At 46.7% G+C, this 71,380-nt stretch overlaps 3 protein-coding genes and 3 long non-coding RNA genes across 9 annotated transcripts; 2 read left to right on the forward strand and 4 right to left on the reverse strand.

Moving 5' to 3' along the window:
- Nucleotides 1-3,533: 3,533 nt before the first annotated feature.
- On the reverse strand, nt 3,534-9,015 carry LOC140419293 (uncharacterized). Its single transcript, XR_011945678.1, has 2 exons — nt 8,823-9,015; nt 3,534-6,707 (listed from the first exon to the last, which is right to left on the reverse strand). It is a non-coding gene; the product is annotated as an uncharacterized lncRNA (long non-coding RNA).
- A 2,781-nt stretch (nt 9,016-11,796) lies between these two features.
- Nucleotides 11,797-13,732, reverse strand: LOC140419294 (uncharacterized). 2 transcript variants are annotated; one of them, XR_011945680.1, is made up of 2 exons: nt 13,668-13,732; nt 11,797-13,368 (listed from the first exon to the last, which is right to left on the reverse strand). It is a non-coding gene; the product is annotated as an uncharacterized lncRNA (long non-coding RNA). The 2 variants fall into 2 exon arrangements; XR_011945679.1 differs by having other exon boundaries at nt 13,531-13,728.
- Nucleotides 13,733-13,787: 55 nt separating this feature from the next.
- Nucleotides 13,788-23,223, forward strand: LOC140419298 (uncharacterized). 3 transcript variants are annotated; one of them, XM_072503133.1, is made up of 4 exons: nt 13,788-14,253; nt 18,008-18,114; nt 19,996-20,118; nt 21,839-23,223. In XM_072503133.1, exon 4 carries the CDS (start codon nt 21,959-21,961, stop codon nt 23,000-23,002), a length of 1,044 nt encoding a protein of 347 aa, XP_072359234.1. In that variant the 5' UTR covers nt 13,788-14,253; nt 18,008-18,114; nt 19,996-20,118; nt 21,839-21,958; the 3' UTR covers nt 23,003-23,223. The 3 variants fall into 3 exon arrangements, with proteins under 3 accessions (XP_072359234.1, XP_072359233.1, XP_072359235.1); XM_072503132.1 differs by having other exon boundaries at nt 19,996-20,111; XM_072503134.1 differs by lacking the exon at nt 18,008-18,114 and having other exon boundaries at nt 19,996-20,111.
- A 9,584-nt stretch (nt 23,224-32,807) lies between these two features.
- On the forward strand, nt 32,808-35,027 carry LOC140419299 (uncharacterized). The gene is made up of 2 exons (XM_072503135.1): nt 32,808-32,887; nt 33,514-35,027. Exon 2 carries the CDS (start codon nt 33,884-33,886, stop codon nt 34,856-34,858), a length of 975 nt encoding a protein of 324 aa, XP_072359236.1. The 5' UTR covers nt 32,808-32,887; nt 33,514-33,883; the 3' UTR covers nt 34,859-35,027.
- Nucleotides 35,028-39,811: 4,784 nt separating this feature from the next.
- On the reverse strand, nt 39,812-41,122 carry LOC140417827 (BTB/POZ domain-containing protein 17-like). Its single transcript, XM_072501278.1, has one exon. The coding sequence runs from the start codon at nt 41,120-41,122 to the stop codon at nt 39,812-39,814; it is 1,311 nt and encodes a 436-aa protein (XP_072357379.1).
- Nucleotides 41,123-46,126: 5,004 nt separating this feature from the next.
- On the reverse strand, nt 46,127-58,419 carry LOC140419302 (uncharacterized). The gene is made up of 3 exons (XR_011945682.1): nt 58,274-58,419; nt 46,919-47,019; nt 46,127-46,181 (listed from the first exon to the last, which is right to left on the reverse strand). It is a non-coding gene; the product is annotated as an uncharacterized lncRNA (long non-coding RNA).
- Between the last annotated feature and the right edge of the window lie 12,961 nt (nt 58,420-71,380).

Raw genomic sequence — 71,380 nt, forward strand, 5'->3', positions numbered from 1 at the left:
GTTGCCGTTCCAAGTGGTGGGGGTGAGTTTGCACTATCTTGGGATATAGGTGGTGTGGAGTTGGGTCCAGCTGGATAAGTTCAAGGCGGACTTCAAGAGGTGGTATGTGTTGCCCTATCTTTGACAGGATGTGTCCAGACAGTGAAAATGATGTTGCTGCCCAAGCTTCTTTCTATTCGAATTTCAGAACCTCAACATCTTTGTTCCCAAGTCCTTTCTGAGAAAGGTGAATGGGATGATGTGTGGGTGGGGAATGCTCTGCGGGTGAGGAAGGTGTTTCTGGAAAGGGATTGATGTGGGCGTGGGGGGGCGGGGTTGGCTTTGTCAAGCCTGTTGAATGACTACTGGGCAATTACTAGGAAATGGGTGTGGGATGAGTGGTCAGTCTGGGGACTGGATAAGATGCTGTTTGAGGGCACTGTTGTTGGCATCCATGCTGTTCTCGCTGATCCGTACTCCACAAGACCGGTGGGGTTATCAGCGTTGAGGGTTTGGAACCAGTGCAGGCAACACTTCGGACTGAAAGGCATGTCACTGTGGATGCCAATATGTGAAAACCATAGGTTTGCAGCGCTGGACCAGAGGTTCACATGTGGTGGCAGGTTGGGGATAGAGTACTTCAGGGACTTGTTGCTGGGAGAAATGTTTGCAGGCCTGGAGGAGCTTGAGGAGTTGTATCACTTGCCTAAGGGAAACAGTTTTTGATTATAAATCTAGAGTACCTAGTGTGCAGGATGTGGGGGCGATGAACCATGTGCATATGTTTTCGGTGTGCCTGAAATTGAGGGTTTTTTGGATGAAATGTCTGAAATTTTGGGAGCAAGGGTGGCTCGAAGTCCGGAGGTGGCGATATTCGGAGTATCGGAAGATCTGGGAGTTCAGGTGGGGAGAGATGCTTTGGCCTTTGTCTCCCTGATAGCCCAGAGACAAATTTTGTGGAGTTGGCGGGACTAGGAACAGCCAAAGACGAGGGAATGGGTGAGTGACATGGCAGGATTTCTGCACGTGGAAAAGGTTAAGTTTGTCCTACATGGAGTGGAAGGCGGATTCACCCTGAGGAGGAAGCCATGCATCATCTTCTTTAAAGTGAATTAATTGTCGGTGGGGAGGGGGTGGGGGGGGGTAGTTAGGGGTGATTTGTTCGGAGGTGTTGGGAAAAAAAGGTTACCTGTTGCCGAGGATTGGCTTTTGTATTTTTGTATACGTGAAAAATGCCTTCGATAAAAATAAATTCTCTGCTCTTCAGGTTAAGAAAAATTGTGCAGCTCCATCCAATCCTGATCTGAAATTTTATGTGAAATCTTGACCACAAATCGTCCCCTTCTGAGACCAACTATGTTAACACGTATAACAAAACCGGAGCATGGTTCAGTCCTGGATATGATTAACAACAAAATCCAAGCACAATAGTTATTTGTGAATTTGCTGGTGTTTCAGCAGAGTGGATGAGGTAACAAATCCCTTCCCACAATCAGAGCAGGTGAACGGCCTCTCCCAGTTGTGAAATCGCCGGTGTGTCAGCAGGTTGTCTGACTGAGTGAATCCTTTCCACACATGCAGCAGGTGAACAGCCCCTCCCCAGTGTGAACATTTCACCCCAAGACGAGATTCCAACTACATATCCACATAACCAAGAGCGCTTAATTCCACCACAGTCACATCGCTTAACTCCACTCCGGTCTCCGCTAATCTGCTGCTGACACCTCATTCATTCCTTCTCACATCTGGATTTAACTCTCCGAACACAATCCCTGCTATCCTCCCAAATTTAACCTCCCCGTAATCTTGAGATTATCCATAACTCCACTGCTCATGTGTTTACTCACACCAAGTGCTGTTTACTCATCACCCGTGCTTGCTGGCCCACAAAGGCTTCCAGTCAATAAACAAGTAAATTCCAACATTCGCAGCCATGATTTCCTTCATCTTGTGATCATCCCGGTCTCTGTAATGTGTGTACCCAGAATGCAATGGTAATGCTGCTGCACTTTGATACTATTGCTCAGACATTAGACTGTGTCAGCTCTTATTTATACTGAATAAAATCTAACCACTGCCACCAATAAGGGCTATCACTGTGAATCATTTCAGAGTTTGGAAAAGTGGGGGTGTTAAGGGTCAATACAAATTAGGAGTTGACCATTCGGCCCCTTGATCCTGCTCCACCATTCAATGAAATCAGGGTTAATCTGATTGTGGTCTCAACTCATTTCCTTCCTCCACCCTTTCACTCCCTTGTCAATCAAGAATCGATCAAATGCAGCCTTAAAGCAGATTCAATGGCCCTGCCTCCACCACTCACTGGGGAAGAAAGATTAACAGACTCACAGCCATCAGGGGAAAAACAATCATCCTGATCGCCATTTTAAATGGGAGACCCCTTATTTGTAAATGGTGTCCCCTCGTTCTAGCCTCTGCCACAAGGGGAAACATCCTCTCAGCATTCTCTCTATCAATTCCACTCAGCGTCTCTGACATCATCTCTCATTCTTCTAAACTGCAATGGATACAGGCCCAACCTGTCAAACCTTTCCTCAGAGGATAATCCCCTCAACCCAGGAATCCGGGGTGTCAACCTTCTCTCTACTGCTTCTAATGCACTTATCTCATTTCTGAAATAAGGAGACCCAAACTGTACACAGTGCTCGAAATATGGTCTCACTAAAGACCTTGTACAACTGCAGCAAAACATCCCTACTTTTATATTCCATTTCCTTTGCAATAAACAATAATATTCCATTGACCTTCCTAATCACTGGCTGTACCTGCAGACTAACTTGGGATCAGGCACCCCCGATCTCTCTGTAACTCAGAGTTCTGCAATCTCTCTCCATTTAAATAATATTGTTTTATTTAATACTTTCTGACAAAGTGGACAATTCATATTTTCCAAAGTTGTGCTCCGTCAGTTTTTTACCCACTCACTTAACCTGTTCGTAGTCCTTTGCAGAGTCCTTAAATCCACTTCACAAATTACTTTCCTACCTGTCTTTGAGGCATCAGAAAATTTAGCCGCCATCATTCAATCCCGTCATCCAACACATTCATACAGATTGTAAATGGTTGAGAGCCCAGCACTGATCCTGGTGACATTCCACTTGTCACATCTTACCCACCCAGAAACGACCCATTTATACCTACTGGCTGCTTCCTGTTAGCTAACCAATCCTCTATCCATGCTGATGTGTTGCCCCCAAGCCACAAGCTCTTATTTTGTGTGTAATAACCTTTGATGTGGCACAATGAGAAATACTTCCTGGAAATCCAGATAAAGCACATCTACAGGTTCCCCTTTATTGACATCCCTTGTTACTTCCTCAGAGAACCTTGATAAATTAGTCAGTCACAATTGATTCCCTGAACTCCATTTTCAAACACTGTGTCAAAAGAAAAATCAAATTTCCTCTACCCCTTTGGCTCCTTTGCCAACTACCTTAGAGGGACTCACTTTCTGTTAAAGAGCCTGTCAATCCATCTCACCCACTTACCCGAAAGTGAACAAATTTAATCAGGAAAGGTCCAACCAATTCAAATAATTTCCTGTTAAAAGTTTATTGATGAAACAGAGCGTGGTTAAAAAAAACTAACAGAAAATTACTTGAGGATCAAAGAAAACCAGAGTAACAGGATGTTCACAATGTTCTGGTCCCAAATGGTTCCCTTTAGCTCCTCTGTACTGTGTCCCCATGACTCCCCGCTTTGGACACTGGGGCATTGAACCCTGGGGGGTCACATCACCGTCAGCCTCAGTGACCCTCGCCCCTGAACCCTGATTGGTTGGATGTGCAATTCCCAGCCAGTCCGCCAGCATCTTCCTGTCTCTATTAGCGATGCCCATGGCAGTTCCCAACTGGGACACAGGCCCTGTTATTCTCAGCTAAATTCAGCCCTCAGCTCCGTCGCCTGGCTGTCAGTGACACGAGCAATAGAGACAGAAAGAAAGGTGCCCGAGGCTCAAATAGGAAATCAAAACTCGTCGATAAGGATCTCCATAAAGGTCAGCAACTTCTTATAAAAAAATCAAGTTCCCAGTCCACAAATTAAAGGATCCTTTTAAGTTTTATGACTTTTAATACAACAAACAAACTAGAAGCTACTTTACCTCGGAAACCTACACAGTAAACTATAAAACAGAACTTTGCCCATTTACACAATCTAAAATCACACTCCACGATTATCGTTACTCTGTCCTGGAAGTCAAAACTTAATTGTCTCAGAACCTGTCCGAAGTGATGATTCATTCCCGAGGATTTACTTCAGTTCTTCGACCAAGACACTGAGAAACAAAGGGAGAATAGAATAGAATGTGAACTGGCAAAATACTTAAAAATGGACTGTTAAAGCTTCTGTGACTACGTAAAAAGGAAATGTTTGGCTCAGACAAAAGGTTTGTCCGTTATAGATAGTGTCAAGAGAATGTAGAATGTGAAATAGAGATCTCTACAGCCACCTCGTTCAACACTGGGATGTAGATCAGCAGCTTTTGGGGATTTATTCACTTTAAAGCCCATTAATTTCTCCAGTACTACCTTTTCACCAATACTAATCTCTGCCAGTCTCTTGGTTCTCTGGTGTTTTTTGGACAATTTCTGTATCTTCCTCTGTGAAGTCAGACACACATTGTTTAGTTTATCTGTCATTTCCTTACTCCCCATTCTAAACTCTCCTGTCTCTGCCTGGAATGGACACACATTGGTCTTTGCTAATCTTTTCCTTTTCACATTCCTGGAGAAGCTTTTCCAATCGGTTTTTATGTTTCTCATCGGTTTGCTTTCATCAGTTTCTTGATCCTCCTTTGCTGAATTCTAATGGATCTCATGGAATCTTTAACGTTTCTTGTTAGCCACGGTTACATCACTTTTCCTGTTGGATTTTTGTTCCTTAAAGGAATCTATATTTGTTGTATATATGCAAAATAAAAGTTGCAAAAATCCCAGAGGACCATAGGCTGCTCTCCCCTTTGACAGAGAGAGAGCTGACTGGTGGTGATTTAACCTGAGGGTCAGCACACCTCAGGCGAGGGGCCTGGTTGCGAAGGCGGGGCCTTCATGAATAAACTCAGCCAGTACGGGAGTTGAATCCTCACTGTTGGCCTTGCTCTGCATCACAAACCAGCTGTGCAGCCAACTGAGCTAACCGACCCCCTGATAAATATGTAATAATTCCTTAAATATTAGGCATTCCCTGTACCAATCAGTTTCCCAGACCACCTCTGACAACTTGCCCCTCATACCATGTTGTTTTCCTCTGTGAGGAACACCCAGATAAATTAAACAAAAGAACCATGTAACCACCAGGGCCCATCTCCATGGTAACGTGGCATGCTTTAGGGGGTTTGAAATGGAAATGGAAACTAAATATCTTCACACTTCCAAATACCCTTTCACTCTATGATCCTTGTACAATTCGAAGCCAGGTATTAGCAACAAAGCTCAAAGAGCATCAGCCCATTGGAGGCAAAGTTGTGAGATCGGCCAGTCCAGCAGAAAGAAACCCTCCGACCATCCCCACTGACCACCTGTCAGAATGAACAAAATGCAGTCCTGGATGTAGAGCAGAAACAATAACAGCAGAATCCAACCCCTGTAATCGATTGTGAAATTGTTGGTGTCACAGCAGGTGTGGTGAAACATGCAATCCCGTCTCACAGTGAGAGGTGGACGGCCTCTCCCCAGTGTGAACTCGCTGGTGTGTCCGCAGGTTGGATAATTGAGTAAATCCCTTCCCACACCGAGAGCAGGTGAATGGCTTCTCCCCAGTGTGAACTCGCTGGTGTGTCCACAGGTTGGATGAATCACTGAATCCCTTCCCACACTGAGAGCAGGTGAATGGCCTCTCCCCAGTGTGAACTCGCAGGTGTGTCTGTAGTTTGGATACTCGAGTAAATCCTTTCCCACACTGAGAGCAGGTGAATGGCCTCTCCCCAGTGTGAACTCGCTGGTGTGTCCGCAGGTTTGATGAATCACTGAATTCCTTCCCACACTGAGAGCAGGTGAATGGCCTCTCCCCAGTGTGAACTCGCTGGTGTGTCCGCAGGCTGGATGAATCACTGAATCCCTTCCCACATTGGGAGCAGGTGAATGGCCTCTCCCCAGTGTGAACTCGCTGGTGTGTCTGCAGGTTGGATAATTGAGTAAATCCCTTCCCACACTGAGGGCAGGTGAATGGCCTCTCCCCAGTGTGAACTCGCTGGTGTCTCCGCAGGTCAGATAACTGAGTGAATCCTTTCCCACACTGAGAGCAGATGAATGGCCTCTCTCCAGTGTGACTACGTTGATGAGTTTCCATCTTTGACGGGGCTTTGAATCCCTTCCCACAGTACCCACATTTCCACGGTTTCTCCATGTTTTGGGTCTCTTCGTGTCTCTCTAGGCGGGACAATCAGTTGAAGCCTCGTCCAGAGACACAACACGTGTACGGTCTCTCCGCACTGTGAATGGTGTGATGTTTTTCAGGCTGTGTAACTGGTTGAAGCTTTTTCCACAGTCAGTTCACTGGAACACTCTCACTCGGGTGTGTGTTGTGTGGGTCTCGGTGCTTTTCCAGTCACACTGATGTTTGAAATCTTTAGCTGACAGTTCGGGCAAACATTTCACCTTCTAGATTCAAAGGCTGATGCTATTCAGGTTCCAAGGAATCGAGTGACTCTGTCAGGTCGAGACGTAACGTCTGAGATTTCTGTCTGTAATTCCTCCTCGTCTAATATCCTGTAAAAAACAATTTACAAAATTCTTCAGTGTCAGTACAGGATAGAAACTCATAACAGACAATTCTATTTTCTATGTCACATTTTTTCCTCTCTTATTCCCCCAAAGCTGTAAATCACCATCCCACACACTCTCCCTCCATTCTCACTCTGCTGTATCTAATATTCACCCTCCCTATTCTCCTGAAGATGCTGATTGATAGATCCAAGCTCACAGCTTCCTGTCCAGGAGATCACAACAAATATGAGCTGCAGTATGCCATTCGGCCCATCGAGCCTGAACCATTCAATGGGATCATTGGCTGATCTACCACAACACCGTTTTCCCACATTATCCCTCATTTCACAGTGGTTAGCACTATTGCTTCACAGAACCAGGTTCCCAGGTTCGATACCCGGCTTGGGTCACTGTATGTGCGGAGTCTGCACGTTCTCCCCGTGTGTGCGTGGGTTTCCTCTGGATGCTCCGCTTTCCTCCCACAGTCCAAAGATGTGCAGGTTAGGTGGATTGGCCATGCTAAATTGCCCTTAGTGTCCAAAAAGATTAGGTGGGGTTACTGGGTTACGGGGATCGGGTGGAGGCTTGAGCGTAAGTAGGGTGCTCTTTCCAAGGGCGGTGCAGACTCGACGGGCCAAATGGACTCCTTCTGCACTGTAAATCCTCTGGGGTACAGAATTTCAATGCTTCACCACAATCTCGAGAAAATAAATCCCTCCTCATCTCAGCTTTCTCTTAATTTAGCTGCCAGTTCCCCATAACCCTCGGCACGTTCATCGATCAGAAATCTGTCTGTGCCGGGGTGTCGGGCTTGTGGTGCGGGAGTAGCTGCTTTTCCGCAGATTCTGGTGCCACTCACCTATAATCTGATCTTTAAATTAATATTGTTATCATGTCCCTGGAAGACGTCAGGGTTCAGTTTAGTAGGATTATGCCAAATAAAGTGAAGAAATCTGTTGACAAAACAGCGCAGGTGGATTCAGCGGGAATGGAGCCACCTTTTCAACATGGCGGCCTGACCCTCAGTAGGTCTCTCGACCCCGCGCTCTCCGAGGCTCTCATGGAGGCGGCGAAAATGATGACTGCCGGCATTATCCGTGTTACTGACCAGAGCTGGTGTGTGCTGACTCAATATCTGTGAGCTCATGGGGACCAGCTGCAAAACACCATGAAGGGGCTCGATGATCTGGGCAGCACGGTGGCACAGTGGATATCACTGCTGCCTCACGGCGTCGAGGTCCCAGGTTCTATCCCAGCTCTGGGTCACTGTCCGTGAGGAGTTTGCACATTCTCCCCGTGTTTGCGTGGGTTTCGCACCCACTATCCAAAGATGTGGAGGGGCGATGGATTGGCAACGTTAAATTGCCCCTTAATTGGAAAAAATGAATTGGGTACTCTAAATTTATTTTTAAAAAAGACTCAATGAACCGGAGGAGAGAATCCTGAACGTTCAGCAAGATGCCTCCGTCGAAATTCAATCCTTTGAAAACCAACCGAGTGGCCTTCGGAGGTCATGGATGACTTGGAGAACCGAGGGTCGGATAAAGAACATCTGAGTCGTCGGCCTGTCAGAAAGTGTGGAGGGTAAGGCTCCCGTTAGCTTATTCGAGGACTGGCTGCCATGCTGGGTGCCACGGTAGCACAGTTGCTTCACAGCATCAGGGCTGGTTCAGTTCCGGTTCAATTCCTGGTTTGGGTCACTGTCTGTGCAGTCTGCACATTCTCCCTCTGACGATGTGGGTTTCCTCCCACAAGTCCCAAAAGACGTGTTTGTGGGAGGAATTGGACATTCTGAATTGTACCCGAACAGGCACCGGAATGTGGCGGCTAGTTTATTTTCACAATAAGTTCATTGCAGTGTTAATGTAAGCCTACTTGTGACAATAATAAAGATTATGAATGGGCCAAAGGTCCTCTTTCTGTGCTGTAAAACTCTCTGACTCTAAAGATAGAGGTGGGAGAGGGAGGGAATGACTTTATAGAGAAACTGCCAAAGCCACAACATTCACCAGCTCTGAGGACACACCTTAGCTCCCTTTCCAATCTGAAAGCAGCCTGAGCTGGATTTACATTCCCCTTAATTGATCATTGCTGGGTGATAATCCTGTACTTCCTCACCTCACACCACTGTGACAGCACCTTCACTACACAGACTGCAGCAACTGCCCAAACATCACCTTCCCAGTTATTCCTGAAGGCACCGCCTTCCCAACCTGGCCCCTTGCCTGAGGTGCGGTGATCCTCAGGTCACATCACCGCCGGTCAGCTCTGTCCCGGGAGAAGGCCCTGGTTCACAGCCGCCATCTTGGTTCACCGAGGCAGCAGAGCGCATGCGCTGGCCTCGGTGATGCAGAAGCTGTGGACGGGACCTGAAAGTTTCTGTTCCCAGCCGGGTCCTAGTGCCCGCCCGTAATTTACCGTGCAACAGGTTTTTAAAATGTTTCACTCAATCTCAGGCTGCAGCTGATGTTTGTGGCCTGGAGGTGTCTCTGGATTACGTAGACATTCAGTGTGAGAGGCTGCAGCCTCTGTATAGCTACCTGAAAGGGGTTATACAGCGTTTGATTACATTTCGTGGTCCTTTCCATTCCATTATCAGGATGTTTGTGTGATATTTCCTTACCCTCAGTGTGATTTTTCTTTATTTAAAATACATTTCAGCAGCAGGCTTACTGGTAATTTTTAAAGGAATAAAGGTTATTTATTATCACACTATTTCCCTGGATGTTTGAACATCTCAGTCTCTCGTCTCTTTCACACTCACTGACACATACACAGAAATTAAGTACAGATCAAGGTGAAGTTGTAATGATGAAAATGGAATGTAGACTGCAATCTTTATATCGCTGCAGGCCTGTTGTCTTCTTGTTGAGCTGTTCCTTTAGTTGGAGTGAAGCGTTTTTAGAAACAAATAATTCTCATGAGGCTCTGAAGCTTATTGTAGATGAATAGCCAGGAGGTTGGTTCTCAGGTGGACTTGGAAGCTGGAATAAGTACAGTTCTGTGGCTGCACTGGAAAACATTCAGCTCTGCTGGTCCAGCTGGTTCCTGGTGCTTCAGATGCTTCTCACACACACATTTGATTTGTTCAGGGTTTATTATACTGCATCCCTGACAATTAACTAGAGGGTTACAAGTCTGAGACCCAGAACACCACGATACAATAGCAGATAACGATGATCACTCACTCACTCTGTTCCAATTCAAGCTCATTCTCCGGTGTTCAATACGGCACTTGGAGACCAACAGTCGAGAGATTTTATATTCCTCAAATGCTGGTTCATCCTGACACAACGAGACATTTAAACTTCACAGGTGGCTGCAAAGTTTCCTTATTCAGGTCCGTGTTTAACTAAATATTGGTCACAGAATCGGATATTGCCCACAGTTTAATGTTCATAATAACCTGTTAAGTTGCAGCCATCATGACAGAGTTTGTGGATCTTACAGTCTATAGTATCCTTCTGCCGAACGTGACATCTTGAATCTACTCTTGGGTCTGGTTAAAACAGTTCATTGTAGCTGGGTGGGATGGGCGGTATTGTAGCAAAGTGGATAGCACTGTTGCTTCACAGCTCCAGGGTCCCAGGTTCTATTCCCAGCTTGGGTCACTGTCTGTGCGGAGTCTGCACATTCTCCCTGTGGGTTTTCTCCAGGCGCTCCGGTTTCCTCACACAAGTCCAGAAAGACGTGCTGTTAGGTGAATTGGACATTCCGAATTCTCCCTCTGTGTACTCAAACAGGCGTCGGAATGTGCCGACTTGGGGCTTTTCACAGTAACTGGCAGTGTTAATGGGTGGGTGGGTGGGTGGTCACTCTGGCTGCCGACTTCTATTCCGTGGTCTTGTCTGTTCCCAGTGGCCCTGCAGAGGGAGCATGCGGTACCCGCCAGAATGCTTGACACCTTCCACAACCAGTGTATACCTCAGTGGACAGAATGTTTCAGAGACACTGTGAACAATATTCTGGTTCAGTTAGGAAGGTTCCCGGCACTTTTGTTGGGATTTCTAGCTGATGTTGGTCTTTTATTTTGACTGGACCACAAGATTGGGAAAAGCAAAAGAGGAAAGAAGGTTCTATAGAAACTAGAATGATCTGTTGTGAATTTCTATCCCATTCTTACAGTGATCATTTTTGTAAACTTCTTTTTTGGACATTAGGACGGGAGGATTGGCAGCTGGGCAACTCGAACCAAATACTACTCAAGATCTTTCTTGACAGTCACTCAATTCATTAGGATCTAAATATCACAAACTGTCAATGTGCTTGTCTGTTCTGGCTGTGGGAAGTGATTTCAAACATCACTGTGACTGGAAACGCCCCGAGACACACACACACCTGAGTGAGAGTGTTCCAGTGAACTGACTGTGGAAAGAGCTTTAACCAGTTACACAACCTGAAAAATTATCTTGTTTCCTCTTGTGGGAGAGTCTAGGACCAGAGGGCATAATCTCAAAGTAAGGGATCTCAAATTTAGGACAGAGATGAGGAGACATATCTTCTCTCAGAGGGTAGAGAATCTGTGGAATTCTTTAGCTGGGCAATCAAACTGTTGTCTAATTGTCCCGGCAGTTACCAGGCTCCTGTGAGCTCCTCCAGCTGTTATTTTAATGCCGACTTCAACAAACTATTTTAAGTAGGTTTCTATTCAATTAATTCATTGTGACTGTCACACAAACACATTTTCAGTCTGGAAACTTAAACCAGCTGCTTTACATTCAATCAGGAACATCACAGTTTTACACCAATCTCTGATTTTACAGCACGTTTCCAGCATTCACCATCGTTCTTCCTGACTCTAAACACAGTTGTAAAGGTGCTTCTGTTCCGTGTCTAGGAGCTCTGAACCATGGAAGAGAACAGCTGGGACACATTTCTCTCACACCTCAGGATTAACCCACATGGGGACTTTGCTGACAGTGAAGAGAGATGAGAAAGACCCAAGTGTCTTTTGTCCCTCTCAGTGTGACCCTGAAGGACTGTGTCCAGGCTGAAGTTCTGTTCCTGCCGTGTGATCCTCCTCCAGATTGTCCTTTCTGAGCTCCAGCCAGGTGCTGTTAAACACTCATGTGGGAAAGACAAAAATCTTCAATGTTTCAAACCAAGCTTATTTATTTCACATTTATTCAGAATATTAAACCTCATCAGCAGATTAAGACTGTCAAGAGTGAACCTGATTCAGTCCTGGACATAATTAACAGCATCAATAAGGGTAGAATCCAAACCTTGTAGTCGCTTGTGAACTCACTGGTGTGTTAGCAGGTGGGATGAGTGAGTAAACCCCCTTTCCACAGACGTTACAGGTGAACAGCCTCTCCCCAGTGTGAACTCGATGATGTTTCAGAAGATAAGATAAATGAGAAAATTCCTTCCCACATATGGAGCACGTAAACGGCCTCTCTCCACTGTGAACTCACTGGTGTGTCAGCAGGTTGGATAACTGACTGAATCCCTTCCCACACACAGGGCAGGTGAACGGCCTCTCCCCAGTATGAACTCGCTGGTGATTCAATAGGTTGGATGAACGAGTGAATCCCTTCCCACACACTGAGCAAGTGAACAGCCTCTCCTCACTGTGAACCTGCTGATATGTCAGAATGTTGTATGAACGTGTGAATCCCTTCCCACATTCAGAGCAGGTGAACAGTCTATTCCCTGTATGAAGTTGCTGGTGTATCAGAAGGTTGGATGAATTAATGAATCCTTTCCCACAGTCAGAGCAAGTGAATGGCCTCTCCCAGTGTGAATTCTCTGGTAGTTCAGTGGGGCACTTGGACGGCTGAATCCTTTCCCTCACATAGAGCAGGTGAACGGTCAGTCCCCAGTGTGAACATATTGGTGTGTTAGTGAATCCTTTTTGTTTTTAAAGCTCTTCTCACTGTCAGGGCAGTTAAAAAGTTTGTGATCAGAGTGAACAAGTTGATGTGTCTGCAGGTGGGATGACTGAATGAATCCTTTCCCACACAGGGAGCAGGATAACGGTCTCTCCCCAGTGTGAATATGTTGATGTGTCAGCAGATCCTTTTTACATTTAAAACTCTTCTCACCGTCAGGACATGTAAACGGTCTTTCATCAGTGTGAACAAGTTGGTGAGTCACAATGTGGGATGACCGAGTGAATCCCTTCCCACACACAGGGCAGGTGAATGGCCTCTCCTCAGTGTGAACTCGCTGGTGTGTCAGAAGGTTGTATGAATGGGTGAATCCGTTCCCACAAATGGAGCAGGTGAACGGTCTCTCCCCAGTGTGACTGCGACGATGAACTTCCAGTTGTGATGGGTAACTGAATCCCTTCCCACAGTCCGCACATTTCCACAGTTTCTCCATGGTGAGGGGTTTTTATGTCTCTCCCGGTTGGAGCTTTGTCCACACACAAACAGCCGTTTAATTTCTCCCTGCAGTGAATGACGTGATACATTTTTTGAGCCTGTGTAACTGGTTAAAGCTCTCTCCACAGTCAGTTCACTGGAACACTCTCACTCGGAGATGGGATGTATATCTCGGTGCTTTTGCAGTCGCACCGCTGAAACTGAACAGACAAATATTTCTCCTTCCAAATTCAAAGACTGATTATATTCAGCTCCTGATGAATCAAGTGACAGTCAGATTTCGATGTGATGTTTGGTTTGATTTTTCTGTCGGCCAATCCTCCACTTCCAATATCCTGTAAAAGGAGTTTACAAAAGTCATCACTCAGTCCAGGATAGAAATTCTGAACAGACAATTCTAGTTTCTCTGGAACATTTTTTCCTCTCTTGTTTCCCCAAAGCTGTAAATCCCCGTCCCACACACTCTCCCTCCTCCCTGGGCTGAAATCCAAACCCACCTCACCATCTGCACCATTTCTTTCCTCCACTCCCAGTTTTCTCCCTCCCTCTCCTCTGCCTGGGTTCAGTTCTCCAGCTCCTGTCTGCAGACTGACAATAAAACCAATGGGTCTTATTGGGGGGTTTGGGTTCTCACCATTGTCCCCGCTCGCGGCGGCTCTCATTCAGCCTCTGGGAACCGCACTCACTCTCACCGCGGCTGCGCTCAGCCCGGAGCAGCACCGCGCATGCTCCACACAGGGGGAGGGATGGGGGAGCGACTTCCGGGGACGGGACATTCTGACGCCTGCGCGTTCTGGCTCCTGTGACGAAGACAACATTCATACGCGCCGGGCATTCCGGGTAGCCTTATCCGCCATTATTCCATCACGTTCCTCAGGCTGATAAATTGGTTCCGGCACTTTTGATACAGATCAGGTGTCTGTACGGAATGGGGCGGCCGCATCGGTGTTTTTCTCTCTGATCGGTCCCTGTCATCTGATTCGGGGGCGATATGCCGAAGGGCGCCTGCGCGGCCGCGTCGTTCTCAGGTGCAGCAGGGCGCATGCGCGGCCGTCCAGGACACGGAAGCAGGAAGGGAGAATCTTGTGAATTTCTCTCCTGGACTGAGAGTGAAATTCCTTTAGAAAGAGGCGGATTTACTAACGGGAACTTCAATCCAAACATCACATCATCATCTGACAGAGTTACTCGATTCAACAGGACCTGAATATCATTGGGAGGTAAAATGGTTTGTCTGTTCTGTCCGTGGATAAGGATTTCAGATATCAGAGTGACTGGGAAAATTTAAATGACCATTCCAGGTTAAATTTGAGACTAATTACACCGATCACATTGGAGAAGTTAAATAATTTGCTGTTGTACTCTTATGTATGCAGGTACATTTTAAAATTACCACATTAGCATACTTGGCAGCTAAACTGGGCAAACTGCTGACCTTGTTAGTAGTGAGAGTTACTATCCCGGATTTTATTAAAGTTTGTTGTTCCTGTTGCATTTCATTCAGCTCATCGTGGCTACAAAGTAGGTATTCAGCCTAAACCCAATTTCCAGATTGTGGCCTGTAGCTTTTTAAGTTACATCAATTCAGATGTCTATCTAATTACTTTTTAAATGTTATGAGGGTTTCTGCCATCATTTCAGGCAGCATGTCACAGATCCTCACCACCCTCTGAACCTCCTAGTCCTTCCTTAAAACTCTGCCCCCTTTTATAAGTATCCCTCAACCAAAGGGAATTGGACCTTCCTATCCAATCTATTTAGATCCCTCAGACTTTAAAAAAAATATTAATTTATATATTTTTCTAATTAAGGGGCAATTTAATTTGGCCAATCGACCTACCCGGCACATATTTGGGTTGTGGGAGTGAAACCCACGCAGACAATGGGAGAATGTGCAAACTCCTTACAGACAGTGACCTGGGGCCAGAATCGAACCCGGGTCCCCAGCACGCAAGCACACAAGCACTGTGCCACCATGATCCCCAGAATTTTATATATTTAGAATAATCTTTATTATTGTCAGAAGTAGGCTTACATTAACACTGCAATGAAGTTACTGTGAAAATACCCTAGTAGCCACACTCCGGCACCTATTCGGGTACACAGAGGGAGAATTTGGAATGTCCAATTCGCCTAACAAGCACGTCTTTCGGGACATGTGGGAGGAAACCCATACAGACACTGGGAGAACATGCATTTTCTGTACAGTGTCCCAAGTGGGATTTGAACACTGGGACCCTGGTGCTGTGAAGCAACAGTGCTAACCACTGTGCTACCGTGCCACCCATAAAACAGTTCAGCTCAATGTTCTCAGATTAAAGAAGCTGAAGCGCCCAACGTGGGTCTAACCCACGGCCCTGGGATTAAGACTCCCATGCTCTACCGACTCAGCCAGCCAGGCTGCTTTTCAAAATTTCATTTTGGTCTCCCCTCAGTCTTTTCTGTTCCAAAGAAAACAGCCCCAGTTTACCCAAACTTTCCTCTGAGCAAACATTGTCAATTTCTGGCTGATGTTCTTAAATCCCCTCTGTACTCTCTCTGGTGCAATCTTCCTCTACAGGAATCTAGCTCTGGCCTAACTAGTCTTGTCCTGCCATTTATCATGTAATCCTTTGCCTTGTTTTCCCTCCAGCTTTTTCCTCACTATCAAGTGTTCAATTATTTTTGTGTCACAGGTAAACTTCTTCCTCATGTTCCTACATTTACTTTGAAATCAATGATGTAAACCAGGAGTGAAGGGCCCAGTACTGATTCCTTTGAAACCGGCACTGGAAACAGCCCTTTGATTTTCTCTATTCTTTATGGGATGTGAGTGTCACGGGCAAACCAGCTTGGTTGCCCATTCCTAATTGCCCTTAAACTGAGTGGCTTGCTAGGCAATTCAGAATTAACCACATTTCAGTGAGTTGGCCAGATCAGGTAACGCCGGTGCAGACTCGATGTACCGAATGGTCTGCTTCTGCACTGTAGATTCTATGATTAATTCTGACCTTGGGTCACTGTCTGTGTGGAGTTTGTACATTCTTCCTGTGTCTGCGTAGATTTCCTCCGGATGCTCTGGTTCCCTCCCACAGTCCACAGATGTGCAGGTTTGATGGATTGGCTGTGTTAAATTGTCACTGGGAGGGATTGCGGGGATTGGGTGGGGAATCCATCAAGGTAGGATGCTCTTTCAGAGGGTTGCTGCAGATTCGATGGGCCGAATGGCCTCCTTCTGCACTGAGGGGATTCTATGATTCTACATTGGGTCCAATGATGTGTTCACTCACACACTGCAGCCTGACTCTTATTATGGGAACAGACACTGTGTTTGTTACTCTCAAAGTGAGTGAATCCTTTGCTGTTTCTCCTCTGGGCCCCATCTCCACTATTATTGTCTGATTGTCTCACTGAGACTCTCACTGTTATTATTGGGCAATCAGCGAGTCAGACTGAGCCTGTGGCCGCTCTCACCATCTATAACCGTCACAATGCCCGGGTGATTGTCGGCAGCTCCTGACCAGTAGGAAGAAGCGGGGCGGGTCTGGAGGACCGAGTGAGGGCCACTGGTCCTCCAACCAATTGGAGTCAATGAGGGATGGGGTCCGCTGTGATTGAAGCATGCGCAGTATGGGTAAGTGCGAAGCATAAGGGCGTCTTCTTCAGATACCGGTAAGACGTCTTACAACACCAGGTTAAAGTAACAGGTTTGTTTCAAACACTAGCTTTCGGAGCACTGCTCCTTCCTCAGGTGATTCTTCGGATCCAAAATTGGTAAGAGGCAATAAACAATATGGAGGAAGCGAGAGATCACGGGGGTGGCCGGAAATGTTGTGTAAAGCTCTTGTAAGCCGCAAACCTCGGAAAACTTTACAGGACCCAGTTTGTACCGAGCGGGGCTGCAGCACGGTAGCACAGTGATTAGCACAATTGCTTCACAGCTCCAGGGTCCCAGGTTCGATTCCCGGCTTGGATCACTGTCTGTGTGGAGTCTGCACGTTCTCCCTGTGTCTGTGTGAAATGAAAAATCAAATGAAATGAAAATCGCTTATTGTCACAAGTATGCTTCAAATGAAGTTACTGTGAAAAGCCCCTAGTCGCCACATTCCGGCGCCTGTTCGGGGAGGCTGTTATGGGCTGTGTGGGTTTCCTCTGGGTACTCCGGTTTCCTCCCACAGTCCAAAGATGTGCAGGTTAGGTGGATTGGCCATGCGAAATTGCCCCTTAGCATATAAAATTGCCCTTAGTGTTGGGTGGGGTTACTGGGTTATGGGGATAGGGTGGAGATGTGGGGTTCTGGTAGGGTGCTCTTTCCAAGAGCCGGTGCAGACTCGATGGGCCAAATGGCCTCCTTCTGTACTGTAAATTCTATGAAATCTATGAGCTCCTCATGTTCGGCTCGGGTTAACGGCCGCCATTTTTATTGGATGTGCATCAGGGCGCATGCGCGTTTTGTCATCTTTGTCGGGGGGCGATGTTTCAATGAGTGGGAGGAGCTTGTTCCCCATTATTCAGAATGAGACAACTTGTCCATCAAACTGGATTAGTCTTTGAGTCCCAATGTCTTATTGATGATGCAAAGCGGTGGCAGAGATGGAAAGGAAAGGAAGCCAATCCTGCTCTCCGGATTTCACTGTCTTATTGGACATCCTGCCCCATGTGTCCAAAGCTCAGTGACTCTGTTCAGCCACATGAAGACCCAGGGAAGAAATTCACAACCCTGAGTAGACGTCACCCTCAAATCAGGGGACTGCTGATGACAAGAGGGTCAGTGTGCAGCGGGGGCATGAGGGGTCATCCTGGATCCATAAGCAGAAGGGAAGAATGTTGTGAATTTCTATCCTGGCCTTACGGTGATTAATTTTGGAAACTCCTTTTACAGATGATTAGTCGGGGAGGATTTACACTCAGCAAATTCAAGCCAGGCGAAATGTTTATCTTTCCTGAATTTAATTTCTGGACTGACAGTGGTGCCTTTGTAAACTTCTTTCACAGGGGATTAGAAAGGGATTCACAGACAGAAAACTCACAACCAATCCTCACATCAAATTCTAACACCACTGTTCGAGTTACCAGGAACTGGAGATCATCGACCTTTGTGGGTAAGCATTGAATTCCATATCATTATCGCTCACTGTATAAAATGTCTACCTACTATCTCCCCTGTAGATCTTGGTCACAATCTTAAATCTGTGTCCCGTAATCCTTTTACAATCTACTGATGGGAACAGTTTTGAAAAATCTTTTGTTGGGTTTGCCGTTGTCGTTTCTGGTGCCTGGGTCGATGCCGGGTGGTCCGTCTGGTTTCATTCCTTTCTCATGTTTTTGTTGTGGTTGAATCAGCTTGGACCAGTCCATTTAGGATCCAGAACACAATTGAAGTCTCCTCCAAGAATCAATTGATCTATATCCAGGTCTGGGATGGATTCCAACAATTTTTTTACAAATGTTTCGATGAGATCCCCTCATTTAAAAAAAAAGATAGAGAAGCAGAATTAGGCCATTCAGCCCATCGAGCCTTCGAGGTTGCTCTGCCATTCGATCATGGCTGATATGTTTCTCATCCCCATTCATCTTGTATTGTAGCTCTCTTGAAATGAATGCGAACATTGCATTTGCCTTTCTAACTGCCAACTTTCCTTTATTTGTTCTTGGGATGTGGGTGTTGCCTTGGCCCAATGTTACTAATCGTAATCAGTTCGCAAAGCATAATTTAAATCAAACATATCCATTTCAATAGTGGGTTTATTACCCAATATGCGTTGCAGCTGAGAATGTGCTCTATCCACATGACAGAAGCTTCTCGCACATGCACAGAGTCCGGCTGTGACTGGAGCATGCGGCGTTCGGGCTGTGACCGGCGCATGCACAGTTCAGGTTGACACTGACGTTGCAAGGAGCGGGAAAGAAACAATCGAGCGACTTCCAGGATTGGAGCCGTGGGTGGCCTGGGAGCGATAGAAGCTGCGGGGTGAGCCGGGAGGGTTCATAAATACCCCGTGGAGGCTTCAACTCCCGAGGAAAATGTTAACGGTCCCGACTTAAACAGCACCGAACAGAGTGAGAGCTGAGCGGTGACAGGCCCGGGTTACCGGCCGCCATCTTTACAGAGGACAAGGAGCCGCAGGGGGCATGCGCTGCGAGCCTGGACCGGATGCCAACTCTCCCGGATTGACTGACTGGAGTCTCCAGGATTTTATTTTATTGATTTGTGGGAGTCACTGGCTGGGCCAACGTTTATTGCCCATCCCTAATATCCCTTATACAGAGTGGCTTGCTCGGCCATCTCGGAGGGCATTTAAAGAGTCAACCACATTACTGTGGTTTGGAATCGTGTCGGCCAGACCAGGCAAGGACGGCAGATTTTCTTTTCTATTCATTCACGGGATGTGGGTGTCGCTGGCTGGGCCAGCATTCACTGCCCATCCCTAATTGCCCTTGAACTGAGTGTATCTCAGAGAGCATCTCAGAGAGTCAACCAGCTGACTGTGGATCTGGAGTCACATGTAGGCCAGACCAGGTAAGGATAGAAGATTTCCTTCACTGAAGGACATGAGTGAATCAGGTGGGTCTTTGCAACAACCAACAATTGTTTCAGGGTCTTCAATAGACTTTAAATGAATTCAAATTTAACCTTCTGTCTTGGTGAGAATCGTGTCTGGGAAATCATTACGACAGTAAAGAAGATTTTAATGTAATTTTCTTTGAACATTTCTCTTCAGTGGATATAAAAATATTGAAGATGGGGTAAAGGTTATTTGGCTGACAATCACTGTCCTGTAAGGTAGCAAATCCTTTTGCTTCCCAATTGGCCGAGGAAGGCAGTGTGTCACAAGGATGGATGTGTTGACCGATTAATGGCTGGAGGATGGCGGCAGGTCATGTGACCAAAGCTCCAGGAATACATTTAATCAAAGTTGATGAGGAGAGAATGTTGTGAATTTCTATCCCAAACCAACAGTGAGATTTCTGTAAATTTACAGGATACTGGAAGTGGAGGTTTAACAGACGGGAAACGCAAACCAAACGTCACATCGCGATCTGACAGAGTCACTCGATTCATCAGAACCTGAATATCAACAGCATCTGGGTGTGGAAGGTAAAAGGTTTGACTGTTCTGTCTGTGAGGGAAGATTTCAGGTCTCAGTGTGACTGGAAAAGCCCCGAGATTCACAAACCCTGGTTAGACCAAACCTGGAGAACTGTGTTCAGTTCTGGGCAACAAACCTGAGGAAGGATAGAATGGCCTCGGAGGGAGTGTAGCACAGATTTACCTGAACGATATCTGTCCCCCCCGGGGTTAAATTACAAAACTAGATTACACAAAAGAGTCAGAGACATGATGGTACAGAGAATGGCATTCGGCCCAGTGAATCCATGCCAGCTCTCTGGAGCAATCCAGTCAGTCCCATTCTCCTGCTCCCTGTATCTTCGCAGGTTTATTTCCCTCAGGTGTCTATCCAATTTCCTTTGGAAATCAAATGATTCATGGATCTATTTTCAAACTCCCTCATAGGCAGCAAGTTTCAGGTCATTGCCGCTCGCTGTGTGAAAACATATCTCATGTCACCTCATATCTCCTGTAACTTTTACATACAAACTCGGAACAGGCCACTCGGCCCCTCGAGCCTGCTCAGCATTCAATAAGATTGCGGCTGATCTCATTCGAACCTCAACTCCACATTCCTGCCTACCCCTGATGACCTTTCACCTCCTTGCTCATCAAGAATCTATCCAGCTCTGCCTTAAAAATATTCAAGGTCTCTGCTTCCACTGCCTTTTAAGGACGTGAGTTCCAAAATCTTACAACCCTCAAGAGAATAAAAAATCATCATCTCCATCTTAAATGGGCGACTCCTTATTTTGCTCTCATTCTCGCTTCTCCCACAAGAGGAAACATTCTCTCCACATCCACCCTGTCAAGTACCCTCAGGATCTTTTATAGTTCAATCCAGGTTTTACCCAAAACTTTAAATCTGTCTCCCTAGTGCTTGTACGATCAGTGAATGGAAACAGAGTTTCTTTGTCCACCCAATGGAAACCTGGCGTAATCTTGTGTCCCTGAATCAAATCTTCCCTCAACCTCCTTTGCTGGAACCATTCTGGTAAATCACCTCTGCACCTTCTCAAGAACCTTCACATCCTTCCTGAAGAGTGGTGACCAGAGCTTTATAAAGATTCATAGAATAGAATTAGAACCATAGAATTCCTACAGAGCAGAAGGAGGCCATTTGGCCCATCGAGTCTGCACCGATTCTCTGAAAGGACACCCTGCCTAGGCCGCCCCCCCCCCCCGACCCTCTCCTTGTAACCCCATAGCCCCACCTAACCTGCACATCCCTGGACACTACCGGGCAATTTATCAAGACCAATTCCACCTAACTTTCCCTTCTTTGTATTGGAGGAAACCTGAGCACCAGGTGGAAACCCACGCAGACACGGGGAGAAAGTGCAAACTCCACACACACAGTCACCAAGGCCGGAATTGAACCCGGGTCCCTGGCGCTGTGAGGTAGCAGTGCTAATCACCGTGCCACCAAAAGCATAGTGTCAGTGTCAATATTTCTATTTATGAAGCTCAAGGTCGAATATGCTTTGCCAACTACTCTCTTAATATGTCTTCTGGATATACAAAATCCCTCTTCGCCTCTTTCTCTCTCCTCCAAAAGAGGCCAATTGGGTTTTTATGACAATCCAACAGTTTTCATGGTCACTTTTTCCCAGTGCCGACCCCACAAGTGAGCAGATTTAGTCAGCTCAATTTCACAACCTGCCTTGTGGTCTTGTGGGTTCTCTCTCACTCCCTATTTTCTGTTTTTAAATCAGTTTCACAGGGTGTTCGAAGGGGAGGTTTCAAAGTTCGGAAACTCAAACCAAGCATCACATCAGGATCTGACAGAGATCTCTATTTATCACATCCTGAATATCATCGGAATATCATTCAACATGGAAGGAAAAAGCATCGTTCACAGTGGGGAGAAACCGTACATGATTTGTGTGTGTGGACGAGGATTCGCTCTATCATCAGGCCTCACAAGCCACAAATGCAATCACACTGAGGAGAAACCGTGGAAATGTGCGGACTGTGGGAAAGGATTCACTTCCCCATCCCAGCTGGAAGCTCATCGACGCAGTCACACTGGGGAGAGACCATTCACCTGCTCCAAGTGTGGGAAGGGATTCACTCAGTCATCCGACCTGCTTAGCCACCAGCGAATTCACACTGGGGAGAGACCATTTAGGTGCTCTTACTGTGGGACTGAGATCAAAAAGTCATCTCACCTCACTGCACATCAGCGAATTCACACTGGGGAGAGGCCATTCACCTGCTCAGAGTGTGGGAAAGGATTCACTCAGTCATCCCTACTCCTGAGACACCAGCTAGTTCACACTGGGGAGAGACCGTTTCAATGTCCAGACTGCGGGAAGTGCTTCAAAGGTTCTGGGGAACTGATGAGCCATCAACGTGTTCACACTGATGAGAAACCGTTCAGGTGCTCTCACTGCGGGACTGGGTTCAGGCAATCATCTTACCTCACTGTACATCAGCGAATTCACACTGGGGAGAGACCGTTCACCTGCTCCGAGTGTGGGAAGGGGTTCACTGAGTCATCTAATCTGTCCACACACCAGCGAGTTCACACTGGGGAGAGACCATTCACCTGCTCCAAATGTGGGAAGGGATTCACTAAGTCATCCCACCTGCTGAGTCACCAGCGAATTCACACTGGGGAGAGGCCATTCACCTGCTCCAACTGTGGGAAGGGATTCACTGAGTCATCCGCACTGCGGAAGCACCAGCGAGTTCACACCGGGGAGAGACCATTCGCCTGCTCCGAGTGTGGGAAGGGATTCACCACTTCATCCCACCTGCTGAGACACCAACGAGTTCACACTGATGAGAGACCTTTTCAATGTTCAGATTGCAGAAAGTGCTATAAAAGGTCTGGAGATCTGATGCGCCATCAACGTGTTCACACTGACGAGTGACCGTTCGCCTGCTCCGAGTGTGGGAAAGGATTCACCACTTCATCCCACCTCCTGAGACACCAACGAGGCCACAAGTAACCACAGTGATTGGATTTTGCTGTTCCTCACATTCAGGACTGAAACATGTTCATTTGGGTCTCTTTCTGCTGATAACAAACTCCAGCCTATTTACAGGGGCTAATATTCTGGCTAACAGTCAAATAAATTAGATTTGTGTGAAATACGCAGTGTGCTGAAATTTTTAAAATATCTCTGACACAAATTAGTTCCTTTTGAAGTACTCTCGCTCTCCCCTGTCTCTTCCGTCCTCACCTCAACAAGAAGTGTGAGGAGCTTGTGGATCTTCTTTGTGACTGAGATTGAGTAAATCCGATCAGCCGCCTCTGCTGCTTCCCTCCCTTCCACGAGCCCACCAGACCAAACTGTCTCTAAATGTCATCCTTTCCCGAGCCCTGAACCCACATCTTTCTCTAGTTTCTCTCCCATCTTCCCTCATGCCCTCTCAGAGCTCATCTTGTCCATGAAATCCAGCTCCTGCTCCATCGAGCCTATTCCCACTCAGCTACTGATCAGCCAACTCCCCTATGTCCATGGATATTGTCAACATTTCTCTCTCTTCAGGTACTGTCCCTCTGTCCTTCAAATCTGCCATCATCACCCCCTCAATAAAACAGGTCCTTGACCCTGCCATCCTAACAAATTACTGCCCCATCCCTCTCCACTCCAAACTATTCGATCATGTTGTCGCCTCCCAAATCTTTGCCCATCTTTCCCAGAACTCCCATGTTGGAATCCCTTCAATCAGGTCTCTGCCCTGTCACAGTGAAATACAAGAAACAAACAGAATCTTACCTGGAGAGAAGACAGACAATCCGGGAGCTTGGATGCAAGGGCGGCACGGTAGCACAGTGGTTAGCACTGTTGATTCACAGCACCAGGGACCAGGGTTCGATTCCCGGCTTGGTCACTGTCTGTGCGGAGTCTGTAAGTTCTCCCCGTGTCTGCGTGTGTTTCCTCCGGGTGCTCTGGTTTCCTCCCACAGTCCAAAGATGTGCAGGTTAGGTGGACTGGCCATGCTAAATTGCCATTGGTGTCCAAAAAAGCTAGGTGGGGTTACTGGGTTACGGGGATAGGGTGGAGGTGTGGGCTTAAGTAGGATGCTCTTTCCGAGGGCCGGTGCAGACCTGATGGGCCAAATGGCCTCCTTCTGCACTGTAAATTTGATAATTCGATGAGGTGAGATTGTCCTTTCTGAGCTGATTTTAAACATTCAGGCGGGAACTTGCTGCCCAGATACGTCTTCCTATTTAGATCCATCCCGATCTACATCCCTAAGGCCTTTTTCAAAGCACTAGACAAACTAATCATGGTGTTCATATGGGGGGGGGGGGAGTTGGGGGGCGAATGCTAGGATCCCAAAGAAGGTCCTAAAAAAACAAAATCCAGGGGTGTGTGGGGGGGGGGGGGCTACCCCTCCCAAACATACAATTCTACCACTGGCCGACAACGCTGAAGGGATAAGCGGATGAATCAAGGAGCCAGAAGCAGAGTGGGTGCGCGCGGAAGAGGCCTCCTGCAAGGGGACCTCCCTCTGGGCCCTCGCCACGGCGGCACTCCCAAACCCACCCAAAAAACACAACAGCAGCCCGGTGGTGATAGCCACCATCCAGTCCTGAAACCAACTACGGCCACAATTTGGCCTGAGCAAAATGTCGGACAAAGCTCCCATCTGCAACAACCATAGGTTTGCACCAGCGCTGACTGACGCTACCTTTAAAAAGTGGGGACAGGACGGAGGGACACTGACAGTCAGGGACCTATACACGGACGGCAGGATTGCAACAATGGACGAACTGACAGAGAAATTCCAGCTAGCCAGGGGGAGCGAGCTAAGGTACCTGCAACTCAAAAACTTCCTACGAAAGGAGACAAGGACGTATCCACAACCGCCACGACAGACATTACTGGAAGAGTTACTGGACGCAAGCATCCTAGATAAAGGCAACTGTAGCGACATGTATGCCCGATTGATAGAAAGGGCCGACACCGTATTGGACGCAACAAGAAGGAAATGGGAGGAGGACCTGGGGATCGAGATAGGGTGGGGACTCTGGAGCAAAGCACTGCATGGGGTCAACTTCACCTCCACGTGCGCAAGGCTCAGCCTGACGCAACTAAAAGTGGTACATAGAGTCCACTTAAGAACTCGTATGAGTAGGGTCTTCCTGGAGGTGGAGGATAGGTGGGAATGGTGCCAAGGAGGCCTGGCCAACCACACCCACATGTTCTGGTCTTGCCCCAGACTTGCGGGGTACTACCTCCTTCAAGAAGACCACCATAATACCAGTACTAAAAAAGAACAAGGTAGCCTGCCTCAACGACTAACGTCTGTCATCATGGAATGCTTTGAGCGGCTGGTCATGAGATGGATCACTGCCAGCAGCCCAGACGGTCTCGATCCAATGCAGTTTGCCTATCACCGCAATCTCACTGACTCTGCAATCAACACTCAAACACCTCGACAACAAGGAAACCTATGTAAGACTGCTGTTCATTGACTACAGCTCCGCCTTCAACACCATTATCCCAACAAGACTGATAACCAAACTCCGCAATCTTGGACTTGACCCCTCCCTGTGCAGCTGGATCCTCGACTTCCTCACCAACAGACCGCAATCTGTCAGGATAGGCAACAGCACCTCCTCCACAATAGTCCTCAACACTGGGGCCCCACAAGGATGTGTACTCAGTCCTCTACTGTACTCCCTATACACACATGACTGTGTGGCAATATTTAAATCAAACTCAATCTATAAGTTTGCGGATGATACGACTGTGGTGGGCCGTATCTCAAACAACGATGAATCAGACTACAGGAGGGAGATAAATCAGTTGGTTGCATGGTGTACCGAAAACAATCTCCCTCTAAATGTTGGAAAGACCAAGAACTGATCATCGACTTCAGGAAGCATAGCAAGACACGCACTCCCGTCTGCATCAATGGCTCTGAAGTGGAGATGGTCGATAGCTTTAAGTTCCTGGGGTCACCATCACCAACAGTCTGTCCTGGTCCACTAACGTTGATGCAACAGTCAAGAAAGCCCAACGACGTCTCTACTTCCTACGGAGGCTAAAGAAATTTGGCATGTCTGCATCAACTCTCACAAACTTCTACAGATGTGCGATAGAGAGCATCCTATCCGGCTGCATCACAGATTGGTCCAAGATCGCAAGAAACTACAGTGTGATGAACTCAGCCCAACGCATCACACAAGCTTGCCACTCCCAGATTCATCCTGTATACACCTCCCGCTGCCTCAGGAAGGCAGACAGCATTACCAGAGACCCCTCCCACCCAGACATTGCCTTCTTCCAGACCCTTCCTTCAGGCAGAAGGTACAGAAGTCTGAAGACTCGCACATCCAGACTTAGGAACAGCTTCTTCCCCACAGCTACAAGACTCCTCAACGACTGCCCCTCGGACTGATCCACTCCCTGTAAGAACTCCCTGTAATGACACCCTATGCTGCTCTGGCTCATGTATTTGCTTTGTTTGGCCCCTTGTTCCGCACTGTAACCAATCACTGTTTGTTGTTGTACTATTTGTCAATGTTCTCTGTTGATTATTCTTTTGTCTACTACTGTACGTACTGTGTACGTTCCCTCTGCCGCAGAAAAATACTTTTCACTGTACTTCGGTATATGTGACAATAAATCAAATCAATTTGAAGGTTGCCACTCAAGTGGATAGAGCAGTGAAGAAGGCCTATAGTGTGTTAGCGTTTATTAACAGGAGGCTGGAGTTTAAGAGCCGTGGGGTTATGCTGCAACAGTACAGGACCCTGGTGAGACCATATTTGGAGTATTGTGTGCAGTTCTGGTCACCTCATTATGGGACATATGTGGAAGCATTGGAAAGGTGCAAAGGAGATTTACCTGAGTGCTGCCTGGATTGGAGGGTAGGTCTTATGAGGAAAGGTTGAGGGAGCTAGGGCTTTTCTCATTGGAGCGAAGGAGAATGAGAGGCGACTTAATAGAGGTTTATAAGATGATGAGGGGGATAGATAGAGTGGACGTTCAGAGATTATTTCCTCGGGTGGATGCAGCTGATACAAGGAGGCATAACGATAAGAATCAGGGTGGGAGATATAGGAGGGATGTCTGAGGTAGGTTCTTTACTCAGAGAGTGGTTAGGGTGTGGAATGGACTGCCTGCTGTGATAGTGGTGTCGGACACTTTAGGAATTTTCAAGCGGCTATTGGATAGGCACATGGAGCACACCAGAATGACAGGGAGTGGGATAGCTTGATCTTGGTTTCGGACAAAGCATGGCACAACATTGAGGGCCGAAGGGCCTGTTCTGTGCTATACTGTTCTATGTTCCATGTACTGGACCCCCTTCTTCGAGGCAATGTCCAAAGTGATGGGGATGAGGGTGGATCCATGCCCGAATGTGGCAGTCGTGGGAGTATCAGACCAGCCAGATCTATTTCCGGGGAGGAGGGCGGACGCCCTTGCCTTTGCCTCCCTGATCGCCCGCCATAGAATCCTGTTCAGCTGGCGGTCAGCAGCACCACCCAAAGCTGCAGACTGGCTGTCCGACCTCTCAGAATCTCTGCAAATGGAGAAAATCAAATTCGCCATCCGAGGGTCAGACGACGGCTTCCACAGAACGTGGGAACCATTCACCCAATTGTTCCGAGACCTGTTAGTGGCAACAAACAAGCAGAAGAATAGACTGGTCGCCAAGAATCAGGGGAAAGTACCCGAGCCGGGCGGAAAGTACCTGAGGCGGGGGGAGAGAGGGATAGACCGTGGTGGGGGGGATAGCAGCTAAACCTAAGAGGAAAGAAAGGCTAATCACAGGAGAAGGGGAGGAGGTGGAAGAGGGAGGAGACAGGGAACAATAGAGGGGAACCAGTGAGGTGGGAGGAGGCAAGGGAATGATAGCCGGAAGTAGGGCACGTAAACAAGAACAAACTTGGCATCTACAGGAGCAGAGAACAAGGAAAATCCGTGCGAAAGACAGGACGAACGGCTGAAGCGGAGGTGATCGCAAGATGACGACGGCAGCGAAAACCGTCCGGGAGAAGCAAGCTACAGCACCAAAACCAGATCCATTCGCGTATTGCTCTCTGTAATTGTTCTGTATTTGTTTCCCCGGCGCCCAAATGTCTATGTTCCCACCCAGTTTCACCCCCCCTCCCCAAACAGATGCCTACTTATGTGCTAAAAACAATACTGCCAATTGTACAGAGCTGCTGTTGTTGAGCTAGCACATAATACCCTACCAGTCATTTTATTCTAACTTTTTTTTTGTTGCTGTTTGTTTTGTTTTTTGTGCGTGTTCCCTTCTCCTCTATGTATATATATATATGTGTGTATTCTATTTTGTGTACATAACGGTAAATATACTTTATTCAAAAACCCAATAAAAAACATTTATTTTTTTAAAAATTCACTCATTATCCAACCTAAAAACAAAACCCTTGACCCCATCATCTTGGCAACCTACCGCTCCATCTCCAATCTCCCTTTCCTTTCCAAAGTCCTTGTACTCGGTGTCCCCAAGGATCTGTCCTCAGCCCCTCCTATTTCCCACCTACACACGGCCACTAGGTGACATCATCCCAAAGCACCGTGTTAGTTTTCACATGGATACTGACGACACTCAGCTCTACCTCACCACTATCCCTCTCCATTCCCCCACTGTTACTAAATTATCAAACTGCTTATCCCACATCCAGTGCTGGATGAGCAGAAATTTCCGCCTATTAAAAATTTGGGAAGACCAAAGCCATTGTCTTCAGTCACCATTAGAAATTCCGTTCCCTAACTCCTGAGTCCATCCCTCTTCCTGGGAGCTGTCTGAGGCTGAACTGCACTCTGCACAATCTCCGGGTCCTATTTGACCCCAAGATGAGTTTCTGACCCCATATCGACCCCATCACTAATACCAGATATTTCAATCTCCATAATCTCACCTGTCTCCCCCTCCATCCCAGCTCATCTGCTGCTGAAACCCTCATCCATGCCCCTGTTATCTTTAGACTTGGTGAATCCAATACATTCCTGTCCACATTCACCCAGCACTGAAACATGAGATCATCCCAAACTCTGCTGACTGTGGGCTTTCTCACACCAAGTAGTCCTGTTCACCCATCACCCCTGTGCTCACTGACCTACACTGGCTCCTTATGTAGGACAGTCTTGATTTTAAAATTCACATCCTCTACCTTGTTTGCAAGTCCCTTCAGGGCCTTATCCCTCCCTATCTCTGTAATCTCCAGTTTTACAACCCTCTGAGATATCTGCACTCTGCTCACAAACAACAACAACAAAAAAAGTTAGAATACAATGACTGGTAGGGTATTATGTGCTAGCTCAACAATAATTAAAATTCCCCATTTAAATTATTCCACCATCAGTGTAGGGCCAAGGCCGGAAACTGTGAAATTCCCTCTCTAAACCTCTCCGTCAATGGTGCAATTTTAAACCGTGTAGAATCAAATATCCCAGCGGTGGTGGGGGTGAAGGGTGGTAAATGTCGACAATTGGGTGAGTAAGCTGTTGATCAAGATGTTTACAAAAAAAAGCTAATGGGGTCCTCAGTTTATTAATGTAGACATGGAGTGCAAATGCAAGGAAGCTATCGGGAATCTTTGTAAATTACTGATTACCCAGCAGTGTGGAAAATTACCCAGGTATGTCCTGTACACAAAGAGCAGGACAAATCAAACACAGCCCAATACTGCCTCATCAGACTTCTCTCAATCATCAGTAAGGTGATGGAGGGGCCATCAACAGTGCTATCAAGTGGCACTTGCTCAGCAATAACCTGCTCTTGGGTCATGTCTGTGCTGAGTCTGCACATTGAGTCTCCGGTTTCCTCCCACAAGTCCCGAAAGATGTGCTTGGTAGGTGAATTGGACATTCTGAATTCTCCCGCAGTGTACCCGAACAGGTGCCGGAGTGTGGCGACTAGGGGCTTTTCGAAATAACTTCATTGCAGTGTTAATGTAAGCCTAATTGTGACACTAATAATGATTATTATTAGATTATCATTGATGCCAGTTTGGGTTCTGGCAGGGTCACTTAGCTCCTGATCTCATTACAGCCTTGGTTCAAACATGGTCAAAAGAGCTGAACTCCAAAGGTAATCTGAGAGTGACTGTTATTTAAACCAAGCCAGCATTTAACCAAGTATTGCATCAGGGAATCCGAGCAAAACTGGTGTCAATGGGAATCGGGGGAAACTCCGCTGGTCATAACTTGCACAAAGGAAGTTGGTTGTGTTTGTTGAATGTCAATTATCTCAGTTCCAGGACATCACTGCAGGAGTTTCTCATGGCAGAGTCCTAGGCCCAACATCTTTATCAATGACCTGCCTTCCCTCATAACGTCAGAATTGGGGATGTTAACACTGCTTCTCACGGTGCCAAGGTCCCAAGTTCGATCCCGGCCCTGGGTCACTGTTTGTGTGGAGTTTGCACATTCTCCCCAAATTTTCTGTGGGTTTCACCCCCGCAACCCAAAAGATGTGCAGGCTAGGTGGTTTGGCCACAAAAAATGGCCCATTAATTGGAAAAAATTAATTGGGTACTCTAAATTATTTTTTTTAAAAAGAATTGGGGATGTTTGCAGGTGACTAAACAATGTTCAGCACCATTCACGGCTCCTCAGACACTGACGCAGTCTGTTGAATTCGCGGACAGCAGGACACAGCGATGATAGGTAGAAAGTAATGAATAAGGTTTATTATGATACAAATCCAAACTCCTCAACTCCGCAACACAGGGCTAAATAGCTGGCTTTGAAAGCAGACCAAGGCAGGCCAGCAGCACGGTTCGATTCCCGTAACAGCCTCCCCGAACAGGCGCCGGAATGTGGCGACTAGGGGCTTTTCACAGTAACTTCATTTTGAAGCTGACTTGTGACAATAAGCAATTTTCATTTTCATTCATTTTTCATTTTCAAGAATCTCCTTCCCTGATTGCCCCCAGACGAGGGTTTTATGTGAGATTGGGCTCTCCCTGTTAAGAGGAAACCCTGCTCCCTTAAAGGGGCAGTTCCTATTCTGGGGAGGTAATGGGAAATTGTATGGTCCTGTCCCGGGACCTCCATTGGGATTATAACACAATCCATGTCCAAATACAGCAAGACCTGGGCAATAGCCAGGCTTGAGCTGACAAGTGGCAAGTTACTTTCACACCACACAAGTGCCAGGCAATGACCGTCTCTAACAAGAGAGGATCTAATGATTGACCCTTAACATTCAATGGCATTACCATCGCTGAACCTCCCACAATCAACATCCTGGGGGTCAGCACTGACCAGAAAATGAACTGGACTAGCCATATAAATATTGTGGCTACCAGAGCAGGTCGGAGGCCAGCAATCCTGTGGCACGCAACTCAACCCCTGGCTCAGCAAAGCCAGTCCACCACCTGCAAGACCCAGGTCAGGAGCATGATGGAATATTCCGCACTTGCCTGGATGAGTGCAGCTCCAACAACATTCAAGAAGCTTGACAACATCCAGAAAAAACAAGCCCATTTGATTGGCACCCCATCCACAAACATTCAATCTCGCTACACTGGCGAACAGTAGCAGCATTGTGTACCAGCTACAAGATGCACGATAACTCACCCAGGTTCATTTAGGCAGCACCTTCCAAACTCATAACCTCTGCCATCCAGAAAGACAAGAGCAGCAGATACATTGACGCACCATCACCTGGAGGTTCCCCTCCAAGATACTCCTGACTTGGAAATATATTAATGTTCCTTCACTGTCGCTGGGTCAAAATCCTGGATGCAGCCTCATCCTCAAGTTACCGAACAGACTTTCTCCTGTCAATATAGAGCAGCAGGATTGGACTGTGGTTTGTTTATTGCTCATCTTCAGGTAATACAGTTTCGGAGTGATTTAAATTTAAAACAAGCTTTTCAGACATGATGGTCTATTCATACATAAATTAGATGCTATAATGCTATAGGGCACAAACTGCATCCAAATAGGGCTGATTTACATCAGAAATAAATATTGGAATGAACATGGGTCCGGCATGGATGTGATTAACAGCAGCAATAACTGCAGAATCAAAAACAGTTAGGTGGGGTTACAGGAATAGGGTGGAGGCATGAGCTTAAGTAGATGTTCTTTCCAAGGGCCGGTGCAGACTCAATGGGCCGAATGGCCTTCTGCACTGTAACTTCTATGATATGATATGATAAGGTGGAGTTGAACTCGTGTCTCTAGCGCACTGTGCCACCCCACATCTGTGGACACTAAGTGGCAATTTAGCATAGCCGATCCACTTAACCTGCACATATTTGGATTGTGGGAGCAAACCAGAGCACCTAGAGGAAACGCACGCAGACATGGGGAGAAAGTGTAAACAAACTCCCAAGGCTGGAATTGAACTTGAGTCTCTGATGCTGTGCCACCGAAGTACTTCACTCAGCCACCCCACATTTTGAGTTTACATTTGACTGGAGCTATTGGATTCTGCTGTCGTGTTGGAAAACTTTAGGGCATTTGAAATTCTCCACCAATTCCTACTCCATCTTTCTGATGGATAATGAAGGGTCTGTGCACATTGCCCCCCAATATCCACATCACAGCAAAAAAGATCACGAGTCACTAATTAGGATTTTCGATGGGGCTGTATTTACCCAGCATTCCCGCGGGAGTGAATGTTCCCCCATTCACATCAGAGGAATATGCTGCGCAGGTGCAGTAGTGACCAGTATGGGAGCATGCGCAGAGCGAGTAATGGGATGAGGAGAGTCGCTCATTTGTCGACTCTGCAGCGGGAAGGATGCGGAAACTCTGACGGAACGATGGAGCCGGATCTGGAGAGGGAGGGTTTCTAAACACCTGGTGAGGGCCTCAAATCCGGAATCAGACTCTGCAAGTCCCGCGATTCCAGCTCCGGGTCTTTATTTCCCCCAGACCGGGACAACACGTTTTAAAATCCATGCCCCGCTCTCGGGCTGCACCGGATATTCGCCGCCCAGAGGAGTCTTTGGGCCATATATTTATATTCAGTGAGAGGTTGCAGTCTCCGTCTCGTTACCTGAAGGAACTGCTTCGCCATTTGGTTTGCACTACACCCCCACGCTCCCAATCACTGCCCAGTGTGGAGGGGGCTGGGTAAGTCAGAGGATCTGCTCTTGGGCCTGGTTAAAGCAGCAGCCTGTAGATCGGCAGGGGGTAACTCCGGCTGTCGGCCCCTCTTCTGTGGTCTTGTCAATCCCCGGGTTGTCCTGGAGAGGGAGCGTGCGGTGTCTACCGGAACACTTGAGACCTTCCACACTGGCGGCCACCTCAGGGTGCAGAATGTCCCATAGACACTGGAAACAACATTCTGGTGTAGTTGAGAAGGAGGTTTGATTGGACCACAAGTTTGGGGAAACAAGAGAAAAACCCATAGAAACTGGAATTGTTTGTTCTGAATTTCTATCCTGTACTAATGGTAACACTGACACTGTCAATGTCTTTTACAGGGTAGAAGAGGACGTTGATTTGCAGATGGGAAACTCAGACCAAATATCACATCAAGATCTGACAGAGTCACTTAATTCATCAGGACCTGAATATCATCGGTCCTTTAATGTGGAAGGAGAAATGTTTGTTGGTTCTGTCAGTGGGAAAAAATTTCAAACATCAGTGTGACTGGAAAAGCACCGAGACCCACACAACACACACCCGAGTGAGAGTGTTCCAGTGAACTGAATGTGGAAAGACTTTAACCAGTTACACAACCTGAAAAAACAGCACATCATTCATAACGGGGAGAAACTGTACACGTGTTCTGTGTGTGGACGAGGCTTCAATTGATCATCCAGTCTGGAGAGACACCAGGACTCGTACACAATGGAGAAACCGTGGAAATGTGGGGATTGTGGGAAGGGATTCAATTACCCATCCCTGCTGGAAATGCATCGACGCAGTCACACTGGAGAGAGGCCATTCACCTGCTCTGTGTGTGGTAAGGGATTCATTCAGTCATCCCACCTGCTGACACATCAGCAAGTTCACATTGATGAGAGGCTGTTTAACCAGTCAGACTGTGATAAGAACTCTAAAAGCTCCGAGGACCTGGTCAAGCACCAGGTTGTTCGCACTGAGAGACAGTTCAGTTGCTCTCACTGTGGGAAGCTATTCAAACGATCACAGAATCTCATTGAACACGAACGCACTCACACTGGGGAGAGACCATTCACCTGCTCTGTGTGTGGGAAAGGATTCACACGATCATCCCACCTCGCTACTCACAGACTGGTTCACAGTGATAACAGACCTTTCAAATGTACTGAATGCGAGAAGAGTTATAAAACCACAAGTGATCTGCTGATACACCAGCGGGTTCACAACGAGGAGAGGCCGTTCAGATGTACAGTGTGTGGGAAGGGATTTACTCAGTTATCTGGCCTCCAGAAACACCAGCGAGTTCACACTGGGGAGAGGTCATTCACCTGCTCCTTATGTGGAAAGGGATTCATTTATTTAACCAGCCTCCGATCACACCAACTTGTTCACTCGGATAAGAAACCTTTCAAATGTTCTGAATGTGAGAAGAGCTTTAAAACCACAAGTGTTCTGCTGAGACATCAGCGAGTTCACACTGGGGAGAGGCCGTTCACCTGCTCTGACTGTGGGAAGGGTTTCACCCGCTCATCCCACCTGCTGACACATCAGCACACGCACACCGGGGAGAGACCGTTCACCTTCTCTGAGTGTGAGAAGGGATTTACTCGCACAGCTCATCTGACACAGCAACAGGTTGATAAATGTCTGCAGGGTTTGGATTCTGCTGTTATTGCTGCTGTTAATCACATCCAGCACTGAACCATGTTCATTCAGACTTGGAGTTTGTTTTTGCTGATGTTAATAATCCCTATAACTGGGCTGGAGTTTAATCTTCTGAATATATGTCAAGTGAATTAATATTGTTTCAGACACACTTTTGAAACCTTCATTTCACCAGGATAAGAAGAGATTAATTGGTGTCCTGTTACTGGCTGCTGCATTTTTGTGACCTTTCCTCCTTTCTAACTTGAGATTATTTCAGTTCTTGCACCTTCAGTTACTCTCACAACCGTGTCCCAGCTCCCCATCACTTCCCGTGTGTCTGTCATAGCTTTGGCATCCAGGGGAAGTATTGGTAACAAACCCAGGATCACTAAACACAAAACCCAGTCATTTGTACTGGGGATCTGGTCAAGCACCAGGTTGTTCGCACTGAGGGGCAGTTAAGTTGTTCTCACTGTGGGAAGCTGTTTAAACGATCACAGAATCTCATTGAACATGAACGCACTCACACTGGGAGGAGTCACATGAAGGTGGTCAGTACAAATGATACAAGGACATCCAAAAAAAGGATCCTTACAAACTTCTGCACTGCGGACCACCTAGAATCATATCAAATCTCTGGGAAAAGACTGCAGTCGACCAGCCATGTGGAGGCAGCACTGAAATTAGTTCAGTTTGTTTCAATTTGTACTGATGTGCTTGTCTCCCAATCACTGAGGACAGTGATGTTTGTGGAGCCTCCTCCTCCTGTGATTTGTTTAATTATTCACCACCATGGAGATGTAGCAGGACTGCAGCTTTGATCTGAACCGCTATGTGTGAGATCGCTTAACCCTGCCAAGAGCATGCTGCTTCTGCTGTTTAACACGTTTATAGTCTCCTGTTATAGGGTCACCAGATTGGAATCTGTTTCAGGGAAACCTGGTGCTGCTCCTGACATGTTCTTCCCCACTCCATGTTGAACCAGAGTTGGTCCCTTGGCTTGATGGTAATGGTAGAGTGAGGGATATGCTGGCCTATGAGCTTACAGATTGTGTTTAAGTATTGTGCTGCTGGTGGCTCACAGCACCTCATGAATGCCCAGTTTTGATCTAGATCTGTCCTGAATCTATCCCATTTAGCACAGTGATGGACAGGACAATGGAGGCTATATTTTATATTCCAGCCCCCTTACAGAAAAGCCTTCCTAATTACTTGCCGTTCCTGCTTGTTACCTTTCTGGGATTATTTTAGGACACCCAGTCCACTCTGTCCAGCAGCATTCTGCACTCTCTCCATTTAAATAATGTTCTGGTTTTTCTATTGCTGTCAAATGGGCATCCTCACATTTTCCCACATTTACTCCATCTGCTAAAGTTAATGTCCACTCACTTGAACATATCTGACCCTTTTCAGACTCTTTGTATCCTCCTTAAACAACTTGCCTTCCTACCTATCCCTGTATCAACAAGTTTGGCACAAACACAGTTGGTTCTTTCATTCACATCATTGATATAGGTTGGAAATAGTTGAGGCCCCGGCACTGATCCCTGCAACACTCCATTAGGTACAGTTTGCTAACCTGAAAATAGACAAGGATGCGCAGTGGTCCCAATATAATCATGGACAGATGAATCAGCGACCAGTAGGTTGGTGAGGATGAGGTCGAGTGTGTTTATCCTTCTTGGTTCCCTCACTACCTGCCGCATGCCCAGTCCAGCAGCGAGAGCTCCTCCAGGACTCAGACAGCTCAGTGGTGGTACCAAGCGAGTCTTGGTGATGGGCATTCCCCCACCCACAGTACCTTGAATGCCCACCCCATCCCTCCCCCCCACCTCCTCAGTGCTTATTCCAAGTAATGTTCAACCTGGAGGAGTATTGATTCGGTGGCTGAAGGAGGGCAGTAATCGGCATGAGATTTCCTTGCCCATGTTTGACCCAACACCATGAGATTTCATGGGGCTCAGCATCAATGTTGAGGACACCCAGGACCATCTCTCACACTGTATACGTCCGTGCTGCTATCTCTACTCTGGTCTGACCTACTGGTGGGACAGGACATTTTGACAGGAAGAATAAAAGAGAAGCACATTATCTAAATCGTGAGAGAGTGCAGAGCTCTTCAGTTGCAGAGGAATCTGGGTATCACAGAATCTACGGCATGGAGACAGGACCTTCGGCCCAAACTGGTCCATGCCAGCCCATCTAAGCTAACCCCATTTGGCCCATATCCCTCTAAATCTTCCTGATCCATGTATACACCTTTTCAATGTTGTCAATGTCCCTGCCTCAACCACTTCCTCCGGTAGCGGATTCCACATACGTACCACCCTATTAAAAAGTTGCTCCTCAGATTCCCATTAATTCTTTCCCCTCTTAACTTAAAGCTATGCCCTCTAGTTCTCGATTCCCCAACCCTGAAAAAATGACTGTGCATTCACCCTGTCCATGCCTCTCATGATCTTATACACCTCTATGAGATCACCCCTCAGTCTCCTACGCTTCAAAGAAAAAGGTCCTGGCCTGTCCAATCCCTCCCTGTAACTCAGTCCCTTGAGTCCTCGCAACATCCTTGTAAATTTCTTCTGCACTTTCTCCAGTTTAATAACATCTTTCCTACAGCAAAGCAACCAAAACTGAACCCAATACTCCAGGTGCGACCTCACCAACGTCCTGTACAACTGCAACATAACTTCCCAACTTCTATACTCAATGCCCTGACTGATGAAGGCCAAAAGCCTTCTTCACTGCCCTATCTACCTGTGACTCCACCTTTAGAGAACCGTGCACCTGAACTCCAAGATCCCTCTGTTCCATGATACTCCCTCAGGCCCTACCATTCACTGTGAAAGTCCTACCTTGATTTGACTTTCCGAAATGCAACTCCTCACACTTACTGTATTGAACTCCATTTGCCATTTCTCGGCCCACTTCCCCAGCTGATCAAGATCCTGCTGCAATTTCTGATAACCTTCCTCACTGTCTACAATATCACCTATTTTAGTGTCATCTGCAAACTTACTGATCATACCTTGTACATTCTCATCCAAATCGTTGATATAGATAAGCAGATACAGCTTAATTGGGAAAGCTAACAGAATGTTGCCCTTTATTGTGAGGGGAAAGTTGATTACATAAATAGGGAGGTTGTGCTTCAGTTATCCAGAGCACGAGTGGGATGATAGCTCCAATACCGAGTATGGTATTGGTCTCCTTATTTAAGGAAGGATGGAAGGGTGTTGGAGGCAGTTCAGAGAAGGTTTACCAGACTAATACCAGGACTGGGTGGGTTGTCTTCTCAGGAAAGATTGGGATTGTATCCCCTGGGGTTTAGAAGAGTAAGAGGCAACTTGATTGAAACATATAAGATCCTGAGGGGTATTGACAGGGTGGGTGTGGAGAGGATACATCCTGTTGTTGGAGAATCCAGAACTAGGGGTCACAGTTTAAAAATAAACTGTCGCTCATTTAAAACGGAGATGAGGAGATTTTTTTCTCTCTGAGGATCGTGCGTCTCTTCCTCAAAGGGCTGTGGAAGCCGAGTCTGCGAATATTTCTAAGGCAGATTTTTGGATTCTTGGTCAGTAAGGTGGTGATAGGTTATCGGGGGCGGCGGGGAGGTAAGCAGGATGCAGGTTTGAGGTTACTATCAGATCAGCCACAATCTGATTAAAGGAGCAGACACTAGGGGCTGAGTGGTCTGTTCCTGCTCCTTGTTTGAATGAGACATCGGCAATAAGGTGTGATCCACTGAGTATGACCATGTCAGCTTGTTACTGACTGGACTGTGGAGCTGTAGGCAAAGCCATGTTTAATAATTAATTTTAGTTTATGTGTAATGGTCAGGTAATTGAATCATAGAATCTCTACAGTGCAGGAGGCCATTCGGCCCATTGAGTCTGCACTGACACTTGGGACGAGCGCCCTACCTAGGCCCACTCTCCCGCCCAATCCCCATTACCCCACCTAACCTTTTGGACACTAAGGGGCAATTTATCATGGCCAATCCACCGAATCGGCACGTCTTTGGACTGTGGGAGGAAACCAGAGCACCCGGAGAAAATCCATGCAGGCATGGGGAGAATATCGAACCGTCACACAGACAGCCTTCTGCCTCTCTCCCTTCTTAAACAGCATTGTGACATTCGCCATTTTCCAGTCCTCTGGGACCCTTCCTGCCTCCAGTGATTCCTGAAAGATCACCACCAATGCCTTGACAATCTCCTCCGCTATCTCTTTTAGAACCCTGGAGTGTAGTCAATCTGGTCCAGATGTGTTCTATTGAAGTATTAACCTGAGAAATTGTAATGTAAAACAATACAGAGTCTAATGTCACAATAACTAAGACGGAGCCCTGTAATATAAATGGAAACATGGTCTTCAGTAGTAATAACAAAGACTGGGCCTGGTAAACTAAATATGTTTCATGTAGTAATTAATAAGGTCAGAATTTTTTTTTTTAATGATCTGCAATTACAGTTAGAATTTCATTTTAAAATGCTGAAAAATAAATCGTGAAAATAATTAGTTATAATTATGGAATACATTTGCAAACAGTAATGGGTTTGCACACAATTAGAGATCTTAGTTTTATGTGAAAAGTACCAGGAGACAAGGGTTCAGTTATGTGGAGCGATGAGAGATTTGTGGAATCATTCAACACAAAACAAGACCATTCGACCCATCATATCCGTGTTGTCTCTTTGAAATAGTTCTCCAGTTAATCCCACTCCAGGGCACTTTTCCTACACCTCTAATTTTGCCACTTTGAGTATGTATCCAATTGCTTTTTGAACGTAATTATTGAAAGTAGTGACCCAGTCAGGCAGTGCACACCAACCAGATCAAAACTTCTGCCTGAAATAAACACCTCCTCATCCGGCCTTTTGCTCCTTTGCAGATGATCTGAAATCTGATCATCCTCTGGTTCTTGCTGTTTGGAAGTTTCTCCCCATCCACTCCATCAAAACCCTTCATGACCTAAACACCTCAATTCAATCTCGCCTGGATCTACTGCCATTTCTCCCAGATGGTTTGTCCAATAAGGTGCAGCTTCAATGTGTCATTGCTGATGTAGTTCTCCCGCTCCGACAAGGGGATCAGATCTTTGATCTGGGCATTCCCCGAGTGCGGAACTTCGAGTGTCTTCATATCATTCACAAACCACACGACATTGACACATCGGTAAAGCAGAATGTTCAGCTTGTGAGAATGTGTCTTACCAGCTGGGTCACAATTGCTCACCGAGGCAGAGAGAGTGGAAAAGTCATCGTCCTGCCGAACATTCTCAGAACGCGGGTGATTGACCTTTGGCCGCTGGATTAACGTCCTTTGACCTTTTGGGGAAAAGGTAACATACCATTGAGTCTTCAGTTTGAAATTGCTGCTCGATAATGATGACGGAATAGATTGTTTCCCCATCATGCCATATCCTTTGATGTCCCAGGCGTGGCTGAAACCTTCTGACGTATACAGCCTCATGGTAAATGGGATGGTGGTAATATCATGGTGTTGGCTGATGGCATCTGTGGGGAAAAGGTGCACTTGGTAGACCAGCAAACTTTCCTGAGGCAGGTAGCTGGAGATTGTCGCGGGCAGGCTTCCTCTGGCTTGGAGATCATACAGTTTCTCTGGGGGCAACATAGGGTAGCGAATGTGGTGCAGCATTTCCTCAGTATGGGCAGGATGCAGGGACAGCCAACTTACCAGGGCTTGGAAAAGGACCACTTCATCTTCGTCAACCAGGTCAGACCTTTGGAAGAGAGCAGAGAGTTGGTGGGGTTCCATCAATAACCAGTCTGGGGACTTTCTGATGGTGCCAATGTTCCAGGCTATAGACCGGAAGCATTTCTCTTCCAGTTGGGTCAGGCCAATCAGCTTGGCATATCTCTGCCATGTGATGGCACGGTTGGAGGAGCCCAGGGCAGCCACATTGGCCAACAATAACTGCTGGCAGCTTTCTCTCAGCTCCTGGACGTTGTACTTTTCTGACAGAAGGTGAAGGGGAAGCACATTCACGGTGCTGAGGGTGACATTCCCGTTGTAGAGATACCTCAGGAAATGCTGGAAGTGATACAGGCACTCCTCTTCCTCAGTGAGGTGGACAGTCTGGTCTTTAATATCCGACCAATGCTCAGTGTCCAACAGGGTCCTGAAGACATCACTGCGCACAACCAGGATGAACTTGTGGGCGTTCAGTGTGAGCGTTTTGTTCACAATCAGTTTGATGTCGCTGAAATCCTCCTTGTTGAACAGGGCACAGAGGGCATTCACGAAGCTGGTCTGCTGATCGAGACTCTCCAATGGCCCAGTGACATCCATCATCTGTCTGTGAAGTTCAGCACTAACTAACTAGGAGCAAGGAGACAGTGAGCAGGGATAATGGATACAAATGGCGAGCAGAATGTGACTAACGGAGCCTCTTTACCCCAGCCTTCACCCAGGGAGCTGTACTGGGGTCTCAGACACTCACTACATTTCTGAACAAGTTGGGTGAAAGACTTTTTAAAATACATTTGGAATACCCAATTCTTTTTTTTCCAATTAAGGGGCAATTTCGCATGTCCAAATCACCTACCCCGCACATCCTTTTGGGTTATGGGGGTGAAACCCACGCAGACACAGGGAGAATGGGCAAGCTTTACACGGACAGTGACCCGGGACTGTGACTGAACCCGGGTCCTTGGTGCCATGAGACAGCAGTGCTAATCACTGCGCCACCGTGCTGCCTCTGTTCTAAGTTTGTTGATCACACTATGATGGCATAAAAATAAGTAATGTAGATGGGATAAGAAGGGGTGGCGCAGTGGTTAGCACTGCTGCATACTGCAGTGAGGACCCGGGTTCGATCCCGGGTCACTGTCTGTGTGGAGTTTGCACATTCTCCCCGTGTCTGCATGGGTCTCACCCCCACAATATAAAGATGTGCAGGGCAGGTGGATTGGCCATGCTAAATTGCCCCTTCATTGGACAAAAAGAATTGGGTAATCTAAATTTATAAAAAGATAGTAAATGGTATCAGAAGCTGGGAGAAAGTTACAAAGGTGCATTGTGACAGTTTAAGGGATTGGACCAAACTTTCCATTCTGAATGCTGGGAAGCGAGGAGCGGATAAGCAGAAAAATGTAAGCATCCAAATCTGCTCGACAGATAGAAAAATAATGTAACAAGAATATGGATTGTTGGCCTTTACCTGGGGGGAACTGGACTACAAATAGGTTGACCTTATGTTTCAATGATAGAGAGATCTGGTTCCATCCACCTGGAGGCTGTGCTCAGTCCAACGCATCACAACACAGGAAGAATATGTATTGGCCTTGGAGGGTGCAGCACAGATTCACGGGAATGATTAGAATAAAAGTTCAGACTCACTGAAGAAGAGGCATCAATCTCTCCTTCTGTACAAGGTATCATTTCAATCTTCCTGTTTGATATAGGATTGATTCTCTGTCTGTCTCTCGGATGTGCTTTGTCACAACCTCTCTATCCCTCTATCATTGCCTCTTTGGTTGTCTTTTTCTCCGTCACAGAATTTACATTGCAGAAGGCAATTCGGCCCAGAGTCTGTACATAAGAACATAAGAACTAGGAGCAGGAGTAGGCCATCTGGTCCCTCGAGCCTGCTCCGCCATTCAATGAGATTATGGCTGATCTTTTGTGGACTCAGCTCCACTCTCCGGCCCGAACACCATAAACCTTAATCCCTTTATTCTTCAAAAAACTATGTATCTTTATCTTAAAAACATTTAGTGAAGGAGCCTCAACTGCTTCACTGGGCAAGGAATTCCATAGATTCACAACCCTTTGGGTGAAGAAGTTCCTCCTAAACTCAGTCCTAGTACTGGCCTTGGAAAGAGCACCGTACTTAAGCCCAGGCTGCCACCCTATCCCTGTAGCCCCACCTAACCTTTTGGATATGAAGTGACAATTTATCATGGCCAATCACCTAACCTGCACATGTTTGGACTGTGGGAGGAAACCGGAGCACCCGGAGGAAACGCACGCAGACACGGGGAGAAAGTGCAAACTCCACACAGACAGTCACCTGAGGCCCTGTAGCTGTGCGGCAGCAGTGCTAACCACTGTGCCGCCCTCCATACCTGCCTGGCTATGTCTCTCTCCCTTTCCTGTCTCTCCAACTCTCTGTATCTCTCTATCCCGGTCTCTTCCACTATCTCTGCTTCTCCTACTCCATACCTGTATTGCAGTAAGATGCTACAGTAAAGTCAGAGTTCTCACCACTGATTTAAACGTTTGAACGAACGACACTCTACTGGAGCAGGCAGGAATCTTTAGCTCCTTACTTTCACTTCCTGGTTCTGACGCGATTTCTCAGTGATCGGGAACAATAAATTCCACCAATCCCACACAGGAGCCACCAACATAATACCCTCAAAAACAAACTTAAAGACAGAAAGAAAAACTCCCGAGGGACATCACAGGTATGCAATATCAGACAAAACAAAATGTTTACCAAGCCAAAGGGGAGGTAAGAGCAGAATCTGGATCAGTGAAGTGGGTTTAACACCCAGCTCTCCCTCAACATCACTTCTCTTGACCCTCTCCACTGACTCCAAAATCTCACACTCGGTTCTGACACCCAATTGGAAAAATGAATAATTCATATATAGATATATAATTGCATTAGAAGCAGTTCAGAGATGGTTCACTGGACTAATTTCTCAGCTGAAGGGCTGATCTTATGAGGAAAGGTTGAACAAGTTGGGCTTGAACCCACTGGGGTTTATGAGAGACAATCTTACAAAAACATGGAAGATGCTGAGGGGACTCGATAGGGTAGATATCTGGAGGCAGTTTCGTTTTACGGGGAAGGTTAAAATTAGTGGACATTTCAGAGAGCTCCCTCTTAAAACAAGATGTGGAGATGCCGACGTTGGACCGGGGTGAGCACAGTAAGAAGTCTTACAACACCAGGTTAAAGTCCAACAGGTTTGTTTCAAATCATTAGCTTTCTGAGCACAGCTCCTTCCACAGGTGAATGAAGAGGTGGGTTCCACAAACACATATATAGACAAAGTCAATGATGCAAGATGATACTTTGAATGGGAGTCTTGGCAAGGAATTAAGTCTTTACAGGTCCAGATGGCACAACAGGAGAGAGGTATAATCACAGGTTAAAGAGGTGTGAATTGTCTCAAGCCAGGACAGTTGATAGGATTTCGCAAGCCCAGGCCAGATGGTGGGGGTGAATGTAATGCAACATTAATCCAAGATCCCGGTTGAGACCGTACTCATGCATGCGGAACTTGGCTATCAGTTTCTGATCGGCGATTCTGCGTTGTCACGCATCCTGAAGGCCGTCTCGGAGAACACTTACCCGAAGATCAGAGGCCGAATGCCCTTGACTGCTGAAGTGTTCCCCGACTGGAAGGGAACATTCCTGCCTGGCGAGTGTCACGCAATGTCCGTTCATCTGTTGTCACAACCTCTGTAAGACATGTCAGATCATTGACATGGATACCCCATTACACGCGATAACACCACCCACCAGGTACAGGGCACATTCTTGTGCGACTCGGCCAACGTTGTCCACCTCATACGCTGTAGGAAAGGATGTCCCGAGGCGTGGTACATTGGCAAGACCATCGAAAAAGTCTCTATAATCGGTGTGACTGCCTTGGTGTCTCAGCAGGTTGGATGAACAAGTGAATCCCTTCCCACACACAGAGCAGGTGACCGAATCTCTCCATTGTGAACTCGCTGATGTCTCAGCAAGTTGGATAAATCTCTGAATCCCTTCCCACACATGCAGCAGATGAATGGCCTCTCCCCATTGTGAATGCGCTTGTGTGTCTGAAAGTGGGATGACTGAGTGAATCCTTTCCCACACCCAGTGCAGGTGAATGGCTTCTCCCCACTGTGAACTCGCTGGTGTCTCTGCAGGTTGGATGAATCACCAAATCCTTTCCCACACACTGGGCAGGTGAATGGTTTCTCCCCGGTGTGAACTCTCTGATGTCTCAGTAGATCGTACGACATTCTAAATCTCTTTGTGCAGTGACAGCAGCTGAACGGTCTCTCCTCAGTGTGAATGTCTGCATGATGGTCCATCAGTGCAGGGTTTAGAAAGCAACTCCCACAGTCAGAGCATTTAAAATGTGTCTCATTGCTTTTGGTGCCTTGTCGTTGCAACAGACTAGACGACTGAGTTAATCCCTTTCCACACATGGAGCAGGTGAATGGTCTCTCCCCAGTGTGAATGTGACGGTGTCTCACCAGGCTCGATAACTGAGTGTATCCCTTCCCAGACTCGGAGCAGGTGAATGGTCTCTCCCCGGTGTGAATGTGACGGTGTCTCACCAGGCTCGATAACTGAGTGAATCCCTTCCCACACACCGAGCAGGTGAACGGTCTCTCCCCGGTGTGAATGTGACGGTGTCTCACCAGGCTCGATAACTGAGTGAATCCCTTCCCAGACTCGGAGCAGGTGAATGGTCTCTCCCCAGTGTGAATGTGACGGTGTCTCACCAGGCTCGATAACTGAGTGAATCCCTTCCCACACTCCGAGCAGGTTAACGGTCTCTTCCCGGTGTGAATGTGTTGGTGTTTCAGCAGGTGGAATGAGCGAATGAATCCCTTCCCACACTCGGAGCAGGTGAACAACCCCTCACCTGTGTGGAATCTCTGGTGATTCCGCAAGGCGGATGACTGAGCGAATCCCTTCCCACACTCAGGGCAGGAGAACGGCCTCTCCCCAGTGTGAACCCGCTGGTGTGTCAGCAGGTTGTGTGAATCACTGAATCCCTTCCCACACTCAAGGCAGGAGAATGGCCTCTCCCCAGTGTGAACTCGCTGGTGCCTCTGCAGGGTGGATGAATCAATTAATCCTTTCCCACACACTGAGCAGGTGAATGGCTTCTCTCCGCTGTGACTGCGCCGATGGGTTTCCAGCTCACAGGGAGCACGGAATCCCTTCCCACAGTCTCCACATTTCCACAGTTTCTCCATGTCGGTGGCTGTGTCTCCAGGTTGGATAATAAGTTGAAGCCTCGTCACGTGTGAGGTCTCTCCCCGCTGTGAATTGTGAGATGATTGTGAGGCTGTGTAAGTGGTTGAAGCTCTTTCCAGTCAGTAAACTGGAACACTCACTCGGGTGTAGGTTTATCTCGGTGCTTTTCCAGTCACACTGATGTTTCCACAGTCAGTTCACTGGAACACTCACTCGGGTGTGGGTGTATCTCGGGGCTTTTCCAGTCACACTGATGTTTGTAACCCTTTGAAGCAGACAGAACACACAAACATTTCTCATCGTAGATGCAAAAGCCGATGATATTCATGTCCTGATGAATTGAATAACTGTCAGATCTTGTCTTGATGTTTGGTTTGAGATTTCTGTCTGCAAATCCTCACTTCTAATATCCTGTGAAAGGAATTTACAAAATTCATTCGTGAGAACAGGATAGAAATGCAGAACAGACAATTCTAGTTTCTGTGGAACATTCTTTCCTCCCTCAATCTTCAAAATCTGCAAATCTCCAGACCACACGGTCTCCCTCGTTTCCCCCCTGCAATATATACACTCGCAATTCTCCTGAAGGTGCTGATTCAAGCTGATGGACAGATCCATGCTGACTACCTCCTGTCCTAGACTCGGAGATCACAGGAAATGGGAGCAGAAGTAGGCCACTCGCTCCATCAGGACTGCTCTGCCATTCAATAAGGTTATGGGTGAAAAGTTTGCCCCTTTGTCTTCCCTTTTCACCCCAGCAGCCTCCGCATTCAAAGGTTCATCTGCCAGTTCTGTCAAATCCAGCACGATGCCACCATGAAACAGATCTACTCACCACCCCAGTCAGCATTCTGCAGGGACCTCTACCTAGATGACACCCTGGTACACTCCTCCATCTCCCTCAACCCCTTACTGCATTTCCTCCAATGCATTCGCAGAAGGTGCAATACCCACCCCACTACTTCCTCCCTGTCCAAGTTTCCAAACTCTCCTCTCAGCTGAAGCAGCGTTTCATTGCACCTCCTTCAATTTAGTCTACTGCATGTGCTGCTCCCAATGTGGTCTCCTATACACTGGGGAGACTAAATGCTGACTGGTTGATCTTTGCTCAGTCCACAACCTTCCTGTCAGTTGCCATTTTAACTCACCATCTTGCCTTTGGCCTGCTGCAATGCTCCAGCTGTGCCCAATACAAACTGGAGGAACAACACTGCATCTTCCGATTCGGCGCATTCCAGCCTTCTGGACTCTACATTTAGGTGAACAAATTTAAACTGTGAACCTTCCTTCTGAAAGAGGCCCACTCCCCCCGCCCTATCCCCCACCTAACATTTGAACACCAAAAGCAACTAAGCACAGTCAATCCACCTAACCTGCACATCTTTGGACTGTGTGAGAAAACCTACGCAGACACAGGAGAACGTGCAAACTCCACACAGTCACTCGAGCCAGAATTGAATCCGCATCCCTGGCGCTGTGAGGTAGTAGTGCGAACCACATGTGCAATAAATGTCTCTGAGGCAGATTCCTGCAACTCGAGATAAAATATGTCCCTGTCTGGCGGCGGGGCCAACCTGGATCTCCGGGGGTCGCTCCCTGCGCATGCGTCCTTCTTCAGGTTGCCCTCAATAAAGATGGCGCTCGTGCATGCGCCCTCCTGTATATCGCCCAGTTTCAAAAAGGCGGCCATCAATCCGGGCCTTTCACCGGAACCGCGAAAGCTTGGTGCAAACAGCGTACCAGGAGATTCATATTCGGGCTTCGGAGGCTCTACTCAGTGTTTATGAAGCCTTCCAATCCAGGCACCGGCTCCACCGCCCCCTCCTTACCGGGTGATTTCTCAATTTAAATCACTGCTGATTCCAACCCAACTCTCACCTTCAGTAACCAGACTGCGCTTGCTCTGCATCACAATGCCCGGCTGATTGACGGAAGGTCGCGACCAATAGGAAGAGGGGGCTAACACTGCAATGAAGTTATTGTGAAAATCCCCTAGTAGTCACACTCCGGCGCCTGTTCGGGTACACGGAGGGAGAATTCAGAATGTCCAATTCACGTAACAGCATGTCTTTTGGGACTTGTGGGAGGAAACCGGAGCACCCGGAGGAAACCCATGCAGACACTGGGAGAATGTGCAGACTTCACACAGACAGTGACCCAAGTCGGGAATTAAACCTGGGTCCCTGGCGCTGTGAATCAACAGTGCTAACCACTGTGCTACTGTGCATAACATTGAGAGAGGAAGGTTTGTGTTATTGCTGATGAGAAGCAGCAGCTCCAGTCAGACACGCACATACTATCTATCCATTCTATCTATCGTACACATCAAAACAGAGAAAATAGGAGCAGGAGAAATTCATTCGGTCCATCGAGCCTGCTCCACCATTCAATGTGATGATGGCCAAACATCTAACTCAGTAGTTTTGTTCCTGTACCCTTTGATCCCTTTAGCCACAGGAGCTATATCTAATTCCTTCTTGAAAACATACAATGTTCTGGCCTCAACTGCTTCCTGTGGTAGGGAATTCCACACGCTTACCACTCAATGGGTGAAATAATTTTGAAATGTCTCCTCATTTCAGTCCGAAAAGGTTTACCCCGTATTCTTAGACTATGACCTCTGGTTCTTGACACCCCACCATCGGGAACATCCTTCCTGCGATTACCTAGTCTAGTTCTTTTAGAATTATATAAATTTCTGTGAGATCCCACCTCATTCTTCTAAATTCGAGCAAATTCAATCCTAACTGACTCAATCTCTCCTCATAGTCAGTCCCACCATCCCAGGAATCAGTCTAGTAAATTTTCGCTGCACTCCATTCAAAGAAGCACAGAATAATATAGCAGAGGGCTTTGGCCCATCGAGTCTGCCCCAACACATGAAAAACACCTGACCTGTCTACCTAATTCCATTTGTCAGCACTTGGCCCATAGTCTTGAATGTTATGACATGCCACGTGCTCATCCAGGTACTTTTTAAAGAATGCGAGGCAACCTGCCTCTACCATCCGACCAGGTACTACATTTCAGACCATCACCACCCTCTGAGTAAAAAAGATTTTCCTCAAGACCCTCTTAGAATCACATCAGAGCAAGAACATCCTTCCTCAGATAAGGAGACCAAAATTGCACACAGTATTCCAGGTGTGGCCTCACCAAGGTCCTGTAGAACTGCAGCAAAAATCTCTGCTCCTAGGTATGAATCCTCTCGCTATGAAGGCAACATACAATTTGCCTTCTTTACTGTCAGCTACACCTGCATGCTTACCTTCAGCGACTGGTGTATGAGGGCACCCAGCACTCATTGCTCATTCTCCTCTCTCAATTTATAGCCATTGCGATAATAATCTGCCTCCCTGTTTTTTGCTACCAAAGTGGATAACCTCACATTTATCCACATTATACTGCATCCGCCGTCCATTTGCCCACTCACCCGTTTATTCCTCCTGTTTATTTTAAATGAGTTAGCACCTACCATAAAATGCCACACAATATAACTACCATAGTCATTTTTAATCTGGAAACGTAAAGCTGCCGTTTCACTCTCAGTCAGGGACAGATCCCAGTTTTACACCAACTCTGATTTAACAGCGCGTTTCCAGCATTCACCATTGTTTTTCCTGACTCTGAACACAGGTGTAAAGGAGACTCCTGTTCCGTGTCTAGGAGCTCTGAACCATGGAAGAGAGCGGCTGGAACATATTTCTTACACGCCACAGGTTAACCCACATGGGGACTTTGCTGTCAGTGAAGAGAGATGTGAAAGACCAATGTGCCATTTGTCCCTCTCAGTGTGACCCTGAAGGACTGTGTCCAGGCTGAAGTTCTGTTCCTGCCGTGTGATCCTCCCCCAGATTGTCTTTTCTGAACTCCAGACAGGTGATGTTAAAATCTCAGGTAGGAAAGATAAAACCCTGCAACAATATTTTTAAAACAAAGCTGATTTATTTGACATTTATCTGGAATATTAAATTCCAGCCGAGTTTCAGGGATTATTAACATTCGCAAAAGCAAACAGCAACTTTCAGAATGACCATGGTTCATTCCTGGGTGCGGTTAACAGCAGCAATTTTTTTTCTTTTTAACAAGTTTTTCCAATTAAGGGGCAATTTAGCAGGGCCAATCCATCTACCCTGCACATCTTTGGGTTGTGGGGGTGAGACCTACGCAGGCACGGGGAGAATGTGAAAACTCCACATCGACAGTGACCCATGGCCACGATCGAACCTGGGTCTGCAGCGCCGTGAGGAAGCAGTGCTAACCACTGCAACACCATGCCACCGTAACAGCAACAATAACAGAGAATACAACCTTTGTAATCACTGTGATTCGCTGGCGTGTCAATAGGTTAAAACACCAGTGAGTCCCTTCCCACACATGGAGCAGGTGAACAGCCTCTCACCAGTGTGAATGTTGTGTGTCAATAGACATGTTTTGCTTTTAAATCCCTGCTCACGCTCAGAATTTTGATAGGTGTGAATAAGTTGACGTTATTGAGGTGGGATGACTGAATCAATCCCTTCCCATACATGGAACAGGTGAATGGTCTCTCTCCAGAGTGAGTGCATTGCTGGACACGGAGTTCATCTAAACCCAGTCCCACAGAGAGATCCTGAACCCAGTCCCACAGAGAGATCCTGAACCCAGTCCCAGAGAGATCCTGAACCCAGTCCTACAGTGAGAGATCCTGAACCCAGTCCCACAGAGTGATCCTGAGCCCAATCCCACAGAGAGATCCTGAACCCAGTCCCACAGAGAGATCCTGAACCCAGTCCCACAGTGAGAGATCCTGAACCCAGTCCCACAGAGTGATCCTGAGCCCAATCCCACAGAGAGATCCTGAACCCAGTCCCACAGTGAGATCCTGAACCCAGTCCCACAGAGAGATCCTGAACCCAGTCCCACAGAGAGATCCTGAACCCAGTCCCACAGAGAGATCCTGAACCCAGTCCCAGTGAGAGATCCTGAACCCAGTCCCACAGTGAGAGATCCTGAACCCAGTCCCACAGAGAGATCATGAACCCAGTCCCACAGAGAGATCATGAACCCAGTCCCACAGAGAGATCCTGAACCCAGTCCCAGTGAGAGATCCTGAACCCAGTCCCACAGAGAGATCCTGAACTCAGTCCCACAGAGAGATCTTGAACCCAGTCCCACAGGGAGATCCTGAACTCAGTCCCACAGAGAGATCCTGAATCCAGTCCCACAGAGAGATCTTGAACCCAGTCCCACAGAGAGATCCTGAACTCAGTCCCACAGAGAGATCCTGAACCCAGTCCCACAGTGAGAGATCCTGAACCCAGTCCCACAGAGAGATCATGAACCCAGTCCCACAGAGAGATCATGAACCCAGTCCCACAGAGAGATCCTGAACCCAGTCCCAGTGAGAGATCCTGAACCCAGTCCCACAGAGAGATCCTGAACTCAGTCCCACAGAGAGATCTTGAACCCAGTCCCACAGAGAGATCCTGAACTCAGTCCCACAGAGAGATCCTGAATCCAGTCCCACAGAGAGATCTTGAACCCAGTCCCACAGAGAGATCCTGAACCCAGTCCCACAGGGAGATCCTGAACCCAGTCCCACAGTAAGATCCTGTACCCAGTCCCACAGGGAGATCCTGAACCCAGTCCCACAGAGAGATCCTGAACAGTCTCCTGTCAGTGTGAACATGTTAGCTCCACAGAAACTTCATCCTTCCCACATCCAGATATTTAAAAGATCTTCCGTCAGTATGAATTTACTAGTGCTTTAATAGGTTGAATTACTCAGTGAATCCCTCCCCACACATGGAACAGGTGAATGACCTTTCCCCGGTGTGAACTCACTGGTGTTACTGCAGGATGGACAATCGGCTGAACATCTTCCTGCACTGAGAGCAGATGGAGTGGAACCGGAGTGAATGCACTGGTGAACCATCAGTGAATGTATGTTTTACAGCTCCTGTCACAGTCTCAGCATTTAAACCCTCTCTCTGCAGTATGAACTCACTGGTGTGTGTGTGTGTGGGGGGGGGGGGGGGGGGGGGGCTGGATGGAAGGGTTGGTCACAGAGAGATATTTGTCCGAGTTAATTGGTGGAAGTGAGGAAACTAGCAGAGGCAGCTGTTTGGATTGTCTCGCACTTATTGGAGGTGGGGATGGAGGAGACAGGGGAGAGGGAGAACATTTCAAAAGGACCTAACTTGTCTTCGAGATATTAATAAAAATTCAACATGATGTGTGTGAAATAGAAAGTTGACTTTTTTCACTTTTATCCACAATATTAACAACAATAATTGGGCTGGAGTTTATTAACAACAGCAGAAACAGGCCCCAATGAACATGGTTCAGTCCTGGATGTGATTAACAGCAAAGTTCAATCACTGTCGTTACTCGTGAAGTCGCTGGTGTCTCAGCAGGGCGGATGAGTGAGTGAATCTCATCTTACACACAAAGCAGGTGAATGGCCTCTCCCCCGTGTGAACTTGCAGATGTGTCCGCAGATTGGATAAGGTAGTGACTCTCTTTCCACACTTGGAGCAGGTGAATGGGCCTGACGCAGTGTGAGTGTGCTGGTGTATCAGCAGGGCAGATGACTGAATGAATCCCTTCCCACACATGGAGCAGGTGAATGGCCTCTCCCCAGTGTGAGTGCGCTGGTGTATCAGCCAGTTTGATAAGGTAGTGAATCCCTTTCCACACATGGAGCAGGTGAATGGTTTCTCCCCAGAGTGAACTCGCTCATGTGTCAGCAGGTGGAATGAATGAATGAATGAATCCCTTCCCACACTCGGAGCAGGTAAATGGTCTCTCCCCAGTGTGAACTCGCTGGTGGACTGTAAGTTGAGATGACCATCTGAACCTAGTCCCGCAGTGAGAGCACCTGAATGGTCTCTTGTCACTGTGAACACGTTGATGGGACATAAGTTCACTGGAGCTTTTAAAGGACTTCTCACAGTCTGAGCATTTGAAAGGTCTCTCCACAGTGTGAGTCCGCTGGTGTTTTAGAAGGTTGTTTGACTTTGTAATTCCAATCCCACACACGGGGCAGGTGAATGGCCTCTCCCCAGTGTGAGTGCGTTGATGTGCTTCCAGCTCTGATGGGTAATTAAATCACTTCCCACAGTCCCCACAGTTACAGGGTTGCTTCCCTGTGCGACTGCGCTTGTGTCTTGACAGGCCAGAAGAATGGCTGAAACCTCGTCCACACACAGAACACGTGTACGGTTTCTCCCCACTGTGAACGGTGCTTTTCCCTTCTATGTTCAAACTCTGATAATATTCGGAGTATGATAAACTGAACCAGTTCATCAGATCCTGATGTGATGCTTGGTTTGAATTTTCTGGCTGCAAATTGTCCCTTTCTGATACCCTGTGAAATTGATTTAAAATAGGGAGTGAGAGAGAACCCACAGAAACACAAAGGCAGGTTGTGAAATTGAGCTGAATGAATCTGGTCATTTATGGGGCCGGCACTGGGAAAAAGTGACCATGAAAACGGCTGGATTGTCATAAAAACCCAACTGGTTCACTCATGTCCTTCAGGGAACCTGCCACCCGGTCTGGACTTACAGACGATGCTAACCTCATGTCAGAAAGAGAGAGGGGGTGAGGCGGGGTGATGGACAGTATATTATATTCTTACAACTCCATCAGATCTTTGATAGAATCACCCAAACTCGGAACCTCCACCCAGAAAAACCAGGACAATAGTTTTTAAATTTAGGTACCCAATTCTTTTTTCCCAAAAATGGGCAATTTAGCATGGCCAATCCCCCTGCCCTGTACATCTTTTTGTTGTGGGGGTGAGAGCCACACTTACACGTGGAGAAAGTGCAAACTTCACATGGAGAGTGACCCGGGGCCGGGATTGAACCTGGGTCCTCGGTGCCGTGAGGCAGCAGTGCTAACCACTGCTCCACCCTGCCGCCCAGAACAGGTGTATGTGAAAACTATCACCTCTAAGTTTCCCACAAAGTCACATTCATCCTGACCTGACTGGCATCCAGAATAGAATGAGCAGAAATTTCCTTCAAGTAAATATTGAGAAGATCAAAGCCAATGTCTTCAATCCCTTCCACAAACTCCACTCCCTTCCCACTGACCATCCATCTCCCTGGAAACTGAACCAGACAGATCACAACGCCAGTATAATATGTGACCCTGAGATAAGCTTAACCACAATCTACACCATCTCCACTCCAGCTCAAACTGAAACAACAAAGGCTTTCACAAGGGAATTGGACAAGCCCCTGAAGAGAATAGAAGTGCTGGGCTACTAGGGAAGGGTTGGGGAAATCGGACTTTCTGATTTGCTCTTGCAGAGAACCAGCAGGGGCACAATGGGATAAATGGCCTCCTTCTGTATTGTAATCATTCTATTGCAGCACAACATACAAATTAGGAGAAGTGGGTTATTCGGCCCCTCTAGCCTGCTCTGCCATTCAATATCATGGCTGATCGAAGAATAACTACAACTGGACATTTTGCCTACCCACAGTAATCTATCCCGGAGGCCAGGGACCAACCTGCAGACCCAGTACGTCCCCCAATACAAGGGACCAACCTGCACACCCAATACGTCCCCCAATACAATTCAATGTTTATTGGTCCATCTCTATATCTAGAATAGATTCAGTGACCAATGGCTGCTATAAAATAAAAGCAAAAGACTGTCGTTGCTGAAAATCTCAAATACAAAGAGCAAACACTGGACAAACTCAGCAGGAACTTAAGCAAGGATTCAGGAGGGCTAAAAGAGGTCACGAAAAGTCATTGGCAAACAGGATTAAGGAAAAACACAAGGCTTTTAAAACATATATAAAGAGCAAGAGGGTAGCCAGGGAAAGGGTTGACCCACTCAATGACAGGGGAGGGAATCTATGAATGGAGCCAGAGGAAATGAGCGACGTACTAAATTAGCACTTTGCATCAGTATTCACCAAAGAAATGAAATGAAAATCGCTTATTGTCACAAGTAGGCTTCAAATGAAGTTACTGTGAAAAGACCCTGGTCGCCAAATTCCGGCGCCTGTTCGGGGAGGCTGGTACGGGAATTGAACCATGCTGCTGGCCTGCCTTGGTCTTCTTTCAAAGCCAGCGAATTAGCCCTGTGCTAAACAGCCCCTAGAGAATGACTGGGTGGATGATGAATCTGGGGAAGGGCGTGTAGATATTCTGGGTCACAGTGAGATCAAAAAGGAAAAGATGTTGGGCGCCTTGAAACCATCCAGCTCGATAACTCCCAAGGGCCCCAGAATACTGAGGGAGGCAAGGGAGGAAATTGCTGGGGTCTTGACAGAAAAAGTTGTATCATCACCGGCTACAGGTGAGGTCCCAGAGGACTGGAGCATACCTAATGTTGTTCCTTTGTTCAAGAAGGGTAGCAAGGATAATCCAGGATATTACAGGCCGATGAGCCGCCTTACAACAGTGCTTGAGAAATTATTGGAGAGGATTCTTCGAGACAGGATTTACTCCCATTTGGAAGCAAGTGTACTTGTTAGCGAGAGGCAGCATGGTTTTGTGAACGGGAGGTTGAGTCTCACTAACTGATCAAGTTTTTCGAGGAAGTGACGAAGATGACTGATGAGGGTAGGTCAGTGGATGTTGTCTACATGGACCTCAGTAAGGTATTTGACAAGGTCCCTCTTGGTACAGAAGGTGAAATCACATGGGATCAGAGGTGAGCTGGCAAGATGGATAGAGAACTGGCTAGGTCATAGAAGACAGAGGGTAGCAGGGAAGGGTGCTTTTCTGCTTGGAGGGTTGTGACTAGTGGTGTTCCGCGGGGATCAGTGCTGGGACCTTTGCTGTTTGTAGTATATATAAATGATTTGGAGGAAAATGTAATGGTCTGGTTAGTAAGTTTTCGGACGACACAAACGTTGGTGGAATTGCGGATAGCGATGAGGGCTGTCAGAGGATACAGCAGGCTTTAGATCATTTGGAGACTTGGGCGGAGAGATGGCAGATGAAGTTTGATCCTGACAAATGTAGGGCAGCACGGTAAGACATTGGTCAGCACTGTGGCTTCACAGCGCCACGGTCCCAGGTTCGATTCCCCGCTGGGTCACTGTCAGTGCAGAGTCTGCACTTTCTCCCTGTGTCTGCATGGGTTTCCTCCGGGTGCTCCGGTTTCCTCCCACAGTCCAAAGACTTGCAGGTTAGGTGGATTGGACAGGCCAAATTGCCCTTAGTGTCCAAAACTGTTAGATGGGGTTATTGGGTTACAGGGATAGGGTGGAAGTGAGGGCTTAAGTGGGTCGGTGCAGACTCGATGGGCCGAATGGCCTCCTTCTGCACTGTATGTTCTATGTCTATGACTTCCTTACTGTGTACTCAATGCCCCTAATAATAAAGCCTACAATACTTTCTGTTTTATTAACTGCTCTCTCAACAAGCACTGCCATGTCCATTAGCAATTTTAACTCCAATACAATTTGTTCCATCATCCAAAGATGTGCAGGTTAGGTGGATTGGCAATGCTAAATTTCCCGTTAGTGTCCAAAGATGTGCGGGTTATGGGGATAGGGTGGGGGATTGGCCTAGGTAGGGTGCTCTTTCAGAGAGTTGGTGCAGTTTTAAAGGGCTGAATGGCCTCCTTCTGCACTGTACAACTGCTATGGTTCTAAGTCATTAACATAGATCTAGATAGTTTTGGCCACAACACTGATCCCAGGGGTAGTCCATTAGTTAGTTTGTGCCAATTTGAAAATTACTCATTTATCCCAACTCACTCTTTGCTGTTAGTTATCCAGACCTCGATCTGTGCGAATATATCACCCCCAACACCATGAGCTCCTATCTTATGCAGTAACCTTCTTTGTGATACATTACTGAAAGCCTTTGGAAATCCAAACACACAACATCTACTGGTTCCCTTTATCCACCCTGCTTATTATATCCTCAAAGAACTCAAGGCTCCTCTGTCTTTTTGGAGGGGAGGATAGGGAATAGAGGGGAGAGGGAGATACCTTCAAAAGGAACTAACTTGTGTTGGAAATATTAAAAAGACCTAACACACTGTGTGCTCAGCACAAAACTGATTTGACTTTTAACCGGAATATTCATTCCTAGAACAGGGCTGGACTTTCTTAAACTCCAAAACAAACCCTAAAGGGCAAATGGATAAACAGCAAAATTCTATCAAAACAGTTATTTGTGAGCTCGCTGGTGTCTCAGCAGGGTGGATGAGTGAGCAAATCCCTTCTGACATATGGAGCAGGTGAATGGCTTCTCCCCAGTGTGAACTCGCTGGTGTGGCAGCAGGGTTGATGACTGAGTGAATCTCTTCCCACACATGGAGCAGCCAAATGGTCTCTCCCCGCTGTGAATACGCTGGTGTTCCAGCAGGTCGGTGGACCCAGTAAATCCCTTCCCACAGACAGAACAGGTGAATGGCCTTTCCCCAGTGTGAACTCGCTGGTGTTTCAGCAGGGCTGAGGAATTAGTAAATCCCTTCCCACAAACAGAGCAGGAGAATGGTCTCTCTCCAGTGTGAATTCGCTGGTGTGTCATCAGGCGTGACGACCGACTGAATCCCTTCCCACACTCGTTGCAGGTAAACGGGCTCTCTCCAGTGTGAATTCGCTGGTGTACAGTGAGGTCAGATAATTGCCTGAACCCAGTCCCACAGTCAGAGCACCTGAATGGTCTCTCGCCACTGTGAATACGTTGATGGCGCATCACTTCCCCAGAACTTTTGTACCAATTGCCGCAGTCTGGGCATTTAAAAGGTCTCTCATCAGAGTGAACACGCTGGTGAGCCAACAGGTTGCAAGACAGACTGAATCCCTTCCCACACGTGGAGCAGGTGAACGGTCTCTCCCCAGTGTGACTGCGCCGATGAGTTTCCAGCTCAACTGGATATTTGAATCCCTTCCCACAGTCTCCACATGTCCATGCTTTCTCCCCGTTGTGTCTGCACTTGTGGTTCAAGAGGTCAGACAATTGGCTGAAGTCTCATCCACACACAGAGCATGTGTTCAGCTTCTCCCAACTGCGAATGGTGCTTTCTCCTTCCATATTCAAAATCCAAAGATATTCAGGTTACGATAAATTGGGCGACTCAATCAGATCCTGTTGTGATATTTGATTCGAGTTTCCAAACTGCAAATTGTCTCTTTCTAATACCTTGTGAAATTGATTAAAACCAGAAAAAGGTGTAAGTGCAAACCTACAAAGAGACAAAGGCAGGTTGTAAAATTGAGCTGAATGAATCTGGTCATTTGTGGGGCCGACACTGGGAAAAAGAGCCCATAAAAACTGCTGTATTGTTGTAAAAACCAAACTAGTTCAGTGATGTTGTTTAGGGTAGGAAACCTGCCAAACTTGAGTTCATCCAAATTTCTGCTGCCATGCCCCCTGAACTGAATCCCACTCACTCACTCATCACCCCTGTGCTCACTGATCTACATTGGGTCCCGGTTAAGCAACATCCTTGTTTGCAAATCTTGCTCCACCCTATTTCCAGCTACACAGCTGTTTAAATCTTGAACCACAAATAAAACAGAAACACTTACATTCAGGTACTAATAAACTGAGTTACTCTCAGGTTTTGAAGTGAATCTTCGGTGAGTTTTTCGGCTTAAAATTCTGCTTTCCTAATGTCCTGTAAAAAGTCATCACTGTCAGTCCAGGATTAAAAATTCAGAAGAGAAAAACATTTCTCTTGATTTGAGTTTGCTGTGTGTAAATCCTCCCCTTCTAACCTCCAGTAAAAGGAGTTTCCAGAATCCATTACTGTCAGTCTAGAAGAGTAATTCGCAACATTTTCTCCTCCTGCTGACAGTACGCATGCGCACTCCTGCCCCCCCCCCCAAAAAAAAAATGTCAGTCTCCCAGATGCCCCCCCCCCCCCCCCCCCCCGGGATTAAACATTAGATTCTTAATTTTGTTCTGCCATCTCCACAGGGTGTTTATGGAGCCTCCACGTCCATTCCGCCACCTCAATCACCCTCCTCTAATCAGCCGTTATTTACTCGTTGAGGCATTTCCCATCCATTAGCAGATTGAGATCAACGAGTCAGAAATTCTCTCTCCTGGTCACTGGGACCCTGAAGCCCCGCCCACTCCACTACGTGAACAAATAGTCCCGCATGCGCACTGCTCCTGCTGAAACAAGATGGTTTTTAAACCTGGGCCTATTCTCAGGAAAAAGCCTCCGAGCTACAAACTCCGGACCTGCGGGATCATATTTGGGATTGGGGCCCATCCCGGGTGTTTATGAAGCCTCCGCTCCCTCCCCACCCTCACCTCCCGGCTCCATTCCTCCCTCCGCCCCGCCCGCTCTCTCCAATTAACAAAAAACCTCTCCCGCACTCACCCGCCTCTGAGCAAGGTGACACTGCGCATGTTCCGGAGAATTCAGCACTGCGCCTGCGTATTGACCTCTCTCAGTGAATAGGGCACATTCACCCCCGCAGGGAATGTTGGGTAACAGCAGCGCCATTGAAGTATCCAAACAGAAGGAAACAAATTTAGTTACGCAATTCAAAGGAATTAATAAATACAACACCAACAGTCTTATGAATATCTGCGCTGTTGTATTCCATTCCTAAAAGACCTTTATTTTCTTGTCGGTACATGATTAGTTTTAAAAAACTTTTTCCAACTTTTCCCTGACTCCTCTCAGGGTGCTAAGTCTGTCTGCGTCAATCCCACAGTCACTGGTTCCTCTCCTTCTCTATTTACTGATGCTGAACTGCAATTCAATGAGGGAAAATGTGAGTTGTTCATTTTGGAAGAATGAATGAGAAGGCGGATTCTTGTTTAAATGGTGAGACTGCAGAAAGCTGTAGCCCAAAGGGACTTGGGGTTCTTGAAGCTCAGAAAGAGAGCAGACAGGAGCAGAAGGAAATAGGGAAGGCAAATGTGATGCGGGTGCTTATTCAAGGGCGATTTGGACCCCTCATTTAAGGAAAGATATATCATTGAAGGCAGTATAGAGGAGATTTACACCAATGATCCCGGGTATGGAGACGTTTCCATATGAGGAAAGATTAAACAAGTTGAGTCTGTACTCCTAGGAGTGCAGAAGTATGAGAAATGATATGACTAAAACATATAAGAGTTTTAGAGGGTTAGACAAGGTAAATATTGGGTGGATGTCCTTGAACATTTTCAGGACTGAGAGCAATAGGTTTTTAATAATTAAGGGAAATCAGGGTTAAGGAGAGAAGGCAGGAAAATTGACTTAGTGTTGGATCAGTCATTTTTTTATTAAATGGAGGAGCAGGCTTGAAAGGCTGAATGGATTACTACTGTTCCTGTTGAATATTAATTATTCTCTGGAACGATACAGCACAGATGGAAACTATTTGGCCCATTATACCAGTGCTGGCTCTTTGGAAGATTCATCCAATTAATTCCACAGTCATAATAATGATAATCTTTATTATTGTCACAAGCAGGCTTACATTAACATTGCAATGAAGTTACTGTGAAAAGCCCCGTGTTGTCACATTCTGGCGCCTGTTTGGGTACACTGAGGGAGAATTCAGTATGTCCAATTCACCTAACAAGCACGTCTTTCGGGACTTGTGGGAGGAAACCGGAGCACCTGGAGCAAACCCACAAAGGCACGGGGAGATCGTGCAGACTCCGCACAGTGACCCAAGCCAGGAATTAAACCCGAATCCCTGGCGCTGTGAAGCCACAGTGCTAACTCTGTGCTAATGTGCCGCCCATTGAGTAACTATGATTAACACAAACTGATTTGACTTGATTTTTATTCAGAATTTAATTTCTTACAACAGGGTTGGAGTTTATGAACATCATAATAATAATCTTTATTATTGTCACAAGTTGGCTTATAATAACACTGCAATGAAGTTACTGTGAAAATCTCCTAGTCGCCACATTCCGGCCCCTGTTCGGGTATACAGAGGGAGAATTCAGAATGTCCAATTCACCTAATAAGCACATCTTTCGGAGTTTGTGGGAGAAACAGACCCCAATGAATATGGTTCAGTCCAGGCTGTGATTCGCAAAACAATCCAATCACTGAAGTTACTTGTGAACTTGCTGGTGCATCAGTAGGTTGGAATCTGAGTGAATCCCCTCCCATACTGGGAGCAGGTGAATGGCCTCTCCATTGTGTGAAGACGCTGCTGTACAGTGAGGTGAGACGATTGGCTGAACACAGACTTTTGAGTGGTAAGCTGCTGATTGGGCGGCACAGTAGCACAGTGGTTAGCACTGTTGCTTCACAGCTCCACGGTCCAAGGTTCGATTTCTGGCTTGAGTCACTGTCTGTACAGAGTCTGCACATTCTCCCCGTATTTCCTTGTGTTTCCTCCGGGTGCTCCGGTTTCCTCCCATAGTCCAAAGATGTGCAGGTTAGGTGGATTGGCTTGACCATTTTGAATTGCCCTTACTGTCCAAAAGGTTTAGGTGGGGTTACTGGTATACGGGGTTAGGGTGGAGGTATAGGCTTAAGTCAGGTGCACCTTCCAAGGGCCAGTGCAGACCCGATGGGCCAAATGGCCTCTTTCTGAACTGTAAATTCTATGATACAATGAGAGCATCTGAATGGTCTCTCTTAAGATCCCCAGAATCTTTATAACAATCTTCACAGTCTGGGCATTTAAATGGTCTCTCCCAGTGTGAACTCACTGGTGTCTCAGCAGATTGGAGGAATGAGCAAATCCCTTCCTACATTGGGAGAAGGTGAACAGCCTCTCCCCAGCGTGAATATGTTGGTGTGTCTATCCCTTTCCATACTCAGAGCACGTGAAAAGCATCTGCCCAGTGTGCGTGCACCGATGAACTACTGGCTGGGATGGCTAATCAAATCCCTTCCCACAGTCCCCACATTCCCACGGTTTCTCCCCGGTGTGATTGCATTTATGTTTCGAAAGGCCAGATGATCGACTGAAGCATCGTCCACACACAGAACACGTGTACGGTTTCTCCCCACTGTGAACGGTGCTTTTTCCTTCCAAGTTCAAAATCCGATGATATTCAGTTTACGATAAATTCGGTGAGTGTTAGATGCTGATGTGATGTTTAGTTTCTGTTTCCTAACTGTGTGAACTCGCTGGTGTAATGCTAGGTTAGTTGACCAATTGAATCCCAACCCACACACAGAGCAGGTGTATGGCCTCTCCTGAGTGTGAATTTGCTAGTGTCTCAGCAGAATGAATGTGTGAGCAAATCCCTTCCCACACTGGGAGCAGGTGAATGGCCTCTCCCCGTTGTGACTGCGTCGATGCGTTTCCAGCTGGCATGGGTAATTGAATCCCTTCTCACAATCCCCACATTTCCATGGCATCTCCCTGTCATGACTGCAATTCTGTTGCGAAAATCCAGATGATTGGCTGAAATCTTGTCCACACACAGGACACATGGTACAATCTCTTCCCGCTGTGATCGGTGCTTTTTCCTTCCATGTTCAAAATCCAATAATGTTCAGGTTACGATAAATTGGCTGTCTCCATCAGATTCTGATATCATGTTCGATGTCAGTTCCCCAATTGCAAAGCCTCCCCTTGTAATACCCTGTGAAATTGATTGAAAATAGAAAAAAGGGAGTGAGGGAGAATCCACAAAAAGGCAGGTTGTGAACTTGATCTGAATCAATCTGGTAATTTGTGGGTCCGGCAACAGGAAAATGTAACCACAAGAACTGCTGGATTGGCATAGAAACCCAACTGGTTCACCTCTATTGGAGTAGAGAGAAAGTGAAAGGGACTGTGGGAGGAAACCGGAGCACCTGAGGAAACCCCCACAGACATGGGGAGAACATCCAAACTCCACTCAGTCACCCACGGTCGGATTTGAAGCCAGGTTCTAGCACTGTGAGGCAGTAGTGATATCCCCTGTGCCACCCCGTTCTTTCTTCTCTGCCGCTGCTCTGCCTCATCAGTAAGACATTGGGACAGTTTGATGGACGGTGTCTCCATTCTGAATAATGGGTAACAAGCTCCTCCCAATGGGGAGTTGGTGTTGGTTATCTACAATGTTGTAAGGGGGCTGGTTAGAGGGGCTGGTTTAGCACACTGGACTAAATCGCTGGCTTTGAAAGCAGACCAAGGCAGGCCAGCAACACGGTTCAATTCCTGTACCAGCCTCCCTGAACAGGCGCCGGAATGTGGTGACTAGGGGCTTTTCACAGTAACTTCATTTGAAGCCCTGCTTCAAGGATAGGTCTTCTGAGGAAAGGTTGAGGGAGCTAGGGCTTTTCTCTTTGGAACGGAGGAGGATGAGTGGCGACTTAATAGAGGTTTATAAGGTAATGAGGGGGATAGATAGAGTGGACGTTCAGAGACTATTTCCTCGGGTGGATGTAGCTGTTACAAGGAGGCATAAGATTCAAGGTAGGAGATATAGGAGGGATGTCCGAGGTAGGTTCTTTACTCAGAGAGTGGTTAGGGTGTGGAATGGACTGCCTGCTGTGACAGTGGAGTCGGACACTTTAGGAACTTTCAAGCGGTTATTGGGTCGGCACATGGAGCACACCAGAATGACAGGGAGTGGGATAGCTTGATCTTGGTTTCGGACAATGCTCGGCACAACATCGAGGGCCGAAGGGCCTGTTCTGTGCTGTACTGTTCTATATTCTATGTTTAAGAGAGGATTTTCAAACAGGAAACACAAACCAAATATCACATTAAGATCCAACAGTGTCACTCAATTGATCAGGACCTGAATATCCTCAGACTATAAATGTCGAATGAAAAATGTTCGTTCTGTTTGTGGGAAAATATTTCAGACATCAGTGTGACTGGAAAAGCACCGAGACACACACGCACCTGAGTGAGAGTGTTCCAGTGGACGGACTGTGGAAAGCTTTAACCAGTTACAGCCTGAAAAAACACACCATTCACTAAGGGGAGAAACCATACACGTGTTCTGTGTGAGGACTAAACTTCACTTGATTGTCTAAAGAGGAAACAGACAAAGGCACTGACTCCATGGCGATACTGTCGAAACCGTGGGGTATGATTTTCGCTTAGGGGGTTTCCAAAATGTGACAGGTCCCCTGTTCATATCCCGGACGAGCTCTGCAAAGCACTTGACTGGGGAGGTGATGGTGTAATGGTATTGTCACTGGATGAGTAATCCCGAGACCCAGCACAATTCTCTGAGAATGCAGGTTCAAACCCCACCACGGCAGATGCTTCATCGTGGCTTGTATTTGAACTTGAATCCAATAAATCCGGGGAAGCACAGTAGCACAGTGGTTAGCACAGTTGTTTCACAGCTCCACTATCCCAGGTTCGATTCCCGCTTGGGTCACTGTCTGTGCGGAGTCTGCACGTTCTCCTCGTGTCTGCGTGGGTTTACTCCGGACTTCCGGTTTCCCCCCAGTCCAAAGATGTGCAGGTTTGGTGGAGTGGCCATGCTAAATTACTCTTAGTGTCCAAAAGGGTTAAGTGGGGTTACTAGGTTATGGGGATAGGGTGGAGGTGTGGGCTTGAGAAGGGTGCTCTTTCCAAGGGCCAGTGCAGACTCGATGTGCCGAATGACCTGTTCTGCACTGTAAATTATGTGGTTGTGGAAGTTCGATGTTAAACAGTTTAGTGAGAATTGGGTCAAAGGAGCAAAGGCTAAGTCTCACAGACAAGATGATGGGACACAGCAGGAAAAGAGGAGAAAGATATGAGTTCAGAATTTGGACAAGAAAGGTCTTCGAGGCAGTTTTACTGAGTGGTTTAGTGGAAGAGGAGCTGTAGAATCAGCTGATCGGATTGTTTCACTGGGTGAGGTTTGCCAGTACTTCCTGTTGGCTGGATCTTCCAGTTCCACAGATCTCTCGCTCTGCTGTTCCGGTTCATTGGTTGTCTCATTGGGTTCGCTGTAGGCCTCTTGGAGTCTGTGGAAAAACTCCCAGTGCCTCATTTGCCTGATGAATTCCCTGGAGCGGAGAAACTACGACATCTTCTTCGCAGCCTTCAACACGTCATCGATGAAGACCAGCATCTTGCCAAGGCCATCAACACTGTTTGCCTCCAAACAACCGCGGAACCTCAAACCATTGATTGCAGCAAACTACCCAGCATTCAGGAGAACAGCGATCATGACACCGCACAACCCTGCCATGCCAACCTCTGCAAGACGTGCCAGATCATCAAAATGGGTACCACCATTACACGTGAGAACTCCAGCAGTCAAGGGCATTCAACCTCTGATCTTCGGGTAAGCGTTCGGCCTTCAGGATGTGCGACAACGCAGAATGGCCGAGCAGAAACTGATGTCAAGTTCCGCACACAAGTACGGCCTCAACTGGGACCCTGGATTCATGTTACATTACATGTGCTTGCGAAATCCTACCAACTGTCCTGGCTTGAGACAATTCACACCTCTTTAACCTGTGATTATCCCTCTCTCCAGTCACACCGTATGGACCTGTAAAGACTTAATTACCTGCAAAGACATGTATTCAAAATACCATTTTGCATCATTGAATTTTTCTACATATGTGTTTGTGGAACCCACATCTTCAAAGAACAAAGAACAAAGAACAAAGAAATGTACAGCACAGGAACAGGCCCTTCGGCCCTCCAAGCCCGTGCCGACCATACTGCCCGACTAAACTACAATCTTCTACACTTCCTGGGTCCGTATCCTTCTATTCCCATCCTATTCATATATTTGTCAAGATGCCCCTTAAATGTCCCTATCGTCCCTGCCTCCACTACCTCCTCCGGTAGTGAGTTCCAGGCACCCACTACCCTCTGCGTAAAAAACTTGCCTCGTACATCTACTCTAAACTTTGCCCCTCTCACCTTAAACCTATGCCCCCTAGTAATTGACCCCTCTACCCTGGGGAAAAGCCTCTGACTATCCACTCTGTCTATGCCCCTCATAATTTTGTATACCTCTATCAGGTCGCCCCTCAACCTCCTTCGTTCCAGTGAGAACAAACCGAGTTTATTCAATCGCTCCTCATAGCTTATGCCCTCCATACCAGGCAACATTCTGGTAAATCTCTTCTGCACCCTCTCTAAAGCCTCCACATCCTTCTGGTAGTGTGGCGACCAGAATTGAACACTATACTCCAAGTGTGGCCTAACTAAGGTTCTATACAGCTGCAACATGACTTGCCAATTCTTATACTCAATGCCCCGGCCAATGAAGGCAAGCATGCCGTATGCCTTCTTGACTACCTTCTCCACCTGTGTAGCCCCTTTCAGTGATCTGTGGACCTGTACTCCTAGATCTCTTTGACTTTCAATACTCTTGAGGGTTCTACCATTCACTGTATATTCCCTACCTGCATTAGCCCTTCCAAAATGCATTACCTCACATTTGTCCAGGTTAAACTCCATCTGCCATCTCTCTGCCCAAGTCTCCAGACAATCTAAATCCTGCTGTATCCTCAGACAGTCCTCATCGCTATCCGCAATTCCACCAACCTTTGTGTCGTCTGCAAACTTACTAATCAGACCAGTTACATTTTCCTCCAAATCATTTATATATACTACAAAGAGCAAAGGTCCCAGCACTGATCCCTGTGGAACACCACTGGTCACAGCCCTCCAATTAGAAAAGCATCCCTCCATTGCTACCCTCTGCCTTCTATGGCCTAGCCAGTTCTGTATCCACCTTGCCAGTTCACCCCTGATCCCGTGTGACTTCACCTTTTGTACTAGTCTACCATGAGGGACCTTGTCAAAGGCCTTACTGAAGTCCATATAGACAACATCTACTGCCCTACCTGCATCAATCATCTTAGTGACCTCCTCGAAAAACTCTATCAAGTTAGTGAGACACGACCTTCATTCACTTGAGGAAGGAGCTGCACTCCGAAAGCTAGTGATTCGAAACAAACCTGTTGGACTTTAACCTGGTGTTGTAAGACTTCTTACTGTGCCCACCCCAGTCCAACGCCGGCATCTCCACATCATAAATGAGAAGCATTAAATGCTTCTGCCAGTTTCGAACCAGGCACCTTTTGCGGGTTAGGTGAATGTGATAACCTCCATGCTACAGAAACAGCTGGTAGCACAGTACCAATGGACCTGTGCAACGTTCAACTGCACAGTCTTGGGAGGCCAGGTCACCTATTACATGAAGACAGCTGTTCCTTTAAAACAGATGTCTCAACTTGTAAGACCATAAGATATCAAACTTATATTGAACTTTAGCATTTGTTCAGCAAATATCTAACGGAACAATGCTCTCTGTTCAATCATTCATGCATCATTCTTATCGTCCACCAATTTTACTCAATATGTTTTGTTATTCAATGTAGAATGTCAGTATATTTATTTGTTATATATGACTTCATTTTGAATTGAATAGCTCTCGAGTCTTCACTCTGAAATATACACCATTGAATTGCAAACATGACGACCAAGAAAAGAAAGCGTTTCACTGGGTAACAGAAATCCCATGAATCATTGTCGAGTTTGACCTCAGACAGCTTTTGAACAAAGTCAAATATAGTTAAATGGAAGTTACTTGAGAATTATATGTTGCTTATATTTGACCACTCTGTGTTTTGGTGTGAAATGTTCTGCAGCCTAAATCCCGTTCATGTATAAGAAAGGAGGGGTGACAGCAAATCCGCCCTGAGCCTGGATTTCCTCATCTCCCCGAGTGGCTTTTCCTGTTTCTCCATCATTAAGGCCGAATCTTTCAAAAATGTGGTTGTTAAATCTCTAACATTTCCTCTAATTCAGTTACAGTATTGTTTGTGTCTGTCTATATGAGCCGTCCAGATATGTTTCGGATGGTGATTAAAATCTTAATCTACGTCTACAAAGCCATTAAATTATTTTGTGAACTGAGCAAACTGCCAAGATCCGCACTTTGTTTTTTCATGTATGTAACGATCTGTCTGGACTGTACGCAGAACAATACTTTTCACTTTACCTCGGTACACGTGACAATAAATCCAATCCAAAGACAGTTTCTTACTCGTCTTCAAATTGAAAAGAGTCTTCTTAAAAATTATTCATTCATGGGAGGTGGGCGTCACTGGCTGGGCCAGCATTTACTGCTCATTCCAATTGCCCTTGAACTGCGTGTCTTGTGAGGCTATTTCAGAGGGCACTTACAAATCAACCACAACATTGCTGTGGATCTGGAGTCACGTGTAGGCCACACCACATACAAGTGAGTTTTCACAACAATCAAGTGTTATCATTAGACTTTTAATTCGAGACTTTTATTCAATTTCAGCATCTGTCATAGGCAGATTTGATCCCAGATCCCCAGAGCATTAACCTGGCTCTCTGGATTACTCGCCTAGTAGCAATACCATTACTCCAATGCCAAGCCCACATATTCTTGGCAGAATATGGTGTCTCGTGTTGTGTTCTGTGATCTTGTCTTGCAATGATTCTACAGAATTGCTGGTGACTTAGCCAGAACAATGATTTATTAATGTACACGTGGTAAGGTAACGATCAGAATGCTACACAGACTGTTATCACAGAGCTACATTAGACTCTCTTGGAACTACCCTTATGTGCGACTGGCCTTGTGTATGCCTGACAACCTTCTCCTGGTAGCCGAATGTCACCTGACTGATGCCTGACGCCAACTACTGGTGGGAGGTCACACTGCTGAGTACATGTAATATTATATACAGGCTTATCACCACATCTCGTAACTTCTTGAAATTATCGAGTAATTTATTTTTTCAAACATATTCTGATAGCTCTGCAGTTTCTGGAAACATTTTGGTTGATCGTGTTACTTTTTAAAATAAAGATCTAGTCTTTGCAATATAATTACCTAATACACCAATTCACTAATCATAATCAATGTTCACTGCTGAATAAACCTGAATTTAATTATTGTTTTTTGCGATGAAATCAATACATAGTTAATATAGAAAAGGTACAGAAGGCAAAATGGCTGCAGAAAGGCACATGTTAGAGGTATAAAAGGGCTTCCTTGACCTTATTACTAAGGCCAGTGAATACACTTTGAAAATAATAATTTACGGGCAACAAGGTGGCGCAATGGTTAGCACTGCTGCCTCACGGCGCCAAGGTCCGAGGTTCGATCCCCACCCACCCTGGGTCAGTGCCGTGTGGAGTTTGCACATTCTTCCCGTGGTTTTGTTGGTCTCATCCCTACAACCCAAAGATGTGCAGGGTAGGTGGATTGGCCACGCTAAATTGTTCTTAAATTGGAAAAACTGAATTGGGTACTCTAAATTTTTTTTAATATAATGAAAATAACAATTTTAAAACTAAATGTGATTACACATGCGTTCTTACAGCTTCCTACATGACAACAGTGAATATGTTTCAAAAGTACTCCATTGGCTTTAAAACACTTTAGGAGGTCCAGTGGTAGTGAGAGGTTTTATAGAAATGCACATTTGTTCTAATTGTCTGCAAACGAGGGTATATTACACTCGGTGTCCTCACCAATTTATTGATAAAGTTTGAGTCTTAATTTTGTGTAATAACCACGTCATTGACACCATTTTGAATACTCTGTGAACCTCCAGATATACGATATGCACAATTATTTGTTGTAAAACACAGCGAGTTGTTGTGATTTGGAATGCACTGTCTATAAATGGTGCTGGAATCTCATTGGACTGTAACTTCCAAAAGGGAATTTGGTACATTCTGAAAAAGAAAACAAAATAGTCGAACTCTGGGATTAAATGGGTCGCTGTACAAAGAGCTGGCACGGGAAAAATGGGCCAAATAGATTCCTCTGTGCTCTAGCAGCCTTGTGTACGTGTAAAGTGAGTGGTAACAACCTGGAACCTACTGCCTATGAGGGAGGAGATGCAGAGATGATGGAAGGATTTCAATAGGAAATTGGACAGACGCTGAGAGAAATAAATCCACAGGGATTCGGGGAAAGAACGGGGCAATGGGCAGACTGGCTTCCTCCACAGGGAGCCAACACGGTCCCAAAGGGCTGAATGGCCCCATTCCCCACCCTCCAGATGCTGTGACCTCAGGGGAGAAATTCAGCTGCTCCAGTCTCTCAAACTAACTGGAGTCCCTCATCCCTGGTGCCATTCTTGTAAATGTCCTCGACACCGTCTCTAAGAACTTCACATCTTTCCTAAAGTGTGGAGCCCATATATAGGGTTCCATTCTGGAGGGATAGAATTGAAAAGTACGGAGGAAATTTTCAACTTGTTTAAAACGATGGTTAGACTACACTGGGAGCTCTGTCAACATTGATGATCTCCATTTAAAAAAAGAAAATAGAGGCACTGGATAAGGTGCAACAAAGATTCATAATGTACAGAACTGAGAGCATTTAACACTCAGGAAAGGCCGGGGCTGCTTTTTTCTGGAAAAGAGAAGACTGATGGGTGACCTGATGAAGTCTCTCAAATTATGAAGGGATTCAATAATTCAATAGGAATTTCAATAGAAACGTCTTTACCCGCGAGTGGTGATAATGTGGAACTCGTTACCACAGCGAGTGGTTGAGGTGAACAGCATGAATCCATTGAACGTAAAGCTAGATACATACATGAGGGAGGAAGGAATAGAAGGAGATGCTGATGGGAGGGGGGGGGGGGGAAGATATAGAGGGGGGCGGGAGATATAGAGGGGTGGGTGGAGGATCATGTGGAGCATAAATACTGACACGGACCATCAGCTGGTATGGGAATTTAACCTGTGGTGTTGGTGTCACTCAGCACAAACCAGCCATCCAGCCAACTGAGCTAACCGATCCCCGTGTAAATCTGTAATAATTCCATAAATATTAGTGATTGCTGTCTCCCACCATACTATTTAATGTAGTTTCCCAGTGCACCTCAGATAACTTGCCCTCTCATACCCTAATAATTTTCTTCTGTGAGAAGCACCAAGATAAATTAAACAAAAGAACCATGTAACCACCACAGCCCATCTTCATGGCAATGTGGCATGATTCTGGGGGTTTCCAAACAGAAATGGTAATGAAACATCTTCTAACCTCCAAACACCCTTTCACTCTTTGATCCTTGTGAAATATGAAACCAGATATTCGCAAGAAGGCTCAGAGAGAATCAGACCATTGGAGACGAAGCCATGAGGCCAGCCAATCCAGCAGAAAGAAACCCTCTGACCATCCCCCAACAGAATGAACAAAATGCAGTCCTGGATGTAATTGAGAACAGAAACAATACAGAAGAATCCAATCCCTGTAATCAGTTGTGAACTTCTTGGTGTCTCAGGAAGTGCGATGAATTACAAAATCCCTTCGCACATTGAGAGCAGGTGAACGGCTTCTCCCCAGTATGAACTCCCAGGTGTGATTGCAGATGGCATAACCGAGTGAATCGCGCAAATAGAGGTGAACAACTTTGAGTTATGGGAGTGACACCCATGCAGATACTTGGAGAACGTGTCTCCACACGGACAGTGACCTGGGGCCAGGATTGAACACTGGTCCTCAGCTCCGTGAGACCGCAGTGCTAACCACTGCGTCACCTAACGATTTAGGAGGGAACAAAATGCAATATCTCCAAATTTGCAGATGACACAAGTTGCTTGGGAGGGTGAGCTGTGAGGAGGTTGCACAGATCCTTCAGTGTGATTTGGACAAGTTGAGTGAGTGGACAAATGAATGGCAGATACAGTATAATTTGGAGAAACGCGAGGTTATCCACTTTGGTACCAAAAACAAGAAGGCAGGCTATTATCTGAATTGTCATAACTTAGGAGAGGGGAATGTGCACCGAGACCTGGGTATCCTCATAC

Source organism: Scyliorhinus torazame, chromosome 5, assembly GCF_047496885.1.
Source record: "Scyliorhinus torazame isolate Kashiwa2021f chromosome 5, sScyTor2.1, whole genome shotgun sequence".
In the NCBI taxonomy this organism is placed as follows: Eukaryota; Metazoa; Chordata; class Chondrichthyes; order Carcharhiniformes; family Scyliorhinidae; genus Scyliorhinus; species Scyliorhinus torazame.

Excerpts from the sequence above, each read along its gene's own strand:
- LOC140419298 (XM_072503133.1), top strand. The coding sequence starts at position 21,959 with ATGGAAGGAAAAAGCATCGTTCACAGTGGGGAGAAACCGTACATGATT.
- LOC140419299 (XM_072503135.1), top strand. The coding sequence starts at position 33,884 with ATGGAGAAACCGTGGAAATGTGGGGATTGTGGGAAGGGATTCAATTAC.
- LOC140417827 (XM_072501278.1), bottom strand. The coding sequence starts at position 41,122 with ATGGATGTCACTGGGCCATTGGAGAGTCTCGATCAGCAGACCAGCTTC.